The sequence below is a fragment of the Phoca vitulina genome, unplaced genomic scaffold (assembly GCF_004348235.1).
Source record: "Phoca vitulina isolate PV1807 unplaced genomic scaffold, GSC_HSeal_1.0 scaffold29, whole genome shotgun sequence".
In the NCBI taxonomy this organism is placed as follows: domain Eukaryota; kingdom Metazoa; phylum Chordata; class Mammalia; order Carnivora; family Phocidae; genus Phoca; species Phoca vitulina.
This window is the reverse complement of record NW_022589732.1, coordinates 24,598,262-24,667,715: the sequence shown is the minus strand read 5'-3', so window position 1 is coordinate 24,667,715 and position 69,454 is coordinate 24,598,262. Positions and strand designations below refer to the sequence as shown.

Below are 69,454 nucleotides of genomic sequence, written 5' to 3'. Positions count from 1 at the left end.
CAGACCCCAGACAGAAGGGCGGGCCTCGTGCCTGCAGAGGTGAGGCCTGCCAGGCAGGACTGGAGCTGTGTCCAGAAGATCGTGGATGTCAGCATGAGCAAGGACACCAGAATGACATCCAAGAGCTGCTGGGGCCAGATCAGCTAGGGCAAGCCGTAGGACTATCCGGAATGCCCTCCCTTTGGAGCTTCCCTGGGGACATCTGTCTCCCTCAAGCATGGGCTAACACCCTATGTTCCCACTGGGTCTCCTGCCTTCCTCTTGCCTGGTCTCGCCTGCCCCCCCATCCTCGGGTGTAGACTGGGGTGATCCTGGTTCCCTGGGAAATGCTCAGCCTCCCCAGGGCCTGGTCAGTAGCTGAGTTCCCCCAGGCGAGCGTCGAGCTAGCTCCTGCCTGCCCCAGCGCCTCTCTCCCCACACCTGTGTCTGCTCATCAGGGCTCAGCTGGCCTGGCTTTCTGGCTGCCCTGAGCAGGGCCCATGACCCCTGGAGCTGGGGGGGGCGGGGGTGGAGGGTGCTGTAATTCTCTTCCAGATGGGGGCTCTTTGGCTCTGCCCAGGGCTCCTGAGAGGAAGCAGGGACCCTAAGGAGGTCGCCCCCAGCTGGGTCCGAGGGCCATCAGATCCCCACCCTCTTCTCAGGAGCAGCCTGCCCTGCAGGAGGATGGGGCCACCTGGGGACCCTTGCCCAAAGCCCAGGGCTCGTGAAGAGTGTGGTCCAGGCATGGTGTCCCCATGTGTCTCTTGCCTGACTCTCTGCCTCTCTCTCTGCGTTCCTTGTCCCACAGAGGACCCAAAGCCACTAAATCCTTGGAGGATTTTTTTTCTTTGAAGCCTTTCTATCCTCTCTTGAGCATTTGAAAACCTCTTCATAACAACTGTTTCATTCCCACTTCACTTTTCAATCTTCCCCAATCACCAGCCACCTCTCAACTCAGAGCCAGCAGTGGGCAGAGCTCCAGGAGCACGGTCCTGTCTCAAAAGCTCCTTAGGACAGGCTTGAGGTGTTTGGGGGCCAAGATTGCCACCAGGCTCACAGGAGCCTTTCCTCCTTGTTGGGCTGTGGTTCAGGGCACCTGAGAGGGAACACAGGGCTAGCGGGTGCCAGGGAGCAGCTGTGGCCTCTGCGACAGTGAGTGCCTTGTGGGAAGGCAATAAAACAAAGAGCACAGACTTTGGTCTGAGCCAGACCTGAGGATACAGGGCAGCCTCCACACCCTCTGGGTGAAGATCACAACAATGCCTTTCTCCCACGACTACTGGGAGGATTACATGTTTAAATAGGTTATTCTGTAAGGAGGTGCAGAGCTGAGAAAGCTTCGGGGAAGCTCCCAGTGGAGGAGGTACAGGGGCTGGCCCCCCAGCCCCTGCCCCCGGAGGGTGCCATAGGGTGGAGCCTGGGCTCTCCAGTGCATCCCTGGCTCCACTGGGAAATAAGCTCTGGAGCTGGCAGAGAGTGGGGTGTGAGGGGCCAGCCCAGCTGACCAGTCCTAAGCCAGCCTGCTGTCCCTAGAGGGGCCTGAGCATCAGCTGGAAGAGACAGAAGTCCTGTCCAGGGTGCCAGGGAAACAAGGCCCTGGCCAGGGCTCGGGCGCACGTAGGCTCCTATTTCCCCAGCTCCCTGGCGGCAGAGGGGGTAGCTGGGCTCTGCAAAAGTTCCCAGCCCTCACTCTCGGTGCTCAAAACCAGACAGGCCCCTGCCTTCCTTCCCCTCTAGAGCTGCCAGGGTAGGTGTGGCAGGGGCTAGGGGGGCAAGGATAGGTAATAGATGCTGTGAACTGTGCAACTTCCAGTATCTCCTCCCAACCCGCCCAGGCTGACCATCCCGGCCGACTTCCCATGGAGCCCTAAGTGCATTTAACATGATGTGATTAAATTACCATCATGCCATGCTCTGCTCCCTTCCCATCTGGCCTCCCCTGGGGCCTTGCTCCATCCTTCATCCTTTCACTGGAACCTTCTGTCTCCCCATGGCCCCACTCCCCAACCCCACCCTGGCCGATAAACAAGCCAGAGGCTTGTCTGGGCTCAAAGAGCCTCTCCTTGCACAGAGGATTGTTAGTGAACATATTTTCTATGATGCGATATTGTGGATCTATGTCCTTCTACATTGGCCCAAACCCATAGAATGAACAACAAACACCAAGAGTGAACCCAGATGTAAACTATGGACTCTGGGTGATAATGACGTGCCAATACAGGTTTATCACTTATAACAAATACATCACTCTTGATAACGGGGGAGGCTGTGCACGTGCGGGGCAGGGGTGCGTATGGGAAGACTGTACCCTCCACTCAATTTTGCTGTGAACCTAAAACTGCTGTTAAAAAAGGCTCTCCCTGCCTTAGCTGCTCCAACTGGCTCTTGTCATGTCTCCCTCTCATTTCTTTCACCTGCAGGCTTCTCCGAGAATGACCAGCAGGTGCTTCTGCCTGACTGCCTCCCACCCCTCTCACACGCCACTTCATACCAGTGACCTCCCTGTGCCCAAAACCAGGGGGCACCGGTCCTCTCTCTTGCTGAGCACACCCTTCCCTGGCCTTCTGAGTCTGTCTCCTCTCCTCTTAGCCCCCAGTTCCATGTCCTGGATGTCAGCGGTAGAAAGCTCCTGGGCATGTCACTCCCAGAGGGCCCCAGACAACACTGGGGCCTGGCAAAGTCCACTTCGTGCCTCGTAGGGTGGTTCCTGGGTAGAGGTGTTTCCTGGCTCCAAAGAGGTGGAGAAGCTGTGTTTGACAATGGGAGGGCCTCAAGTGGGGGGGCGTTTGCAATCATAGCCAGTCCCTGGATGATAGGGGACCGTGCAGAGAGGGATGGAGACTGAGGGAACTGGGGAGACAACTCCCAGGCGGGAGGGCTGCCCCAGCAGGGTCTAGCAGACATTACTTGGGAAGCCGACCTTCCTCATACTTGCTGCTGTCCCATAGTAATCCTGGGGGCTACGCACGAAGTTGCCCTTGTCCTGGCCCAAGGCCTCGGAGGGTCTGCTCCTCAGGGCCCAGTCTCCTGCCCACTCAGCGCCCTCATGGAGTCAGGGACAGCTCTGAGCACCTGGGAGGGAAGCAGGCAGGGATAAGGCCTGGCCTGGGGACCTCCAAGAACGCATTCCCCAGCTGGGGGCCTCTGTCCGGTTATCTTCCGCGTTCGTGCGTCTGGAAGGCCCCGGCCAGCCTCACAGCAGCCCTCCGGAGGCTTGCCTGACCTTCAGTGTGGCTATAAACAGCTCAGCCTGTCAGCACTGCTAGGCGCTGCCCAAGAAACAGCACTAAGGCCTCAAAATTCCAGGAATGGCCAGCACAGTCAACCCAGAATAGTTTCAGCCTGTCCCCCTCCCCCTCCCAGGGGACCCTCAGTCCTCTGCGTCCCCACTGTAGCTAGGAGATCTGACAAATACTGGAACAAAAAACAGCAAAGAAGCAAAGGCTTCTGGGCTGGTGCCCCAGGAGAGCCTGGGGCCAGATGAATAAGGCCTTAAGGGACAGAGGTCTTGGAGCAGAGAGATGGGCATCCCCCATCCCCACCCCCACCCCAGGGGCCCGGGCTCAGCCCCGCAGCTCCCCCATCCTCACCGCCGCCTCAGCAGAACAGCAGGTGCACAGCATCCTCTGCGTGCATGTTAGAAAGCACTCACACATGCACACTCCCATTTCACAGATGAGACAGCCAGGCTGAACTGGTCTTTTCTAAGGCGACACAACTGAGAGCAGCTGAGCCAGACAAAAGCGCGCGCTTGTTCCGTAAAGTCAAGGGCTGCTGCATGCACCAAGGACAAGGCCCCAGACCATGGCCCCAGCCTCTGACCTAGCTTGGACGGGGGCAGACTGAGCCTTTGGAGCGGCTCCTTAGCGGCTGCTCCCACCCCTCCCCCACTTCCTGGAGAATTGGCTATGGCTGGGGCGGGGGGGTTAAGGGGAGCTCATGTTGCAGGCCCAGCCACACCTGTCCAGGATAAATAAAGGCATTTCCCCTCCACCCTCCCATTCTCCCTCCTGAGCCCACTTCTCGTGGCTCCTCGCCGAGACCCACTGAAAGGAGGCCGTGGGGGCTTGCTGCTGACCCAGAGTTGATTCTGGCGGGCGGGGTGGGGACTGGAGCTACCACCCAGCCTGAGGGGGGCAGCCTCCCTACGGCTGACAAGGGGCAGGCCCCATTCAGTCCTCTTCGACTAATCCCTAGCCAAGGGCGGAGGGGCAGGCCAGGGAGTTAGGGGTCACTGAAGTCATAAGAGCTCCTGAGCAAATCTGAGCCTCAGCTTGCCTGGTGCTGAAGTGAGATGGTAAGCCCAGCCCTGCCCGCCCGAACACCTCTCTCAGGGTTGTGGTACAGGTGCCCAGGGGTGTCGGCCCTGCCGAGAGTGAGCAGGCCCTGCCTTTGCTACCCCCACCCCCCACCCCACCGCAATTTGCCACCACTGCCCTGTTGTAAAGGCTCAGGCCAGGACTTGGGAGCATCCACTGGCCCTGCATCCCACTGAGAGAGACGTTCCTGGTGCCGAAGGGCCTTGAGAGCCCCAGCAGGAAGCACCACAGCCCTGGTGAGAGTGTCCTGGGCCCTGCCTGGCCAGTAGCCCTGAGCTTGGGATGCCCCAGCCCAGGGCATCAGCGGCCCCCCAGAGGAGTTTGTCAAGAGGTCCTAAGCCCTGGGGAGGATGGAGCCGCCCAGCCCAGCTTGTCCCATGGCCTGGAAGATCTGGGGCGTGCCCCCGAAGGAAGCTGGGAGGTCATTATACCTATCCCCCAATGCCCTGCCTGAGCTGGGGGTTCTATTTATAAAGGTACCCCTTAGTCATTGGCTCCATTACATCCCAATTCACCCTTTCCCTGCAGTGGGGACATTCTTCCTGCTGTCTAGCTTAAGGCCTCCGTGCTACAATATAAGCCCTGGGCTGGCTGAGGCCAGGTGGTGCATAGATCCTGGGTGAGGTCATTGGCTATCCCGGGTGCCACTGAGCCAGGAGGCTAATTTCCACGCGCCAGGGCAGGGAGCACCAGCATGAGGCCTTGAGGACTGTGGGGCTGGGGGAGATGTGGGCTCAGTCCCAGGCATGGGAGGCTGTGGGCCCATGACAGTGAGGGTGGACAGCCTTATAACCATGCTGGTAGGGAGCTGTGCAGGGTCCTGGTGGGGAGGGGGCCGTGTCCACTGGGGCTCAAATGCCCACATATCACCACATCATCGGGCAGGGAGTGCAAGGCTCTGGGTGTCCTCCTAGTACTGCACGCTGTGGCCTCCAGGACAGTGGGCCTGGAGGGGTGGAGACCCAGGTTAGATGAGCCAGAACTCCAGCGGGATGAACGTGGCCCTCTCCCTGGACTAGAGCCAGGCCAATGCCCCCTCCCCCCACTGGGGGCTCGTGGCCTCTACACCTGTTATGAGGCTCCTATGGCACTCCTGAGTGGGGCTTCTCCTTCTTGGTGTCCCCCCTAAGTGTCCACATCAGGTTCCACAACCAGAACTGCCTCTCCATGTGGGTATTGGCTCCGTGTCTCCTCTGCCAAGCACCTCCAGGCCTTCCCTGGCTGTCCACCTGAGTGCCTCCTTGCCCACCCCCACCCACACCCCCGGGGGCCCACGGCAAATCTCTGCTGCCCTGAGGAAGAAACTGCCTCCCTCCCTGTCCCCAGGTGGGCAGAGTCCAGACTCCCTGGCCCATCCATCCCCCACCAGTGACGGCCTGGAGCGGCAGGCTGCCCCCTCGTGCCCACAGCAGCGGTGCAGGCGGCTCGGCCTCAGGCTGACCCCATTAGGCAGGGCTTGTCTTTGCCCTCCCGCACCTCAAAGTTCACCCTGAGCCCCAGGGTCTTCACCCCAGCTCTGCCAGACCTGCTGGGGGGTCCCTCGACAAGTGTTACCTGAGTGCCTACCATGTTCTAGACACTGGGATGGGTGATAGGGACCCGGCAGCGGTTAAAACAAAGACAGCTTCCTCTCAAGTGGACCTAGCTTATCACCTCTCTGGACTTGAGTGTTTCTGGCTGGGCAATAGAGTTACTCAGACAATCTCCAGTGATCTGGGACATCGCCAGCAGGCTGTTCCCTGATCACAGACACTGCAGAACATATGGGCCATTTCCCCAGGTGAGCGTGGGGAAGAAGATATCAGACAGGCAGTCAGAACAGCTGCGCTGAATGGGTAGGGGCTTGGCTGGGTGAGGGAGGAAGCTGGCCCAGGAAAGGGGAGGTGGAGTTGAGACTGTTACCTTGGGCCTGGGATGGAGTGGGGACTGGAGCCCAGTTACCAGCCCAGCCCAGCCCTGAGCCCTGACAGCAGGGCAGCTGAAGTCCTCAGTCTGTTCATCCATCTAGCTGCCAGCCTGTCACCTGCCCTCTCCATGCTAGGAGTGCTCTCTCCCCAAAGCAGCTGCCCACTTCCATGAAGACGCTCCAGGCTTGGGGGCACCCTGGGCTCCCCCTCCCTGGGAAAGGGCTTAAGAAGGTACTAACTATACTCTGTCCACCTGCCTGCCTACCCAGCAAACTTGGCATTTCCTTCTTGGCTCAAAACACCCACCACTTGCCCGTGTTTCACACTCACGACAGGTTGGTGAGCTCAGGCGGACAACAGCTATGGCCGAAACCAGGGGTCTGTGGCCGGCAGTATCCAGTTGGAGCCAGTCCCAGCCCCCAGACTGGGGATGGGGTATGCTCTGCTTTCCAAGAGCCTCAGGGAGGACAGCAGAGGGATGGAGGGATGCACACACCCTCCTCTGAGTGTGCCCCGCCCCTGCGGGTGCCAGGCTGCGTGGGCAGGGCACACTCACCCGGGAGATAGTGAGCGGCATGTTGAAGTCCTTGCCACCCTGGAGACGGAAGCCCCAGGGCCCGGGCCCGGTCAGGGTCACGCTGTAAGACATGCTCGTGCTGACAGCAGCGGCCTCTGTGGACGAGAGAAGAGAGGGGATGAGAGGGCCCTCACGCACCCACCTCCCCAGCCTATACCTGGACCCCTACTCCCGACCCCCAGCCTTGCCTGCTCCGTCCCTTGCTGTCTGGCCAGGCTGTGTGGAGCTCCTGAGAGGCTCCTAAGAATAGCTGAGAACGAATGCCATCGACACTGATATCTGCCCTCTGCTGCGCCCATAAATGGACTGTAACCCTACACTCCGCCCGCCTGCAGCCTCCCACCGTGACTCACGCGGCTAATATTGCCCCTGGGGAGGGGTGTCCAGCACCCAGCACCCCCCAGGGGGCAGGACGGGGGACTGGCCAGATTAGTGATAATGCTCTCTCCTCCTTGCTCTCCTCTCCTTGCTCCCTCTGCCCTTTGGAGAGTCCAGATGTGTGTTCTCTCTGCCCAGCTCAACCCCCACCCCTTCGCCCAGAAGACTGTGGCTGAGCTCCTTTGGGCCGAGGCTTTGCAGTTTGCTGTCTTCCTGTGCAGAGTCCTCCCTGGTGAGGACTCTGAGGTTGTAGCTTACCCAGCAGGAAGCCTGGGACCAAGCTGAGCCTCTGGCTGGTCTGGACAGAGCTACTGCTCAGGAGACTAGCCATTGGCCCAGGGTTGTCCAGCTGTAAAAATGATCATAATAATAACAGGAGCTCTGGGCATGGCCAAACTCAGCTCCAGGTCCCTCATGCCATTATCCCCTCAGATCCTGAGAGGCTACCACCTCAGCCTGCGGCAACCAGGGCTCAGAGAGGTTAAGTGACTTCTCCAAGGTCACACAGGGAATGGACCCAGGCCACACTGGAGCACCTGAATGGGGCTCAATCCTAATGGACCCGTGCCAGATAATAGGTTCCCAGTGGCCGCAGGCACCTCCCAGTGCCCAGACCGGGCATGGGAGTGAAGGGCACAGGCTGCTGGCCTAGGGTCTGAAAGCAGGTCTGAGGCAGGCCCACACCCTCCAGACCCTCTAGGGGCCCAGAGGTTATTCCTGGCTCTCCTGTCTCATTTGTGCTCTGGAAAACTTGACAGCAGCATGGAAAGCTCCAGCTGCCAATGTTGCATGCCAGGTCCCCATGCCCTTTGCACTGGAATGGCAGGGGGCAGGGAGGAGAGGAGGAGATGCCATCTGCTCAGCTGCTGGGACATGGGGCCAGAAGGCATAGGGACGGGGAAGTGTGTGCGGTGTGTTCAGCTTGTAACCCAGAGACAGTGTGTTCTGGGTGGAGGCCTGGGGGCCGAGGCCCCTCAGGACTCCAGCCAGTGTGGTCTTTGGGCCAAGATACCTCCAGAAGCCCTTCCTCAGAAGAGACCTCAGGCCCTGTGTGGTCTGGAGATAGTTCAAGGCCATCCTGGCTCTGGCTGAGGAAACTGAGGCTCACGGAAGGTGAAGGTGACTAGGCTGGCTGCTCTTTGGCCCTCCGGGAAGGCTCTAGCCTAAGCTGGGCCCTGAGGACTCAGTGCAGGCCTGGGTGTGAGTAATTTCCCAGTGACCAGCACCCCACCTGATGCCCGGGCCCTGGCCCATACAACGTGCACAGTAGGAGTCCCCACAACACGGGCATTTGGTAACTTGCCCAAGTTCACAAAAATATCAAGTGGAAGAAGTCAAGGAGGGACCTGTATTCTTTCACCCACTGTACCACCTCTTCTACTATGTATCATACAGCCCAGTCTGTCCCTGCTGCTCGGGCCTGGCCCAGAAAGCCAGCCACTCATGGCCAGCACCCCACCCTCCCCCATACCAGCTCCTGCCCCACCCCCAGGCCCCATCCCATCCCTCCCCACCTCCAGTTTTACCCCCTTTCCTGGGAGGGGTCTGTCCTGCCAAGCTGGAGAGGACCCAGCAGCAAGTATGACCAGTGTGGGGAAAGAAAGGAGCCGATCCCACGGGGGTGCGGGGGGGTAGAGGCCCCGGGCTAGGCAGTACCTGGAGCTGCAGGCTCTCTCTCTGGACTCTGGCAACCACACTGCCTGATGCTGCCTCTGGGGAGAGGGAGGGGGAGTGGGAAGGATGCTCTTAAAGGGGAAGGCCGGCCTCCCTCCATCTGCCTCCCCTGGGAGACCAGAAGCCAGCCAGAGAGCAGCTGGTCCCCACAGGCTGGGCACTAAGTGCTTCCTGATAACAGCAGCTTATTGGGGAGTGGGGACGGGGGCAAGCCCCGTCTCTGTCCCTCATCCACCCTGCCCCTTGCAGTTTGAGATGGAGGCTTCAGGAGTGAGAGTTGCCAGATGGGGGACAGAGGGAGGGGAGAAAGAGAGGCTGCTGTGGGCATCAGAGGTCAGGCCCTGGGTCTCTCCCCCATCACCGCACCCCTAGGTAAAGACCATGCTTGTTCGAGGAGAACTTCTCTGCTTTTTATTTTCCTATACACTGTCAGAGACATACAGCCCCGGTATGAACTTAGACCACTGATTTGAGACAAACCCCAGGTGCAGAGTGTGCACGCATGTGCTTGGTGCATGCAAATATGTTCCTAGAGGAGAGTGCACTAGAGTGTGGGCCACGGCAGAAAGAGTACTCAGGAAGCAGGGACAGGGGAGAGAGGGGAACAACAGTCCCCGGAGCGTGAGGTCTGTGCTCGGCTTCCAACGCGGGCTGCAGGGATGCCGCACTGGGCTGCCCGTGTCAGTGAAAGGCCCAGCCCGGGTGCAGAGGCAGCTCACAATTGGCCGGCGTGTCCCACGGAGCCGTCGCCATTGTCATTGCCTGGACAATCACAGCACACAGCATTTGAGGCGAGGCAGACGACTCCGGGAAGCAGGAGGGCCTGGGCTCCCACGCTTCAGGCTGAGCCTGGGGTACAGGCTGTTGAGATGAGAAGTGGGTGCAGAGCACTTGGCAGGGCAGGAGTTTTGTGGTGTGGGGCCATGAATCCAGCACAGCAGGGGTGACAGGGCCACTTCCAAAGCCTGCAGGCTCATGGGGGTAATCCTGGGCTGTGTGTATGAGGGGGAGGTGAAGGGGCTAGATGTGTCCCAGAAGAAAAGGGGAGCCCGTGGGCACCCTACATCCTGGGGTCCAGGCTGGGGAGCAGCCCCTTGGTCTGAAAGCAAACAGCACACATCTGCTTAGCCCAAGGAGTGTCCCCCAGGGAGCAGTCCCCCAATGACCCTCCATGTACAGGGTCACCGAGCAGTGAAGGGAGGTTGCCTGGAGGGGCCAGGTGGGGTCCTGGCTGGGGGATGGGCCTCCTCCGAGACCGCAGGCAATATGGCCTGGGGGATGGAGCCGGCCATGTCCAAGGCCACCAACAGGACGTCCCCCTGGGATATATCCTAGGCTCTCAGACTCCTGCAGTCAGGCAGGACTGAGCTCCCCTTGCCCCCACTTCCTCCACTCCTCCTGGGGCCCCAGCACCCCCCTCTCTCTGCTGCGTTCAACACCCCATTTCTCGCCTGTCCTACAACACCAGCTTCCTCCGGGTTTCTCCCTGCTGCCTCATCCTGTTCAACCTGTGCTTCCCCAGCCACTGCAGAGAGGCCCTACCCCACGAGGCTGACTGAGCCCACCGCAGGGCCCCTGCTCAGTCCTCCCTCCGAGGGCTCTCTCCTCCCCAGGCTCACAGCTGGACACCCCTCAGGTCAACACCTGATCAGGCCTCCGCAAGTTCCAACCACCTCCTGCCCTTCTCTTCTTATGTCCCCACCAGCTCCCAGAGTCCCTTGGCTGCTCCCGGGTCACAGAGCAACATTCTATTCCAGGACACACCAAGCACCCCCCCAGGACCCCCCTGCTGCATTCACACAGGGCGTTCCCTCCCCTGGACTGCTCAACATGACCCCCACCTTCCCCGGGGAGCCCTCAGGGACTTGCCTCTTCTTCCGGCACCCTGTGTGCTGATATCTCAATGGCAGGGCTTATCACATGTGTTAGGTGACTGCTGATGTGCTGTCCCTCTCTGCCCTATGCCACAGCCCAGCCCAGTATTCCCTCCAGGACGGGCACAGTCCCTTTCATCACGGCCCCCTCCCCAGCCCGGGGGGGCACTGCCCGTCGCTGTCCTGGCCTCTTTGGCCGTGCACAGTGCCCAGGCTCAGGGCTGGGGTGGGAGTCCTCCCTGGGGCTGGTGCATCCCGGGAGCGGTGCTCCCCGGGAGAGGCAGGGGCTCCACAGCTGGAGGGAGCAGCCCAGGTCTCCCCATCTCTGCGACACCCAAGGAATGTCCTGGAGGAAGGAAGGCAGGACATGGTCTTGGGCTCGCGGGGAAGCCCAAGAGAGCCCAGGAGCTGGGGGTGTTGTGCGGGTGTGAACGGAGGGGCTGGGTGGGGAGCTGTCAGCTGCAGGGGGAGGGGGACGGGTAGCCTCGGGGCCTGTGCACACGGCATTTCCAGCGTTCCAGAATATGGCCTTCTCTAATCGCCATCGACATTCCGTTCCATAGGCACTTGGGCTGACAGCTGGCCTTCTTTTAATAGCCACAAGTATTCTGGGTGACATCCTAATCCCAGGGCATTCACTGGGAGCACATACACGGCTCGCAACAACCCCCCCCCAGGTACATCCAGCCTCCAATCACACAGAGAGGTACACACCGCCCACACTCGGTCACACGCAGCTTAGAGCAGACATGTTGGGGCACACTCAATCCTGTGCCCTGTGGTGTCACAGTGACAGAGAACATGTGCAGGGCACATGGTCACACACAGGCACAAGCCATACTCCGCTGGCTCACTGCACACACGTCCTGTCCTGCTCGCACACACTTACTGTACGTTCATCACTGGAGAGCCACCACCGCTTGCCACGTATATGCATCGTCAGGGTCGCACAATCACACAGACTCTCGGGTGCGGTCCAGACTCACTCAGGGCTGCCCACAGCATCATGGAGTCACAGAGACCCCCAGGCACCCCAAGCAGGCAGGGGACACCTGGGTGGGGAAGGAGTGACTCCCAGAGGGCGCTGGGCCTGCCCGCAAGAACAGCTCCCCTTTCCCGGCCACTCCCTGGGCTACTGGCCCCTTGTCCCCACCCCTGTATGGATTGGCAGGTGCCACACCCAGTCACCTTCCCAGGAGTCTCTGCTTCCTGCTCCTGCGGCCTGAGAGGGGCCTTGGCTTCCATGTCCTCCAGGCCCTGACTGCAGGGGAAGCGGCCGCTTACTTGCTGGGCAGCCCCCCACACAGCTGCTGCCTCTGTGTCCATCCAGCCCTGGGGAAGGGGGGAGAGGCACTGTGAGGTGAGAGGGACCCTCCAAAGTCCCCGCTCCTGCCCTCTTCCCTGGCCAAGACTGTCTCCATCCTCCACACACGTATTCACTGCAGTGAGGTCCGTGGTACTATAGGCTCGCTGGTCACCAAACCCCTGCAAACTGTGTGCCTGTGCTAGTGTGTGTGCTAGTGTGTGCGCGTGCACGTGCGCGCTAGTGTGTCTGCACGCGCGCGTGTGCTAGTGTGTGCGCTATCGTGTGTGTGCTAGTGTGTGCGCGTGCACGTGCTAGTGTGTGCGCTAGTGTGTGCGCGTGCGCGTGCGTGCTAGTGTGTCTGCACGCGCGCGTGTGCTAGTGTGTGCGCTATCGTGTGTGTGCTAGTGTGTGCGCGTGCTAGTGTGTGTGCTAGTGTGTGCGCGTGCGCGCTAGTGCGTGTGCACGCGCGCGTGTGCTAGTGTGTGCGCTATCGTGTGCGTGCGCGTGTGCGTGCTAGTGTGTGTGCGTGCACGTGTGTGCTAGCGTGTGCGCGCGCACGTGTGCTAGTGTGTGCGCTAGCGTGTGTGTGCTAGTGTATGCTAGTGTGTGCGTGTGCGTGTGTGTGTGCGCACGTGTGTGCTAGTGTGTGTGTGCGCGCTAGTATGTGTGTGTGCGCGTGCGCGTGCGTGCACTGTGTGCCTTCTTAAGCGTGTGGGGTGGGTCTGTCTTCACGAGGGTCTAGGCCTCTGTTGACGGATAACATTCACTCCTTGATGTTGTTCACTACATGTGGTTCAGGGAAGGGACCTCTGATATCTCCTCCCTCAGCCCCCAGGGCTGGAAGCAGTGGGAAGAGGTCAGTGGAGATTCTTGGTGAGGCCCACGGTGGGCCCTGTAGTTACAATGATGGAGGAACCCAGGTGTGGCTGGGGACGGGAGGCCACAGCACAGAGAGCTCTCCTGGGGGCATTAAGGGGCATCACAGCCCTGGGTCCCAAAGAGGAACTGGCAGGCTGGTAGCTCCCAGGGCTAACACCAACTGTGGGGTTAGCACCCACTCATGTGCACCCTAGCCAGTCTTGGATGTAGAGACAACTGTTTTCCCTTTTAGAGAAGAACACACAGGCTCAAAAGGGGTGAGTGACCTGCCCAAGCTCACACAGTGAGGATGTGGTAGAACTGAGCCTTGAACCCAGGTCCCCTGACTCCAGGGCCAATACTCCTTCCACTGTATCCTGTGGGCTCCTCAAGGCTCCCAGGAAGAGGGGGCTTAAGGCTAAGAACAAAGGGCCCCGAGCTAGCTCCGGCCTGTCTCTCGGGAGGCCCATCTAGGGCCAGAAATGCCTGTCTTTTCGCGGCTCTAAGCTCCTGGAATACTGCCATCATGGAAGAGAGATGACCTGGCGTTGGAAGACGCATCAGTCCCGGCCCTGCTACTGGGTGACCTTGGGCCAACCCATTGCCTCTCTGGCCCCTGGGCCCCTGCCTGTTGGGGGGAATGGGGCAAGGGAAGGCCATGGGGCAGTCGTGAAGGGCTCTTCCTGCCAGCATCCTGGGGTCCTGAGGGTCCCTGGGTCTCAGAGGCATGAAGCTGGCCTGGTTGAGGAAAGGAGGGTGAGGTGCTAGCCTCGGGAGGCCATCGCATCCTTACCACCTCGCTCTCCGAGCCCAGGGATGCCTGGCGCCTCTGTCCAGAGATCCAGCTGAGGTCCGAGGCCTGGCTGCTCAGTGTGGAGGGGTGGGTGGAGCGGTAGCTGGTGTAGGGGCCACGGCGCTGGCCTGACACGCCCAGCAGCACCCGCAGGCAGGGCAGGTGCTGGGCAATGGCCATTCTGCAGGAACCGCACAGCTGGTTAGGGGGATGGACAGGCAGACACCGGGAGATAGGGGAGGATGGACAGACTGATATGAAGCTAATGGGAGTGGACAGAATGGGGAAATGGGTGGTTCAGACACTGGGGTTATGAGGACAGACAGATGATGGGATGATGGGAATGGACAAAAAGACTGGCAGTCATAGGAAGTGATGAGGAAGGACAGACAGATGCTGGGGTGAAAGAGACTGACAGGCCCATAGCCTTGGGGATGGACAGACAGACACTGGGGCCATGGGCACGGAGGGTAGCAGGTTCGGCGAGGGGCTTGGTCTCAGCTCTCAAGGGGCTGGCCCAAGCTGCGTCCCTTCCAGTGAGGACAGGGACACTCCCGAGCAGCCTCTGAGCCTACAGCTGGCCTCAGCAGGGCGGCGAGTTACGGACACCACCAGGCAAAAGGAAGCACTGAGGGGCCCCTCGAGGGAGAGGCCAGCTGTGCTGGGAATCCATCAGCAGAGAGCGCTCTGGGCCAGAAGCACCCCCGGGCCTCCGCCAGGGCCCTTGAACCTCTCCCTACTGTGGTCTCCAGGACATTGCTGTCCGGGGGCTTCTTCTCTTTGTAGAGGGCATCACTGCTGATCGGCCATCCCAGCTGCCTTTTGGCCTTGGCTCCAAAAATGCCATAGGCAGGATTGGACACTGCCCAGGGAGCTCTGAAGTCCCTCCAAGCTGATCCCTGTGGGAAACTGGAGCAGCAGAGGGGGTCACACCAGCTCCAGACCCCACCCAGTGTCACTGGCTGCTCCCAGCTGCGGGAGGCCCCCACCCAATGCATATATACGAGAGATAGGAAAGATGGCCAGCCTCTGTCCCCATTCACAGCTTCTGACCCTCCGTGGCCCGGGGATGTGGGGCTGGGTCCTGGAGGAGGGCCGCACCTGTACTTGGGGTGGGTGATGGCGTAAATGATGGGGTTGTGGATGGCAGAGGCCTTGGCGATGACAGCAGGCACGGTGTTCATGTAGGGTGTCAGGACATGCGCGTACCTAGGACGGAGAAGCTGTGATCCCCCCGCCAGCCAGCCCTCCCAGAGACTCCACGGCCCACTTGCCCTCTCAGGAAGCTTCTTCCTCTGGGCCAGGCCCTGCAGCCCAAACCAGCACAGCCAAGAGGGACTGCGATGCCGGGAGAATTCTGACCTGAGGTGAGCGGAAACCTGGGGGGCTGCTGAGGGATGGTTGCTGAGGGGAAGAGGAGCCAGGTTGGGGGGTTCAGCCAGGTCCCATGATAGCTTGGAGCCTGTGCTGTTGGGAGGAAACGCTCCCCACCCCTAGGGCCTCTGGGCCTCTGGGCCTCTGGCCAGTTCCTCCCCCACCGCACACAACCCTGAGACCCGCTTCTCCCCTGGCTCTCTTAGAGTGACTCACAAGACAGCCTTAGCCGGCACCAGGCCCTTCCGGCACAAGGAGGTCTCGGACCCAGACACCCCCCAGGATGAAAAACTCTCACTGTCTCAAAGTGCTTCTGAAGTCTGGCCTATGTCCTCGCTGCTGCAGACATCAAGTGCCCAGACTCGAGCCACGAAGGGCTGGCAGGCAGGAGGTGAGCGGCACCCCAGGCCATGTGCCCACAGCCCAGGTGAAGAGAGAGCCGGAACCTCAGGGAGCGTCTTGTGTTCCCGCGGGATCTGGCAGGACCTGGGAGCCCCTGCAGGCCCTCAGGCCAAACCCAGAGCTCCCACAGCATGGGTCCCAGTGCCTCCAGGAAGTGGCAGGGCCATCTCCCGCAGGTGAACCTCGCTGCCGCCGCAGGGAAAATGAATGACTGGCTGTGAGGCTGGGCTTTGAGTGTAAGAATGGCTGGCTCCGGCTTGGGCTGGGGAGGGAGAGGCCGCTGCAGGGTCCCCTTCCCTCCTCCCACCCCCTCCAGCCCCTGTCCCGGCCCTTTGGGCACTGCTCACCCAGCAAAGGCCGTCAGGGCCACAGCGGAGTAGGGGGCCCAGGAGAGCACGAAGAGAAGGATGACCAGCAGCTCAATCTTGGCCATTTTCCACTCTCTCTGTAGCCGCTGCCGTTGTCGGGGGGACCTAACACCGCCCTCACAGGCCCTGAAAGTCTGGAGAGCCCTAGCACAGGCACAAAGTCCGAGTCTGACCCCGCTCTAGCGTCAGTGAGGGCCACGGTCATGGCTGCAGTCGGGGAGGCTCCCTGGACCTGGCCATTCTCTCCAGACTCCCAGAAAGTTCTCCGTTACATCCAGCCTAAGCTGTCTCCCTGTGGTTCTGCCTGTGGTGTCTTCTCACCCCGTGGACCTCCTGATCAAGCCAAAGGCCCCCTCCTCAGAAGCCCCTGTCTCCTGAGACTTCTCTAGGCACCCAGGTTGTGCTGGTCTCTGGGCACCTCACCCCCTAAGCACATGGGCTCAGCTTGTCTTTGCCCTTGTGGAGCTGGGAAGGAATGTCCTGGGGATGGGGAGGGTGCAGTGTGAGGCTGGGGGCTGGGTAGGGGCAGCCCTGGCAAAGGCGTGTGGCCACCCTCCCATCGAGCCCCTCCTCCACGCCCAGCTCTTACTGGCCTGTCTCCCGGATGGCCCTGAAGATGAAGATGTAGCAGTAGATGATGACCAGCAGGGGGAGGAAGAACACGAAGCAGAAGAGCAGCATGGTGTAGGCTCGGACGGAAGGTGTGAAGCTCATGTAGTCCCAGGAGCAGGAGGTCAGCAGCCCCTCGGGTACATAGGCACCTAGGAGCCAGGAATAGGTGCTCAGCCTTCGGCCCAGCATGCTTCAGGCTCCTCATCCAGCAGAGGCTTTAGCTGTGGGGCCCGGGCTCCCTGAACACTGGTCCCCACTCCAGCCCTGCCCAGTGCAGTGAGGAAGTCAGGGCATGTGGAGGGAAGCTTTCCCAGCTAGTTCTAGCAGGCAAAGCCCACTGCTGCCCATTTTTACCAGGTTGGAACAGAGACCTCACCATAGCTCCAGGGTATTATCCTCCAGATTTTGGCCAGGTTTTTGGTCCTGCCACAGAAAGGACCTTGCTGCTAACTCTCCTACTTGCTCAAGCCTACACCCCAAGGCCTGCCTGTATGATGCTAAAACTCAGCATCAGATGTGCCTGTCACTTACTGCCGCCCAAGAACCATGTGGGAGCCCAGGTCATCCTCTGGTTGCTGGTGGTTCTACCTCAGTTTTCCCTGCTGCTAGTCATGCCCCCTGAATATCCATCTGCCTTGAGGCTCAAGAATTCCCTTGGCCCCTCCTGCCAGCTGGCCAACCCAAGTCTACCTACCTGCCCCTTGAACATGCCCCACCCAGCTTATCGTCCTCTCTCCCAATTCCCCCAGTCCACTTACTCCAGCCAAAGAAGGGTGGCAGACTCCAGGCCAGGGCATAGAGCCAGACGCCCACCAGGACAAGCGCTGCCCGCCTCTTGGACACCACCCCGATGGTGGCCAGTGGGTGCATGATCACCAGGTAGCGGTCCAGAGCGATGGCCGTTAGGGTAATCATGGAGGTGATGCCGAAGACAGCCCCACAGAAGGCATAGAACTCACAGCCTGTGGGCACAGCTCCCCAACCTCAGACCACGGCAGGAGCCCATTAGTTACCCCAGAGGAGGGGGGTCTGGGGGTGGTACATACTCAGCTCCTGCCTTCACCTCTCCAGAAAAGCATCCCTGAGCCCCTCTCCACCCTGGCTACTTGCCACATCCGGCCGAGAAGCTGAATCTTCCCTCTTGCTCACTCACGGGATCGAGCACGGCCACCCACTCCCTGCCCAGGAAGAGCCAATCACCTCCTCGTTCAAGGCCAGCCTCCACTGTGGGCATCCCCTGCCACAACCCTCCTCCTCCCTCCAGCAGAAGGGAATCCCGAATGTCTACCTGCCTCCCCGAAGAGCCACCGCTTATAGAGGCTGCTGGCGAAGAAGACAGGGGCCTGGGTGAAGGACATGAAAAAGTCGCTGACTGCGAGGTTGATAATGAACATGTTGGAGGGTGTCCTGAGGCCTCTGGTCCTGTGAAGGGTCGGAAACTGTCAGGAGGTGCTTCTGCTCTGGAGCTTCCCTGAGCTAGGAGCACACGTGCACACACGCACACACATGGGCACAAGCCACAGGGCCACCGCCCATCCTGCTGCTGCCCAACAAGCACCAGCCAGACAGCTCTAGAGCCTGACAGTGTGGGCTGAGAAGTGAGGCCCCCTCCAGGCAGCAGCTCTTGCCTCAGATGGGGAGCAGTACTGCCCCCAGAGTGCTGTGCAGCCCTGCCGAAGCTGGCTTTAAGACACGTCTGTTTCTTCCTCTCGCCTTCTGGATCCCCTCTGCATGATCCGCACTCTCTCCTTGGACACACCCCTCATTCGTCTGAACCCCTCCAGGCCAATTCTCCCCAGTGGCTCCTCCTACATGCTCAGGCTCAGATGTGCCTTCCCAAGAGCTCCTCTACCTCCTTCTCCCCCAGGCACCCCTCCTTGTACCCCTTCTTCCAGTATCTCTGCAGTCTTCACACTTGGGGTTGGCCCAGGGCAGAGGGACAGACAGGTGTGCCCCACAGGCCAGGCACTTTCACAAACGCCTCTCCCGTAATCATCCATCTTTGCATCTAGCCCTCCCTCTTTTCCAGATGAGAATCCTGAGGCTCCCACCCTCGAGGTGGCTTGCTCCAGATAACAAGACTCAGTAAGTGGCATGGCCAGGATTCAAACGCTTATTGGATGGGCACTGCACAGACATGAACTTGTGTAATCATACATTGACTCCATGAAGTAAACCACAACTCCATTTTGCAGACAAGAAAAATGGACCCACAGGGACACCTGGGTGGCTCAGTCGGTTAAACGTCTGCCTTCAACTCAGGTCATGATCCCAGGGTCCTGGGATCAAGCCCCGCATCGGGCTCCCTGCTCAGCGGGAAGCCTGCTTCTCCCTCTCCCACTCCCCCTGCTTGTGTTCCCTCTCTCGCTGTGTCTCTGTCGTAAATAAATAAAATCTTTAAAAAAAAAAAAAAAGAATGGGCAGAGGCATGTGAGTCGTAGAGAAATTTATCCTACACAGAAGGTGTGCCCGGGGCCCAATTGGCATGTGCCACTCAAGCTGCCCTGGACTATTTTTTGGCCCCTTCCCTAAGCTAGAAGATGGAGACCTGTCCTGAGACCACCACGGGCTTGGCAGTGGCGTCCCCACCCAGGCTCAACAGTGCCCTGCAGAGCTGGAGACAGCCTTCCTGCCCTGTCTCTGCATGACTGGCTGCCCTCGGTGCCCATGCCCTAGTCCCGCCAACCAGGCACCTGCAGAAGGTATAGATGACCATCAGATTGCCCAGCATCCCCGTGAGCCCCACCAGCAGGATCACTGTGCCCAGGATGTAGTGGGCATGGTCCGGAACATCCACCGTTGGGAAGGGGACCCAGGCAGCAGCCCGAGCCGCGGCTGCCTGTGGAGAGACAGAGAAACATGAGCATCACGTTATCCTATCATCTGGAATAACCCTGAGAAGAGAGGGTTAAGGTTCCTGGTAGACCAGTAGGGAAACTGAGGCTCAGAGTGGCACAGCCACTTGCCCACACTGCAAGGCAGTAGCTGAACCAGAGGGGAAACGCAGATCTCTCTAAAGTCAAGCCTGAGCTCCTGCACCGTGGCACAGAGGCATGAGGCTTCTAGAATCACCTGTTGGAGGCTGAACGGACAGACAGACACATGTCTGACAAGGAGTGACATGGCTGGAGTGAGTCTACCTTTCCTTGGGGAGAAGGCAGATCCATCCCCTCAGTGCTTCCTCTCCATGGCATGGGCCCTGACCGAAGCGCTCGAGGCGCTTAGCAATGGTCTTCTAGGCCCCGCAGACTCTGGGGTGGCGGAGCTGGGTGGAGCCCCTCTCCTCAGGAACCCCAGCCCCTCCCCAGCCTCAAAGAAGAGGTTGTATCCCCTCACAGTATAAATGGGGAGCGTTGACCTTGATACCTGGCATGAGACAGAGGACAAGAATTCCCCTTTAAAAAGAAAGCTTAGGGGGCACCTGGCTGGCGACTCTCGATCTCGGGGTCGCAAGTTTGAGCCCCACATTGGTTGTAGAGATTACTTAAATAAAAAAAATAAACTTAGGGGCACCTGGGTGGCTGAGTCAGTTAAACGTCCGACTCTTGATTTTGGTTCAGGTCATGATCTCAGGTTCGTGGGGTTGAGCCCCGAGTCAGGCTCGTGCTCAGCATGGAGTCTGCTTGAGATTCTCTTTCCCTCTCTGTCTGCCCCTCCCCCCTCTCTCTAATAAATAAATAAATCTTAAATAAATAAACTTAAAAAAGAAAAAAGAAAGCTTAGGTCCCCCAAAGTCACTTCAGGGAGGTTATGACCCCATGAGGCCAGCACAAGGGGCCTCAAAGAACCCTCTGGCCCCGCTCCTTTCCTGGGAAGGAGGGCAATTTAGTCTCTGTCTTGCCTCCTATAGCTATGGAGGCTTCCCGTCCTATCCAGGATGTAGGCCAGCATCCCAGGGTCTTTAGGGTACCCTCAGTTCTCCCCAGTTAATAGTGGGTTCGGTGGGGTATGACTCTGGGGCCCTGGCCAGAATGATAGGCAGCAGAAAGCACCCACCACTTCACTCTGGTCTGGACAATCCAGAGGCCTCTGGTATGCCTTCCTCTCTGGAAGGCTCTGTGGGGTATCCAACCACTCTCAGAAAGGAATGGATGCAGCCAAGGGCAGGTCTGGGCCATTGCAGCCCCTTGCCCTTTAGGGCTGGCCTTTCTGTTCCTTGGATGCTCTCCATGGGGAAGGACATTGCCCACACTCTCCTCTATTGGCCTCTTTGTGCAGGATAGGCCCAGAGAGGTCCGGTAACATACCCAAGGTCCCACAGAGGAGCTCAGACCTCTTCTATCTCGCTGTCATGGAGGCCAGGGTGGGGGAGGGAAGGCTCTGTGTGTGCACATGCGGGCCCCAGGCTTACCGTGGGACTGCTGGGCAGAGCTTGGCCCACGCTGGACGTGCTGCTCCAGGAGCTGTCCCACCTGCTGGGTGAGGCTGGGGTGGCCACAGAGCTGGGCTCCTGGGCTCCGGGCCCCGAAGGAGGGTTCATCCTGAGGTTGGGTAGTCCTTTCTCGAGCCCACCGAGAAGTCCAGGACACAGGGAGCTCAGGATGTTAGCAGTGCCCGGCCTCCCAACCTTCCTCCGTCCTCAGCACCCCTGCCTGGTCTGCCGGCCGCCTGTTCCTGCGTCCTGCGTGGTCCTAGCCTGGAGCTACTCTCGGAGCTGATGACTGCTGTGTCCAGTGAAGCACAAAGGAACGAATGTCACAGCTATGGCGACTCACAGCCACGGGGTCTGTCCCCACCTTTAAGTAGCAGAGCTGGGAGCGCACATGCCCAGTTGCTCAGTACTGCGGGTTCCCTCAGATAGAGGTCCCTGGGTGTCTGTCCACAGAAGGTCTGATGATGGTGGCGTACATGTGTGAAAGTGTGTGTGTGTGTGTGTGTGTGCATGAGTATGAGAGCGTGTGTCAGTGTGAATGTGTGTGTGTGTATTTCAGGGGAGACTGCCGTGCTTGGGCTCCTAGACATTGGGCAGAAGGCTTTGTCCTCCCCTCTGACAAGGCTCTCTTTCTCCCCCGAGCTCATCAAGAACAGCCTCTCCTGCCCTCAGTAACCCCCACGGCTGTCCAGGGGGCAGCTTCACCCTCTCCACGGGGCGCCTGGCCCTCAGTTCAGCCTGCACGAGCTCATCCCATCTTCACAGCCACCGCCACAGAGCCAAGGCTGGTCACCCATTGCACAGATGAAGAAGCTAAGAGGATGTGCCATGATATTACACAATCAGGGTGAGGTCAGATCACAAGGCATTTTTTTGTTTGTTGCCTTTTGATAATAAACTTTTTTTATTGAAGTATAAATATTTTTATTTCTTTTTAAGATTTTATTTATTTATTTGAGACAGAGATAGTGAGAGAGAGTACACGAGCAGGAGGAGAGGGAGAAGCAGACTCCCCGCCGAGCAAGGAGCCCGATGGGGGGCTCGATCCCAGGACCCTGGGACCATGACCTGAGCCGAAGGCAGCTGCTTAACCAACTGAGCCACCCAGGCGCCCTGAAGTATAAAGATTAAAAAAAAAGAAAACCACTAAATGCAAAGCTAGAACTCAGGCCTGGCTGAGATGAGTGAATGTCAGAGGTGGGGGGGCCCCCAGGCCTGCACCTCCCTCCACTCTTGGAAGAGGCAGCAGGAGGGAAGAGCCCCAGAGCTGGAGGGAACGGCAGCTGAGCAGTCTTCGCAGGGGGCCCACTCGGCTTCCAGAACGTCCTACTCGGGAGCATGTCCTAAGACACGGTGCAGAGATTGGTGGAGCCCTGGAGTGGAGACATATACCAACTCTTGCCCCAGGACAGGCCCCAGTCTTTACAAACAGTTCTCCTTGAGCCCCAGATTTGGGCCAGGGGGTGGGAGCACCCACACTTGGAGAGAGAAACTGCACCTCCCAACAGGCGCCAACTCGTGGCTCAGACACACTTCCTCCTGACACCTTCCGTTTCAGGTCTTAGCTCACAGAGGCTCACCTTGGGTGCTGGCTGAGGCTGGACCCTGGCTTTGTTTCTTCCTGTAACGCCCAGTGTGGACTTACCAACCGCTGGCTTTTGAATATGAGGCTTTCCCTGCTGATCTGAGCTGGGAGCAGCTCTGAGCTGACACAAAGTCCCATTCAATGTCCTCTTCTCACTCTCCAACCTGATCACTAGGAGAGAAGCAGGTGAAGTGGCTAGCACCAGGAGCTCTCAGGAGGGTTTGTTGGGCGGGGGGCCGAGAAGGGGCCACGCCCAGGGTACCACGGGCCTCAGAGCCACTCCTAAAGGCCCAAGGAACTGAATCCCTTTATATTGTCCTTCTCCGTGGCTGACATACAGCCACCCTTGGAAGTGATGCTGAGATGTCCCGTCACCTCCTCCTGTGCTGCGACCCTTCGGGGGAGGGCCCACCACGACCGTCGCGCTCCACACCTCTGCGCCCAACTTCTGCTCTGCTGGGAACCTGCAGTCCAGGCTGAGTCAGGAGAGCTACACGGGCAGCCTCAGCCTCCAAGGACACAGCGTTTAACTGTCCCCTGTGGGCGCACCACTGCCCCAGCTGTCCTAGTTATAAGTCACAGGTCCGAGGTGGGGGAGCCCTTGGCCTTCCGTCACTCTCCTCAGACTTCGCAGGTGCCCAGCTGCATTCCCACCTCTGAGCCCCTCTTCTGCTCTCCACTCTGCCCATCAGGTCTCTCTCCAGGCCTGGCTCAGAGCGGGGCCCAACCTCTCCATGTGCTTCCTGGCCTCCCTGTCAACAGTCTCAGGGGCCCCGCTCCACCCAGGAATCAGCACAGGGACAAACAGGGAAGGGGGCCTCCAACCCCTCACGGTTCCCATCCTGGCTAGTGACCACTCCCCTTGGAGGCAGGCCTGGCATCTCTTCTTCTCCCAGTCCAGGAGCCGAGGGCAGGCGGATGTTCAAGGCCAGCCTCTGGCTCTGGGGGCTTCGGTGGCCCCAGGCCCCCCCCCCGAGCTGATAACAAGCTGCCATCCCCGCACAAGGCTCCTCTCTTCATACCTCCCCCTTTCTCTTGCCGCCTCCTTACGGCCCATTCTTCACACTGCAGCCCTAAAGGCATTTGGAAACACGTAGTCAGATAACCCCATGCTTAACCCTTTGGCGGCTTCCATTGCTCTTGAGACATGGACAGAGGCCCAGTTTGGCGAGGAGGTAAAGGAAAGTAACACAATGTCCCCCAGTACAGGGGAATAAGAAGTAGATTTTGTTGGGGAAGCTAAACTACCAACGGTCAGCAAGAAGGGGCCTGCTATCCCCCACCACCTCGATGTATGTGCATGCGGACCAGGCTGCCATCACCCCGCTAATGCCCCTTTTAGATGCATGCGCCAGACCAGCCCTGTTTTCAGAAAGGAGCGGCCAAGCTCAGGTGCCAGGCAGTCTGGGTGTGGCTGCCTGCTGAGCAGGGAAGTTTCTGAGGAGGTCAGCTGCCGGCACCTGAAGACCCTCCTGGGAGCTGAATTCAGGCCATGGGGAAAGGGGAGTTGATCACATGGGGAGTTGAGTTCAGGTGCAGACCCTCTTGCTGGGCGAGGAGGGGCCAGCTTTGCGCCTGAGCTTCTGGGCTCACTCACCAGGGAGTCCTCACTGTGCTCCAGCCAGGCTGGCTTCCTCTCGGTCCGCAGAACACACCCAGTCCCTCTGTCACCCAGCTTCTGCTCATGCATAGCTCCTGAAACCTTCCTGCGCCCCTTCTCCGGGTCTCAGCTCAAACGCCACCTCATCAAGGTGTCAACGAAGCCGTCCTGAGGACCCAGCTATTCACAGCCTCCTGTCCATCCTGTGGAGTACTCACTAGTAGTGTCATTTATAGTGATCATCATCTGATTGTGTCCTCTCCCTCCCTGGATCACAAATAGGTCTGTGTGTTTCTGTGTGTTTCATCTTTGTGGCCGGAGTCACGTGCCTGCACGTCGTTTCAGGAAAATAAAAATCTCCTCGGTCCTTGCTTCTCAAGGTGTTGTCCAGGTAACAGGGGCTACAAGCTGCTCTGAGGGGGGACGATGAGGCAGCCCAGGGATTGGTAAGAGCAGGACACGTTGCCAAGTCCGAGGCTGGAAGGGCGGTAGGAGGAAGGTGGGTCCTGGGAGTCCAGGGGCTAGAGCTGCCCGGCAGGCTGCTACAGAGAGAGGGTGCTCACAGCGCGGAGCTGGAGCCTTGGTGGGGACACGGCTGCTGGCAGAGATGCCGCGGTGAGCCGAGTGTGGGCGTGAACTGCCGCTCTCTCCTCTCTGGTCTCCTGTCTTCTGCACCTCCCTCCCAATGGCCAAAGCTGCCTGGAAGCCAGAGGTAGGAGGGGTTGAGAGACAAAGAGCAGAGTAGGGAAGGGCAATGGTGCACACAGGTTATCATCCCTCTGCCCCGCCCCCAACCTGCCACCGTAGCCAGTAGACGGTGTGGGTCCCCCTCAACCCCCCAGCCAGCAGGTCAGCCCTCCCAGTTCACCTGCAGGTGCCCTAGCTCCTTGATTTTTTTGTGACCCCTCCCCAGAGGCTGCTTGTGGAGGGTGGCCTGAGCCTTGGGTGGGTAGTGGTGGCAGCTGTCTGCCTGGCCAGCCTCTGGGTTCCCCTGGACCAGCCCGGGGCCACCCTTCTCTTCAGCATGGCCTAGGAGTCTATGGGCAATCCCACCCACTCCCCCTCCACATACACAGCCTCCGTGCGGGAGAGCTGAAGGGGCTGAGTGTGCACTCTGGTACCCGGAGCCCTCGCCTACACTGCACTGCCTGCCCCTCGCCCCTCACTGGCCTGGCTGCAGGTGGGGAGAGCTTTCCAGGCGCCTCACCCTCAGGGGAGTTCTCGGGACAGAGGAAGCAGGAGGCCTGAGAGCTGCCCCGGGGCGGCAGAGAGGGCCTGGGTGTCTGCACAGCCCAGGGGCCAGGGAGGCAGGGCTATGGTGTTTTATGTTAGAGCAGGCAGCACTCAGGCACAAGCCAACACACTCCACACTTGTTGGGGGACTAGAATCAACCAGGGTCACTGATACCGTCCACAGGGCCCTGATGCCAACTTCACTTACTTCTGAGCCCCAGAATTCCTAGACAAGTCCTGAAAGCTCTTGTAAGAAAAGCTGATAGAGGGGCGCCTGGGTGGCTCAGTCGGTTGGGAGTCTGCCTTCGGCTCAGGTCATGATCCCAGGGTCCTGGGATCGAGCCCCGCGTCAGGCTCCTTGCTCAGCAGGGAGCCTGCTTCTCCCTCGGCCTGCTGCTTCCCCTGCTTGTGCTTGGTCTCTCTGACAAATAAATTTTAAAAATCTAAAAAAAAAAAAAGCTAATAGAAAAGCCAGGAGGACAGGCCCGTGGCCCCTGTGTTTCTGTCTTTCTGGCCACAGCACCAGGGTCCGGGGAAGCTGGTGTCTGTGACCTGGCCTAGTGGGCAGCGCTGTAATGCCTCTCCCATGCCGTTCCCATCCTCTTCACTGCTAGGGATCACTTTCCTCATCCTGGGGCTGGTAAGGGCTATCTGGTTACCCGGAAACTCCCAGAAGCTATTGTCAAGGGAATATTAAATGTCTGAATGAGCATATTCCTGTAGGCACCCAGCCAGCCGCTCACCTGGGCCCCCCTCACCTGCAATCTGCTGGGTTCCAGGCAAACCCTGTCAGGATAGGGCCCTCTGTCCCATGGCCTGGGGTGGGGTGGGGGGCATAAACTCAGAAATTCAGAAAACCTTGCTCTTCTGCTGTCTTCTGCCAGAGAACAGCAGATACAGCTCTGCCCTTCTACCTGCTCTGAGTGCCATCCACGCCCCCCCTCCACCCAGTGTAGGCCTGCCCCTTGGGAGCCAGCCGAGTAGCCCTGTGGTCCTGCTAATGTCCCCAGAGGCATCCAAGGGTCCTTCTGGTCCCTGTGGCCCACCTCTCTGTGGCTCCTCCCACCCTTACTCCCCATTCTGGGGTGTTCCCACTGAGCTGCCTCCTGTGCACCCTATAATAGCCAAAAGGGAGACTAGCCGGGGTACAGCCATGGGACAGAGTTTACACAGCACTGGGGGGCCCTTTCCTGTCCCCACAGGAGTACCTATGGTGGCACCTGGGTTTGCTACCTTCCGATGCCCACATTCCTGGCCTGGGGCCCTGACCCAGGGCCTTCAGAGGTGTTTCCTTTGGCCATCCTGCCTGGTCCGTGTGTGTCATTTCAGTGAGTCCAGTCTGGGGGCTCCAACTTCATACCCATCCAAGGACCATGCATTTATTAAACAACTACAGTGTGCTCTGCCCTGGGTTAGCATCAGTTAGAGTGGCTGCCCTGGGCACCCTAGCTGTGTTATCAGAAGGGGAACGACACAGTCACACACACACACACACACACACACACACACACACACACACACACACTGTCAGCCCCAGAACCTAGCTTCTTCCTCCCCTTAGCTGGAAGCTTCTATCAAGGGGAGTCAGGGCTGGTTAACAAGTGCAAGAGAGGAATAGGGAAACAGAAAGTCAAGGAAAATATGAGTAAGACCAAAAGAACAAACTTTTTAAAAAGATTTTATTTGTTTATGTATTTATTTAGAGAGAAAGAGCACGCACAAGCAGTGGGAGAGGCAGAGGGAGAGAGAGAGAGAATCCCAAGCAGACTCTGTTCCAAGCTCAGAGCCCGACACAGAGCTCGATCCCATGACCCCGAGATCATGACCTGAGCCAAAATCAAGAGTTGGATGCTCAACCGACTGAGCCACCCCGGCGCCCCAAGAACAAACTTTTAACTTGAAAACTGATTACACACCCTAGAAAGGCATGTACCTTGGGCACGCCCAGCAGCCCGTGGAAAGCAAGAACTTGCTACCGGATTTCAACCACGAGACTGATTCCCTAGAGCCTTTGACATTTCCTAGGGGCGCATGGAACACCCTACCTGGCGCACACAGAGAGCGGCTTGAACCACCTTGGGACTATATACTTTTTTGACCTTTTGGTAACATGCTGGAATAGCAGGAGAAATAATTTTCTTCCTCATGGTGTTTTCACTGATCTTAACCAAGATCCTGAGCTCTTCCCTACAAACTGGAGCATTTGTCTGAGGGGAACAGGAAGGGAGGAAAGCATCTGCTTTGATTTCTAACAGCCCAGAGCAATTTCTGACTGCTCGTAGGGGACAAGGATGTGGCAGGATGGAAATCTAGACGAACCACAGAGATGTGCTTCATGAAGAACAATTCTAGCATGTGACGCATGTCTGGGTTCCTTCTCAGTGAGTAAAGTACACCATAAGCCCTCAGATTTCTGAGCATTGCATGAGTGGACCTGGAAGATTTCTGAATGCAATCCCTGAACTTGAATTGGCTTTGTCTTTCGATGTGACTGTGGACCTGTTACCTTTGCAGGGGGATTCTCAAAGCTGTAAACATTATTATAAATATTATAAATTCCCTCTCATGCGTGCCCAGTAGGTCAGGTGACCTTCGCTGGCCTTCCAGCTTTACCCCTATCTGCTTTCAGGAACTGGAAGTGACAAGGATCTATGATCTCTGAGACTCCGTTTCCTCCTCCATTGAATGGGGGTGTTAACACCTGCGTTATTCATGAGAAAGTGTGTAGAGTGCCCTAGGCTGCCTCACCCACAGTCAGGGCCCCAAGCTCACCCGGGCTGCCGAAGCAGGAGAGGGCAAGTCCTGGCTTCACCCCGGGTAGCACAAATGCCCACCCCACCCCACAAGGACACTGGGGTCAGCCAGGACTGTGCCACCCTGTGGAGCTCTGTGACCTCGGCTGGCTCCATCTTGCCCCCTGAGTCTCCTTCCTTATCTATAGAATGGAGATAGCGACGCTTCATTGGATGCAATGCTTTAATTGGACAAGAGAAATGAATCACCCACCTGGAACACAGCCGACTTCAGCAATGTGAGCCCCTAATCCTTTTACCTGGTTGCAGAGGGATTGAGATGGCTAAGGCAGGTCTTGTCAGGCTCACGGCCCACTCTGTGGCAGAACGGGCCCCTCCCGAAGCCCTCTGGGTCAGGGAGCAGAAGGACAGCAGGAGGCAAGGCAGGTGTGGGAACCACATCTCTTTTCCCAGAGAGGGGAAGTGAGCTCCTGGTGCGAGTGTGAGCTCCCTGCCCGAGACCAGCTAGCCCCACTGTGTCCAGAGGTCCCAGCTTTTCCACCTGCAGGGAATATAGGGGTTGGCTATCGGCAGGGCAGTGGGTTGGGACAGGAGGTGCTCATTCTCTCTTCTCAGAAGACCAGCTAAGTCCAGGAATTGCTGGCAGTTTCAGGCAACCAAAGTCAGGGACTGTTGATGGTTGGCACCCTCTGCTTTTGGGGCTCTTCAGGGATCCCAGTCTTCCCTCTCATCCTCCCTTCACACTTGGGCCAGCTGAGGCTCTGGACAGAGTTCCCCGTCAGCTCACAGTGGACCTCTGCGAGCCTCTGGGGCCTCTTTCCTCTTTCTTCTGGCCCACCACTCTGTCCCATGCCCTCACATCCAGCCCCCAAGGCACCCTAGAATCATCAGGGAGCTTAAAAAATTATATCACCTGGAGCCCACCCCCAGAGACTCTGATTCTGTTGGCCTGGGGTATATGGCCTAGGCACCGGGATTTTTATTTTGTATTTATTTATTTTAGAGATTTTATTTATTTATTTGAGAGAGAGAGATTGAGAATGAGCAGCGGGAGGGGCAAAGGGAGAGAGAGAAGACTCCCCGCGGAGCAGGGAGCCCGACATGGGGCTCGGTCCCAGGACCCCAGAGATCATGACCTAAGCCGAATGCAGATGTTTAACCATCTGAGCTGCCCAGGCACCCCGGCACTGGGATTTTTAAAACACTGCCTAACACAAAGCCTTAGGCACCCGACCTACATCTTCATGCTAATGCCTTCCATACACATACCTGGACTCACAGGGGAGCCCTGTCCCCCCACCCACCATTCACTCGCATCCCCTCAGCTCCGGTTCTGTCTGCTCTGCATGGCGCAGCGCCTTTGCAGCCTGGGCCAGGAGCAGACTCTCCCAACTTTTCCCAATTCAGGCTCCAACCAGACCTGCCTGAGCGCCTGTAAAGTGGGGCAAGGGCTGTGGTGAGAGGTCCAGTACCTGGTGCCCAGGGGCAGAGGGGCACACGAGAGGAGCCCCTCTGGCAAGGGCTGTGACGAGCAGAGCTGCGAACTCTGGAAGCCAGGCAGAAGAGGCAGGGTTCTTACCTGGGGTCTGCAGGTAGACTTCAGGGCATCCGTGAACTTGGGTGAGAAAAAAATGATATTGTTTGCACGAATCTCTAGCCGAAATTTAGCATTTTCCTTTATTATGAGCGTGGATAAAACCGCACAGTAGTATTGCCTGTGACTCTGTCCCCAGTGGAAATCACCGCTACTTTTCTATGGCGGTAGGAATGCCGCACAATGGCACAATATTGGTTTTGCTCTTCGCTACTTCAAAATTACGGGCCCTGCATGCACCTGCCGCCAGATCGTGTTGATTCGTTAATGAAGAAGCATACATGTTACTCCATCACAAACTTATTTATTTAATATTTTAGTGATAATATTTCGCTGGGATCAGTTTCCTTCGTAATCCTGTGTATTTTATTTTATGCATTCATCTTATGCAACATTCCTGGGAAGGGCCCCATAGGCTGCACAAGACTCCAGAGGGGTCCCTGGCACAAAGGTTAAGAACTGTGGAGTAGAAGTTGAGGCAGGTGTTCAGAGATCAAGATGTGGAAACCACGATTGTGCGGGGCTGCAGGTGGCCTCCCCTGAGTACCCCACAGAGGCTGCCTGGAGGTCTTAGGAACTGGGAGACACCTGCCTATGACAAGCCCCTGGATCCTTCAGGCCTGGTTGTTTAGCTTTGCCTGGGTTCCCCGAGGCAGCCAGAATCGGGCAAGAACTGCCTGGCCTCCAGGCCTCACCATCCATCCCAATCCCTGAACCCTGGCGCCCGGCCGTAAGTCCTGCCTTCCCCTTTCCTCAGATAAACTTTGATTCCTTCGATTGATCAGCAGAGCTGACCAACACCCCGTGGGGACAGAGTCTGCAGGAGGCCTTGGCCACCCAGAGATGAGGGGACCCAGTGTGTGACACCTGTCCCCGAGACAGACTCGGAGCAAGTGAGCTGTGCTCAGGGCAGGGCTTTCCTGGAGAGCCAGAAGCGGCCTTCACTGCAGGTCCAGGAAGCTGCTAGGCCCTCTAGAGAGGGCTGGACAGAGGAGGGAGGTGATGTGGAGAGTAAGGGGTGGGACCCCGGTGCAGGGCTGACTTGCAGAGCCTGGGGCTCCTCCCTTCACTGCCTGTGGACACAGAGGGGATGGAGGCCCACACTCATGCCCCAGAGCATGGACCCTCCAGCCCAGCCGGCCCCTCAGCTCTTCTCACTCCAAGAGGCTGTGGTCTCCACCAGGGACTCGGCCTTTCCCTCATCATCTAAAAGCTTCTCAGAAATGCAGTTCTGAGAGCGAAAACTTCACAGCTTCTCCCTGAGGACCAGGAAGCCTACGATTTCACAGCAGCAACCCTGGCCACCCCTGCCCACATGTCCCCACTCGGGACTGTGTCCACAGCAGTGGTAGGGTGAGTAACCATGTGACAGGTTTGAAGAGTAAGGGCTCCCCCTGCCCCACAAATCCCTGAGGACACACCAGGGCAAGGGAATTCCTGGGATTGTTTTGTAGTTTTTATCTGTGTGATCTGATACCAGCACATCCTTTAAAAATGAAATCTGGGGCACCTGGGTGGCTCCGTCGGTTAAGCACCCGACTCTTGATCTCAGCTCAGGTCTTGATCTCAGGGTCGTGAGTTCGGGCCCCATGTTGGGCTCTGTGCTGGGCGTGGAGCCTACTTAAAATAAAATAAAATAAAATAAAATAAAATAAAATCAATCATACTGAAAGGTTTATATGAAAAATAGTCCCCTGCCCCATCCCTCCCACTCCCTAGTTCCACCTCCTGGAAGCAACCATTTTCAATCCCTTAGTATTTCTTCTGCTAGCTATCTCCATATTTGTACACAAAAAGCTTATGCTACTGAATCTTGTTTAGAAGGATGTGGAAACAGACTTTTCCTGTTGTTGGTTAAAGCCCCAGAGCAGAAGCCAAGAGGCTTAAGGGACCCCGCAATCTAGAAAGAATGTCACAGAGCTGCTTGACAGCCCTCCAAGCCACCTCAGAGGAGCCCACGCTGGGCACTGCACCCCTTCCCCAGCGAGCCTCCAAGAAGCTGGAGGCTGGGTGGGGCTCCTCAACCCTACTTCTTCACAGGTTGATCTGGCTGGGCTATTTGTTGGGGGGACCCCTGACATCAGTTTTCCCAGGGAGGAGCCGAGTAGAGAAGAGGGCTGGTGGGGGGAGAGAGGCATCTCAGTATTCACTCAGCCCCCTGTTTTGGTTCAGGACCTCCAAGCCCAGTTCCTTTGCCTGATGCCCAGCCCCCCGGGCAGAGATATCCCGATTCACCCTGGAGACCCTGCAGTCTTCGACCGTGATGGGGGGAGAGCTGTGCAGAGTGGGGAGGATGCTGAGGGCTCCTAACACCATCCTGTGATCCCCCTGCTGGCCTCCCCCCTCCCCCGATGTCTTCCGTGTAATCGAGTGATTATGGATGCTTCATGGTTGTTCCCATCGCTGGCTTAGGACTTGGCTTTCTCGGGGCCACTGAGTCAGTTTCCACTCATCTTCCTGCTTCTGGGTTCCAGATTGTTGTGGTTTCCTCTGCTGTTCTCCCCATCTTTGGGGGTTTATGCCTTTCAAATGTCCCTTTACTATGACTTTCATGCAAGTTTTGGAGTTCCATCTGCCATCTTGATCGGGAGTCCCCGGTCTGCTTTCTGCTCCGAGGTGCCCTCCGAGGCTGGGTGTTTCATGTTCTTCCCCTTCTCTGTAGGTTGAGAGGGCACGAGTGGAGGCAGGGGCTGACAAAAAGGCACAGGAACCCCGGACTGAGGCACTGCCCATCTGTGCTAGGACAGCTGTATTCTGCTCTCACTTCTAAAAACGGTTGATTAATTATTCAAAAGCTGGAATTTCATTATATATTTTGTAGCTCACTCTGTTAGTTACCAGGGGCGAGAATATCTATGAGGAAGTTTTAATTGACTATTGCAACCCATGACCTGGAAGTCTCTCCATAAGCATCTTTGTACATCGGTGTGGTCCTTCTGAGGCTTATTTTCCCAAAGTTCCTGTGGCGGGATTCTGGGGTGCGGGCCTGGTCAGGGATCTGGACCCCTGCTCTGAGGGTTGGCCTCCCCCACCGTCCCCAGCCTCCCCTCCCCAGTGCAATGCCCAGCATGGTCACCCCTGTGTGCAGCACCAGCCTAGACTGCACTGAACAGAAAAGCACAAATGAGAACAAACTGCCTTAATGTGGGAACTTGAAGGAAAAACAGTATTTGAGTTTACAGAACCCTAAGCCTAAAAACCTAAGTTTCTAATATATGCCCCACCCCCCTGCCAACTCCAGATCTAACTGACAAGCATAAAAGGACTTCAAATCCCTCTCCCCAGCAGCCCAGCCCTGAGCTAGAGTGTCTTTGGGTTTGGGTTCAGGTTTCTGATCTTTAGACTTGTTGAATAGAAGTGATGTGTCCCAAGAAAAAAAATCCAGGCCTGGGGATCCCTGACTATTTTGTTTTCAACCTCATGGCAGATAGCTGGCCTGCATTTCTCTCCATTACAGATTTTGCTGTTCCTGCCTCTGGTCAGTGCCCCTGGAAGAGACTAGAATCCAGGGAGCCTGGGTGCGAGGCCTCAGACACCTCTAAGCCCCACAATTGGGACAGGGCTCCCCCCGGTCCTCCTGGGTCCAGCGCCTGCTGAGGACACAAAGATAGAAGTCTGCAGGGGCTGGGGGCAGGGCTAGACTTTGAAGAGGAAACTGGTATCAGGAGTGACAAAGCCTCCCCTCAGAGCCGGGCCTCAGGCACCCCAAAAAGGGTGGGGGTTCTTACCTGAGCACTTATGTGCCTCAGTGAAGGCCACAACAGCAGGAGCTCTCTGGGAGGCCCATTAAGGAACCACCTACCCCCACAGTCCTGTTCCTTCCCTCTGCCCTGCTCTCGGGCCTGGCCCCAGCCATCCTGTGCTCAGAGCTGGCTCCTGATGGAACCACGCAACAGTGCTGTGTTTGGGTAGGGCTGACCCAGGTGAGGCCCAGGAAAGGTTCTCCTGAGACTTCCTCCCTATACCCCTGCAGCTTTCAAAGAGGAAGGACTGTAGCCTCTATACTGTAGGCCCTCATCTCACCGTGCCAGCCACAAGGTCCTGCCCCCTACCCACCTGCTGAGAGCCCCAGGCGCAGGGACACTCTTGGCCAGCTCCTGAGGGCCCACCCACGTGATGCCCTTGCCTCTTTTGATTTCGAATTCCCAGGACTTCAAATTGAAGAACAGTGAAATGTCAGGGTGGGAAGGGCTCAGCCAGACCTGGAAGTAGTGTGAGCAGAGTAGGGAATGGAAAAGGCAGCCAAAGGTGTCATGTCAGGCAAAGTCCTAGCCTCCACCTGATGCTGCTGGGAACTCTGGAGTGGAAGTTACACTTGGGATTTAATCCAACCTCAAGACAGCGGAGCTGAGCTAGCAATTCTTTGCTATGGGCTACCCTGCAGGTACCTAAACACCCAAGCATTTCCGGTTCCCTCCAGGGCGAAGAACTCTCAGATGTCAGCCCTTAGAAGGGGGTAGGTGGGTCCACAGTACTGGTGAGTGGTGGCCTCAGGACCTGGGCAGAGCACCAAAAATGCCTTCTGCATTGAGCAAGTAACTAGAATGAAATTCTCCAAAAGACTAGTGTTCAGTGATGCACCGAGTCCCAGAATGAGGAGGGTCAGAGGTCATTACACATGGATTCCCAACTTCTGGTCCACCCTCGGAGGGGATAGGGAGGGTCTCCTCCCCTCGAAGGTTTAACATTCCAAACTGGTCATCCTCTCTCCATTCCACCAGAACATCCTGTCCTCCAGCCTGTGTGGTCAAGCTGGCCACAAGGTGACACAAGAGCCTTGGCCAGCACCTTCTGAGATGACTGCTGCTACTCACCTGGCCAGCCCTGCAGCCCACCCACTCTCATAGGCTTTCAGGAAAGAGATTATCTGGCAGATGGAATTTCTAATGAATTTAGCCACAGCTCCCTTTCCCCAGCTTACAGGTTTTAGAAATGACCACCAATAGACATAAAGGCCTAAGTCTTCTAGATTTGCCCTTCCTACTCTTTCTATTTCTGTGATACAGTGGGATGTTGGTCCCCCTCAACTCCCTTGGCACGTCCCCCACCCCAAGGGCTCTGGGCGCCAGGACTGCACCTGTGCTGTGTTGGCCGCCATGTCCCCAAGGGCTCTTCTGGTGTCCAACAAACAGGAGGAGGTGCTAAGTGACTTTGGTTGATCAGAACTGATGTCACAGGATGTTTGTGACACCAAGTGTGAAGAATGAGCTTTGTCTTAGCCTGCATTCCCTGGGAAGCAGAATTTGAGGCAAAAGCTTAGATGCTAACACTTTTTGAGGAGTGAATCCCAGGGAAGCAGGAGTGAGGCAAGCAAAGGAGAGGGAAGGCCTAAGGGAGGGCTGACTGAGCGGACCACAGCACTGTAACAGGCACGGAGATTGTATGGCTGAGAAAGACGTCTGAAGAGGGCTGTATGAACCACCATGACGTCAAGGAGTCTGCCTCAGAGAGAAAAAGGGGAAAACACACTCCCAACTCCCAGTTGCTGAGTTTACTGGGTGTCCGCCCCAAGGGCCTTTCTACCCCTGCTCTTATGTGTGGTGCCCCTCCTGGCCCCAGTAGGAACCAGAAGAGCTGAATCCCGGGGCTGTGGTGGTGCACTCTGGCACGAGCTAGAGCTTGTGTGCCAGGGGACAGAAGCCGGTGGCCCACGCCATCTGCTGTCTTGCAGCCCATAGCTCTGAAGGCCAATATGCATGCATAGGTGCCAAGTGGGTGTGCAGTTGCTTGCACCCCAGTAGGGACAAGCTCCAGGACAGGAGGAAGAGACAAGCAGCCAGAATGTGGGGGGCAGGTGTGCCACAAGGCCAGGTGGTCAGGGGGGACTAGGCGGACGAGACCTGCACCACAAGGCTATGCCCAGCTCAGCAAACTCCCTCCGATGAAGATCCAAATCTTCCCTGTGCCTCAAGAATGGGGAGGTACCAGGCGGTCCTCTAGAAGGGTCACCTGTAATATCAGGCAGACAATGATCAAATAAATCTAGGGAGATGCACGGGCCAGGTCTAGCATAAGCATTTCTCAGCAGCTACAGGAGAAAAAGACACCCCTCCATCAGAGATGGGTGTCTGGCCCCATACCCACTCAGGTTCTGTAACCCCTGGTTCATGCGAGGAGGTTCTGGGAAGTGCCTGGGGAGGGCCTGAGACCACAGAGGAGGAGGTGGTAGGCCAGAAGGGGAGAGGTGAGCAGCTGAGTGGGGCAGCCTTAAAGAGTTGGAGCACAACTCCCAGATCCTTCCATGGCCCGGAGGGAAAGAGTAGACATTTTGGAGATGAGAACTATGCAGGTTGAGAATGTGATTCACATGGTTCCGGCTGCCCTAACTCAAAGGGGTATCCACAGTAAGCATTGCTGGTGTGGTGGATTCAAGATGGCCTCAAATTCTTTGACACTCCTCCCCTTGAGAGGTGAGATGTGTCCCCACCCCTTGAATCTGGGCAGGCTCTGTGACTGCTTTAACCAGTAGAATATGGTGGGATTCAGGCTCTACCAGACTGGACCCAGGCCTTAAGAGGCTGGAAGCTTCCACTTCCTGTGTCTTGGAACACTCTGTGTGGGGAGCTCCAGTTGCCTTGCAGGAAGTCTGATGACTGGAGCTGCCTCGCTGGAAAAGCCGCATCCATCAGCTTCAATTGACAGCCCAGCAGAGCTCAGACTTCCAGCCATCCCTGCCGGGTGCCAGGCACATGAGGGAAACTACCCTGGACCTTACCATCTGCCAGCTAGATAGCACTGAGTGAGCTCAGTTCATACCTTGTGCACAAAAACATCGTGCAGCAGAGCCCTGCCTCAATTCCTGACCTACAGAATTGTGAGACAGAATAAAGTGTTTGTTGGTTGAAGCCTCTAGGCTTTGGGGTAGCTTGTTACACAGGAACAGACAACCAGAACCAGAGGCTGCATTCCCCGCCCACCAGGGCCCCCGCTTTGCTTTTGTGTGGTTTTCCTCACTGTGCCTTCCTCTGCATTGGGGAAGCTTAGACTTCAGCTTAGACTAAAATGGCCTCATTTATTGGTGTGTGACCCAAGCCTAAGGGATGCAAGGGTCACTTTCAGAAATGACACCCCCAAGGAAAAAGAGGGATTTCATCATATTAGGGAGGTCCCACATATTCTTCCCTTAAGATAGGGTCAACTGCCCATTCCTAAGCCAATTGCTATCGAGGAAAATGGCGTGAGGACCACAATTGGTTTAGATCTGCACTGTCTACTATGGTAGCCTCGAGAGCACACAGAGCTATTGAAATTAAAATAGAAATTAAACAAAGTTAAAAATTCATTCCTTCAGTTGCGCCAATCACATTTTGAGTACTCAATAGCCACACGTGGTCAATGGCTACTGTAAGGGACAACACATACACTAGAACATTTGCATCACCGAAGAAAGTTCTACTGGACAGCACTGACTTAGATGAATCCTTAAGGGAATTGGGAGGGTAAATTTGGGGAAGTCAAGCACAATGGTTACCACACTGGAAGGGGGTTAAAGGAGGGGCCAGAGGAGGCCGTGGTTTTGTGTGTCCTTCCTTATTTCAGTAGTTAGTTAGGTTTACAATTCCCCATAAACATCAGGGCCTCCTGCATTCTTTCTAAGCCCAGACTCAGCAAAATACAAGAAAACTAAGGCCTCACAGCACTAACGAATAGCAAAGCAAGAAACCAAATTGAATCTAACAGCACATCAAAAATTAATATACCTTGACAATACGTGGTTTCTACCAGAATTGCATGGATAGATACAATATTAAGAAATTGATTATGGTGGGCGCCTGGGTGGCTCAGTCGTTAAGCGTCTTCCTTCGGCTCAGGTCATGATCTCAGGGTCCTGGGATCGAGCCTCACATCGGGCTCCCCGCTCGGCGGGAAGCCTGCTTCTCCCTCTCCCACTCCCCCTGCTTGTGTTCCCTCTCTCGCTGTGTCTCTCTCTGTCAAGGAAATAAATAAAAACATTAAAAAAAACTTAAAAAAAAAAAAAAAAAAAGAAATTGATTATGGGGCGCCTGGGTGTCTCAGTCGTTAAGCATCTGCCTTTGGCTCAGGTCATGATCCTAGGGTCCTGGGATCAAGTCCCACATCGGGCTCCCTGCTCAGCGGGAAGCCTGCTTCTCCCTCTCCCACTCCCCCTGCTTGCTCTCTCTCTCTCTCTCTGTCAAATAAATAAATAAAATCTTAAAAAAAAAAAAAAAGAACCTGGCTATAATAGAAATAACGTTGTCCCTGAAAAACGAACAGATAGGACTTCACCACCCAATTGTATGAATGCCCCCCCCCCACCGTAAACAAGCCTGGACTTGTCTGTGGTAGAGTGTGGTTAGTCTTGGGGAGCCCCCATCACTCCTCCTGGTTACTGGGATCTCCTTGGCAAGTGGTGCTGGGGTGTGACTATGCTCTACGGACAGAAAGCTAGCCACGTATCATGTGCCCGACGGGGGCCCCAAAGTGAGGGGGTCGTGTGAGCAGAGGGGACTGTCTGCCTGCACCATTAGCCCTGAGCTTCCCAAAGTGGGCTACAGGGAGCTCAGAAGTAGAGTTCCTCAGCCCTCTGGAGTCAGGCGTGGCCTGAGACCCTCAGCTGTCCCCTCTGACACCCTCCAAAGCCTCATCAGTTTCACCTCAGTGTGTCCTCCGGCAATTAGCAGGTTTTCTGTATGCTGTGACGAGAAAACCACTGGGGCACCTGGTCTGGATAACAAGACCCTGACATGGGAAAGCATTCTTCCAGGGGACGGGAATGCCAGGCAGCCGGCTTTCTGACCTATTTCTGGTGGCCCTAACTAGGAGGGTCAGAGGCGAGTGCTGTTGCATCTGTCGACTGGCTCTCTGGACACCCCTCAGCTGACAGTGTCCCCGCTCCTCCTGGGGACACCCAGCCCCCCGGCCCCTGTGCTTTGGCACCAATACAGACCTGTTTCTTGGGACAGCTACTGTGTGCCCCCTTTCCCCCCCATGCTTCCCAGTCCTGATAGTTAGCTGTGTTCCTCATACCCCCACTGTATTCCACGCCCAAATTCTATGGAAACATCCTAGAATCTGTCCCTGACTCCTGACCACCCCCTGCAGACCACCACCTCGGCCCCCATTGTCCTTAATCTCCCCTTTCTCTGCCCTGGGAGCCAGGGCTGATGGGCTGAAAGCAAAAGTTGAACTGAGGAGATAGGACTAACACACCCCAAACAGCTGCAGGTCATACCAGCCAGAGACCTACAGAGGAGGGTGGCCCAAATGGAGAGACCAGGATGTCCTTCCTGGAGGAAGTGGGGCTAAAGTGGATTCTGCCAGCATCTATCATTTAATGGAAAACACAAAGGAACAAACAAGGGTATTCTGGCAGCTGAGGAAAGCAAGTGCACTGTCAGGCCAGGCTGGAGCAGGATGGCCTTATTCCCACCCCACCTGAGCAGGTCATGCACATGGATCCGTCCCTGGGCAGGTTACAGACCCAGCTCGAGCAACAACTGCACAGACCAAGTCAGGCCCCAAGGGACAGCAAGCCTGGCTGGAGGCCAGGGCCCGCTCTCCTGGACCTTCTGGCTCCCACTGAGGAGGGAACTGCAGGGGACATTGGCAGAACTGGGAGGGCAGTCAGCTCTGCCCCGCCCTCCGCCGCACTGCCTGGCCAGGCCCTTGGATCAGCACTGGATCCCTCGGGGCCCCTTCCAGGTGCTTCAGACGTCCCATCTGGAGGTCTGCTCTGGGGCTGGATGCCGGTCAGACAGTCACTGTGGAGCAACCTTAGGAGCCCCCACAATGGGCTCACCCTTACCCAACCTCACTCCTAAACATCAGGGCACGTGGGGCACCTGGGTGGCTCAGTCGGTTAAGCTTCTGACTCTTGGTTTCTGGCTCAGGTCATGATCTCAGGGTCATGAGATGGAGCCCTGCATCAGGCTCCGCATGGGGCGTGGAGCCTGCTAGTCCCTCTCTCTCTGCTCCTCCTCCCCCCCCCAAAAAAAACAAAAACAAAACCAGGTCACATGTCCCTTGCCAGGCAACTCCTTCACTCCTTCTCCATATATGTGATACAGGCCTCCATTATAGACCTTACCTCATTGTGCTGCCCCTCTCTCCCACAGGGGAGGCCCTCCAGGGTAGGGTCATGGCTCAGTCAGTGCTGCAACCTCAGTGAGCAGCAGAGGGCCCAGCAGGCCACTGAGCAGGTACACCTGGACAGCAGCAGGGTCCCACCCGACTGGCTCAGCCATTCCTCCAAGGTGGTCCACCAAACTGGAACTAAAGATGTTCCAGGAGCAAAGGTGGATAATAATAATACACCTTCCTGTTCCCACCACAGTGAACTACCACCTGGGTTATATATTCTATTCTCATGGGTGTTGCAATGCATTTTTGGGTTCTCTAATTAATTGTTCTGTTGATCCATGTATCTATGCCTAAGGCGATACCATACCGATTTGATTAGAAGGGCTCTAGAATATGTTCTGATGTCTGGTAAGCTAAGTCTTACCTCACTGTTCTTGTTTATTTCTTGACTGATTTGGGACATTTATTCTTCCAGATAAACTCTAAGATTATTTTATTAAATCTTTCTCCTTCTGAAGAAAATCATTATTATTTGAGATTGCTGGAACTGCATTCAATGGAAAAAAAATTTTTTTTAATTACATTTATTTTTTAAGTTTCCCATCATTGTTAGGCTTTTCCATTTGGTCAGATCTTATTTTGCATATTCCACTGAGATCTTATAGTTTGTCTAAAATATAAGTTAGGAGCTTTCTTGTGAAATTAATTTATGAAGGTTCTTGTTACTAGAGGAGACAAAAGCCATAGATTTTGGCATTGTTTAGGTTGATTGAGCAAACTTCCCAAATTCACCTATTCCAGATTTTTTTTTTTACTAAGGTCTCTTCAGTTTTCCAATTATCTGAGAAATAGATGACTTCATTTCTTGTTCCCAGATGTTCATACCAGTTATTTCACTTTCTCATTTTCTGTTTGACTCTTGTAAACAATATTAAGTAATAACAGTTAAGTTGGGATCTGTCTCTAGGTCCCGATTTTAATTGAACCCAAGGCCCCTGGCGTCGGGGGAGCCTCGCTCAGCACCTTGCAGCCCTGACGCTGCCCAATGCCACCGCCGCCCAGCCTTCAGGCCCTGGGGAGCAGAGGGCGCCCACCCAGATGCAGCGGTAACGCCGAGCCCGCCACCGGGGTGTGCGGAGGGCACCCCAAGAGCAAGGACCACGCGCGCACAGACCCAGGAGTCCGGCTCCCGTCCATCACCAGACGCTCCCGCCCGCAGTCAGAGAGCAGCCCTCGGGGAAGGCCACCAACCGCCGCCTGGTCCTCGTGGCAACCTCCGGCGCTGCCCAGGCCCCACTCTAGCCAGACCCAGGCATCCGTCCAACCTCAGCAACCCCCGGGCCTCGGAGGCTGCTGCCGCGGCTAAACAAGGCGAGCAGGTGCCTTAGAGCAGTAACAACCCCATTGGAGAGGTTTTGCTGCCTGAACCACTGCAGTAGAAACCAACTCAAACGTAGTTTTTATAACCCAAGGGATTGACTGATAATGTCATCTGCAGGAAGAAATACATGCAAACAGAAATCTGGGGAAAAAGAAAAAAAAGAACAAGGAAAAGTCCTTGTCTTGCCAGATATAAACAAAATATGTACCAGAAAATTACTGTAATAAAATACTATGAGACTAGCAGAGGGATAAATAAACAGATCAATGGAACAGAAAAGAGACCAGAAACAGACCCACCCATCTAGTCATGTATATGTGACAGGGCAACACTTTTAAATTCTGGAAAAAGGATAGATTATTCAGTGAATGATGGTAAGCATCTAAATAGGTGATTTCGACCTATTTTAAAAAGAGATGTCGCTTTCACAAAAATCTCAGAGCAAATCTTAGAGGAAAGATTTAATGGTTTAAAAAAAAATCAGCCATGGGGCACCTGGCTGGCTCAGTCAGCGGAGCCTATGACTCTTGATCTCAGTGTTGTGGGTTCGCAAGCCCCACATTGGGGGTGTAGAGATTACTTAAAAATAAAATCTTAAAAAAAATTAGCCATAACAAAAGAGCAAAATCAAACCAACCAAGAAATTATGCAAGAATATCTTTTTAGGGGCACTTGGGTGGGGCAGTTGGTTGAGCATCCGACTCTTGGTTTCAGCTCAGGTTATGATCTCAGGGCTATGACATCGAGCCCCAGGTCGGGCTCCACAATTTGTGAGGTGTCTGCTTTGGACTTTCTCTCCCTCTTCCTCTGCTCCTCCCCACCCTGCTCTTTTTTTTTTTTTTTTAAGATTTTATTTATTTATTTGACAGAGAGAGACAGCCAGAGAGAGAGCACAAGCAGGGTAAGTGGGAGAGAGAGAAGCAGGCTTCCTGCCGAGCAGGAAGCCCGATGCGGGGCTCGATCCCAGGAACCTGGGATCATGACCTGGGCCGAAGGCAGACGCTTAACGACTGAGCCACCCAGGCACCCCTCCCCACCCTGCTCTTGAGTGCGAGTGTGCATTCTCTCTCTCTCTAATATAAATAAATCTTAAAAAAAAAAAAAAAGCAATGAACAGGCTTAAAACTCTTCAGGAGTTTCCGTTTCTAATTAGTAATGGTGGCTTATATCAGACTATCCGCTGATAACAATTCTAAATTCTGGACAAAATATTTTTAAAAGCCAACTGTTTGAAAGTATTTGAGAGCAAACAAAAGTAAGTAGAAACTGGAGAGGAGGGACGCCTGGGTGGCTCAGTCAGTTAAGCGGCTGCCTTCGGCTTGGGTCATGGTCCTGGGGTCCTGGGATCGAGTCTCACATCGGACTCCTTGCTCAGTGGGGAGCCTGCTTCTCCCTCTGCCTCTGCCTCTCCCCCTGCTTGTGCTCTGTCTCTCTCTCTCTCTGACAAATAAATAAATTCTTAAAGAAAAAAAAAAAGAAAGAAATTGGAGAGGATATGATCCTTGAAAAAAGGGAAGAACATGGAGCGAGATCCCCATTTACTCAGCTTTTCTCCCAGGTCACTCAGTCTGTGCAGAGGGGGGCTGGGGTGGAGTAGGTGTGGGTGAAAAGGGGGTGGGGATAGATCTCAAGCAGAAAGAAGCCAACATATCTGGCTGAGGAATCAGAGGTCAGGGCCTCGGTGCACCTGACATTGAGGGGGGAGCCCCTGAAAGAAGAGTGCACCAGGGGAGAACCCTAAGATCTGTGTACAAACTCCACTGAAATCCTTGGTTGACTCCTGCACTGAACATGTGCAGGGCAGGACTCCAAGGAATCCAGAGGAAGGCAAAAGCTCAATGGAAATTTCAACTGTCGTCCAATGCTAGAGAAACAAAAATTTGGAGTTCAAATCCTGTCAAGTTAGAAAAGTCTGGTAAACATTCTGGCTTTCCATTGAAACCCCAGAAGGTCCACACATTAAAAGTAAGGACCACTTCCTGGAACCAAGGACTACACCCTAGGACTAAGGGCAAAATTGAAATAGACCCACTCTAAAAAGTCTAAAACCAAGCCTTCATAGGATCAAAATGATCTGGCTGTGGTTTAAGTTCCTTCAAGAACAAAACTTGTCATTTGTAAGTGGAAGATAATGAGATTTAGAATCTCTAACTTGTATCAACCACAATATTCAGAAGCCAATAAGAATTTGCTGGCCAGGGCGCCTGGGTGGCTCAGTTGGTTAAGCGACTGCCTTCAGCTCAGGTCGTGATCCTGGAGTCCCGGGATCGAGTCCCACATCGGGCTCCCTGCTCAGCAGGGGGTCTGCTTCTCCCTCTGACCCTCTTCCCTCTCGTGCTCTCTGTCTCTCATTCTCTCTCAAATAAATAAATAAAAAATCTTTAAAAAAAAAAAAAAAAAAAAAAGAATTTGCTGGCCATGCTGAAAAGCATTCCCACAGTTCTTTCTTCTCATCTCCATCTATCTATTTAATCCCAGGTACCTTGAACCCATCAAGCTTGGCGGGAGGGTATTGTGGGTTGAATTGTACCACCCTCACCCCAAATTCATATGTCCAAGTCCTAACCCCCAGGACCTCAGAATATTTGGAGACAGTGTCTTTATTATTTTTTTTAAGTTTTATTTATTTAAGTAATCTGTACACCCAACATGGGGCTCAAACTCACAACCCTGAAATCAAGAGTCATATGCTCCTCTGACCGAGCTGGTCAGGCACCCTGGAGATAGGGTCTTGAAAGAGATAATTAAGGGGCACCTGGGTGGCTCAGCCAGTTAAGCATACAACTCTTGATTTCAGCTCAGGACATGAGCTCAGGGTCGTGAAATCGAGCCCTTGTCAGGCTCTGTGCTCAGCAAGGAGTCTGCTTGACATTCTCTCTCTCCCTCTCTCTCTGCCTCTCCCCCGCTGTGCATGCTCTCGCTCTCTCTCTCTAAAATACGTAAATAAATCTTTTTTTTTTTAAAAGAGAGATAATAAGAGTAAATGAGGTCATTGGGGTGGACTCTAGTCCAGTGTGACTAGTGTCTGTATAAGAAGAGGCAATTAGGACACAGACACACACACACTCATGAAAACAAAGGGGAGATGATGATCCATCTCCAAGCCAAAGGGAGAGGCCTCAGGATGGAAGCAAGACTGCCAAAGCCCTTTCTATTCCCTTCCATCCCAATGACAATAAATCAGTCCATTATTCCCTGAGAATGTCTCTTTCTTGGAGTATCTTGCCATACGCAGTCAATACCAACCAACAAAAGCTACTAACATTTGGTTTTTTAGACTCTTCTGCTCTCTACAAGCTTACTAGGTTCATGATCTACCTTCCAAGTAGTTGTAGGTGATGGTTTTCTCAATAGTATCAGTGTGAAACAGCTTCCACAATCAGCTTTCTTGCCCCATCAGTTGACTCCTAAGTCAAGGCCACAGAAGTCAGACTTTGTTAAGGCACACTTCATCTCTCAACATCAGTTTCCGTGTCAGTCAAAGTATGCTGACTCTCTTCTGGGGAACACGTCTGTAGGCTTTCGGAACGGTCCATCGTTTGACCTACCATCGTAAGCTGTCCTACAGGACAGCCTCTAACAAAACTAGGCTGTCCTGAACCCCTGGTAATAGAAATCATTTACCTTCGTACCAGGAAGGTCGGGAAAGCACCAAAATCTACGTGTGGCATGTGCCCAGGCCGACTTCAAGGAGTTTGTGCTGTGAGGCCTACCATTCTTATAAGCTTGTCTAAAACAAAAAAACACGTCAGCAGTGCCTAGAGTGGTTCCTTGTGTGCTAAGTGTGTGTGTGACAGGATCAAGTGTGCTTTCCTTCCTGAGAAGCAGAAAATCGTTGTGAAAGTGTTGAAGGCACAAGCTCAGAGTCAGAAAGCTAAATTTTAAAATGAAGCTTTTTTGAGTAATAAAAAAAAACCCAAAAGAAATTATGCTAGATTATGTCAAAATCTTAATGACATAAAATAACAAAACTTTCTTCCTGTTCGTGCTGTATGTCTATTGCTGGTTGCTGGGCCCCTTTCACTTGACTTTCTCGCTCTGTGATCTAGGCTGATGGAGCAGCCATGATCTTGAACATGGCCAGACTCACCAGCAGACGGATTGTTCTGGAAGGTGACAAATTGGCAATTAGATGTTTAGGTCCTGAAGTGGTGCATATCCTCTGATCAGAACCGATTGGCCAGAAGTAGCCAGGTAGTTCCCTACCCAAGCGCAAGGGGACAAGAAGGGCAAACACCAGGTGCCCTAAAGTAGAGAGCAGAAAATATCCAACGGCATCATCCAATGGCATATGAACCGTACCTGTCCTCTAGGTCTGGTGACTAGAGGCCCAACCTTACTAGAGTTGCAGCCCCAGGTAGGCCCGTTTCCATACTTAAGAGGCCCCTGACCAACTTCCACAGCACAACTGTATACTATATACCTTCCTCCTAGTCTTTCACCAAGGAACCTGTGGTGTAATTTTGCCAGGTAACCGTGCCAGGTAAAGAGGAATCCCCCCAAACTTTCAGTCACCATTGACCCTCCCTCTAAGATGGAACTCATTCCTTAATACTCAGACCACCAACTTGGCCCACGAATCAGGGACTCGACAGCATCAGGTGACACCTGAAGCTTTGACCAGGGTCAACAACAGGCCTTGTGAAGCAGCAATCATCAGGATCATGTCCCCGGTTTCTGAATGTGTAGGTAGAACAGATGGACTGGACTGACTGCCACGGAGCTGCCGTGGGCTTAAAGAGTCAGTCTCTCATCATAGGAACTGCCAAGTAGAAGCCACTGGACTACGCTTCCTGGTCAAGGGAGATGATGGCAAGGAAATTAACTCCCCAACTCCCAAGGTTGGAGGTCTTTGGGAGCTGTGTTTGCCTCATCTTCTGCACTTGAGCAATCGCCCCCATGTATCATGGAGTGTGTATAAAACTAGGGGAAGTGTACCAGCAAGAAGCCAGCAGAACCTCAGGTAAAACGGGGCACAGCCAGGGGTACCTGAGGATGGTCAGTAACCAAGGACCAAATCCAGAGCATATCCAGAAAGTTCTCCGTGTGGTCGAAGTGGGAAACCTAATCAAGAGCAATGGAAAGAGGAGTGACTTCACAAAGTAAAAAAAAAAAAAAAATAAAATGTGGAAGGACAAGGGGAGTCAGAGTCTTCTGAGGAAACGAGTCTTCTTTTGTAACTGAAAAAGCACCTTATATAACCCAATGCGTGGCAACTCCTTACCAAAATATCTCAATTTTTCCAACTTTTGCTTATCGGGAATATGTAAAACCTTTGAGATGTAGAAGAAATAGTTACGCCTAGTTTATTAACTTAACTATTAATATTTTTACATGCATATTTTATAAAGTAAAATCTCAATCTATAAATGTCTCTTCTATCCATTCCACATGTTGTGAAATGACTTTCAGTGTTTTGATGTCCCCTAGAGCCTCTTGGTGAGTCATCCAACAGGTTTCTTGAAAAACTCATTTTTTGAGAACAACAAAACCAGAAAGTCTCGAGAATTCCAATTCCCTACTTGCCATCAAGAAGATCTCAAGGCAATTGGTTTGCATGGGGTGCACTTATCGTGGGTGGAAATGGGGATCCACTTGGCCGCTCTGTGGAGGTGTGAAGTTGCTGTAACAGCCCAAAGCACTGTCTACTAAAGGGTGGGAAAAGCAAATGACCCTGGGACTTGTGACACAGTCACAACTGATTAGGTAATGGACAAAGGATCCATACTGGTTGCTTAGGTTAAAAAAAAGAGGGGAACTTTGATAGATTAAGAGAAATGTAAGAGTCATGTCACAGAATGTAGTGTGTAACTAAAACATTTGGGGGCTATCAGGGAAATTTGATCCTCGACTGGATATTGGATGTTTTAAGCAAATGATTGTTTTTTCTTTTTCTTTTTTTTTAAGATTTCATTTATTTATTTGAGAGTGAGAGAATGAGAGAGAGAGAGCGAGAGAGAGAGCACACAGGAGGGAGGGTCAGAGGGAGAAGCAGGCTGAGCAGGGAGCCCAATGCAGGACTCGATCCTGGGACTCCAGGATCATGACCTGAGCCCAAGGCAGTAGCTTAACTGACTGAGCCACCCAGGCGCCCCGCAAATTATTGTTTTTTCAAAGATGAGATGATGGTATGGTGTTTGTGTTAAAAGAGTCTTCTTCTGGGGTGCCTGGCTGGCTCAGTCAGAAGAGCATGTGACTCTTGATCTCAGGGTGGTGAGATCAAGCCCCACATGGAGTGTAGAGATTACTTAAATAAGTAAAAACTTTTTTTTTTAAAAAAAGAGTCCTTTTCAGGGAGCCTGGGTGGCTCAGTCGTTGGGCGTCTGCCTTTGGCTCAGGTCATGATCTCAGGGTCCTGGGATCGAGCCCCATATCGGGCTCCCTGCTCGGCGGGAAGCCTGCTTCTCCCTCTCCCACTCCCCCTGCTTGTGTTCCCTCTCTCGCTGTGTCTCTCTCTGTCAAATAAATAAATAAAATCTTTTTAAAAAAAAGAGTCCTTTTCTTCTAGATACATAATGTCTAGAACTTAATTTAAAATAATCCAGCAGCAGAGGTTGAGGAGGAAACAGAGAGGAAGTCTGAGAGAGAGAGAGTGTGTGTGTGTGTGTGTGCGTGTATGTGTGTGTGTGTGTGTTGGGGGGGAGAGTAAAGAGGAAACAAGATTGGCCACAATTAATAATTGGTCAAGCTGTGTGATGAGTACTTGAGGGATGATTATACGAATCTCTCTATTCTTAAGTATGACATCCTCCATTTTAAAAAATAAAATGTTTTCAAAAGTTTGTTTTTCAAACTGAGACAATTTAGAGAATATCCTATAATATGAGAGGCTTTTAAGGACTAGACTATTATTTTTGTTAACTAGGCCATTATTTATTAGTTTTTTGAAGCTTTAGGTATGTATAATAAGTATGGAATGCAGAACGAATATGGTCCCTTGCCCTCCCCTTCTAGCAATTGCAAAGAATCAAGAGGCTGGTTGACAGCTGACCACATCTTTACATTTCTATAATACCTTGGCAGAAGGTGTTGTCGTGTGTTATCAAAACCATCTGTCACCCCTTACTAAAATGCTCTACCATTTAAAAATTGTAAATAGGGATGCCTGGGTGGCTCAGTCAGTTGAGAGTCTGGCTTCGGCTCAGGTCATGGTCCTGGGGTCCTGGGATTGAGTCCCAAATCGGGCTCCTTGCTCAGTGAGGAGTTTGCTTCTCCCTCTGCCTGCTGCTCCCCCTGCTTGTGCTCTGTATCTCTCTCTCTGACAAATAAATAAAATCTTTTAAAAAATTTTAAATAAAAATTGAACGCTGCTAATAATATTTTTTTTTGTAACTAGGCTGAAATTTTAGCTCAAGAATTTTCTACACGTCTTCAAAAGTTCCTCTAGGGGTGCCTGGGTGGCTCAGTCAGTTAGGCATTTGCCTTCAGCTCAGGTCATGATCTCGGGGTCCTGGGACTGAGCCCTACATTGGGGGGGTCCCTGCGCAGCAGGGAGTCTACTTCTCCCTCTCTCTCTGCCACTCCCTCTGCTTGTGTGCTCTCTCTCTCATATAAATAAATAAAATCTTTAAAAAAAAAAAAAGTTCCTCCAGTAGAAAGAAGGCCTGCCACTCATCTTGCATAGGGACAGGGAGGAATTCCTTTGACCCCCAGGCCAGGTATCTTGAAAATTCCACTAGCTTCAGCCTGCAGCAGAAGACCCGTGGGGTCCCTTCCATCCTGGGCAGAGGTCACGGACATTTCAGAGTAGTCCTTCCCTCTGAAGCAAAATGAAGTTGTTTTATCAACAGGTAACTTCATGGTTTGGAGTCCTTCCCCGTCTCAGGATCTAAACGAACCACTCTTCCTCCCCTGCAGCAGGCCACCCAGAGCTCCCCCTCAGCATCAATGCACATTCCCTCTGGGGTTCGTTCTCCTTTCTCCAGCTTGTGAACACTTCTGTGGTAGGAGATCTTTCCTGTCTGCAGGTCCTAGTCAAAGGCGCCCATGGAGCAGGACAGGCTGTCCATGTCATAGATGTTGCGGTCCAGGGGCCAATCCAAACCACTGGAGATGTCCACCCGGGCAAAGTACTTTTCCACACAGTGGTCAGGAAAGAGGGAGCACAGGGACCCCTGGTGCGGCTCCAGAACGGCCGGCACTGTCTCCTCAGCCATATTGCCAGTCAAGTATCTCTCAGCGGGATCCACATGCCCATCATTGAACGGATTGTTTTTCTTGTCTTTCTCTACTGTGGCCAGGACGACTGCTGACTGATCTTCCAATTCAAAGCACAGAGCTGTGTTCCAATGGGGGCAACATAGCCTCCTGACTGGCGAAGGGCCACGGAGCTGGCGGGGGCATTCACGGTCATTTGCTGCCCTCACATGCTGAGCAAATACCACTGGCAAACCTTTTTTTGCAGGAATATCTACGAAGAGCAGAGAGTTGGATGCCTCCTCCCTTACCGGAGACACGCCGCCCTGACAACCCTTTAGCAGAACACACTCAATCTTAATGGAAGACATTGTCCTGGGGGACATCTTGGTGCTAATGACCCTCGGAGCGGTGGCTCAGGACTAGATTACTATTTACTCTTCTCTGAAAGAGTCTTTGAAAATGAGGAACTCTCGATACTGGTGTCTGTGTTAGTAATTCGACCAAGGTCACATACTTACCACATGGTAAAGTTGGAATTTGGTCTTTGGCTCTCTCTCCTGACAGCTAGGTGATGCTGAGTCACAGCCAATCACTTCAGAACCTCAAACTAGTTCATATGAAAGCCTTCTCATCTATCTTGATTTGGATCACTTGGTTGGTTAATGAGACAAATTTGAGCACTCATGCTGGAAAGTGGCCTACCAACCTTGGATATTCAGTATGGGCCATGGGCATTGTCAATGTGTGTGTGTGTGTGTGTGTGTGTGTGTGTGTGTGTGTGTAAGAATATGTTTTAAAGAAGGAAAAGAGAACACACATCAATCTAGAATGTCAGTTAAGTTCAGTTCAGTTAAGGGGCACCTGGCTGGCTCAGTCAGTGGAGCATGTGACTCTTGATTTCGGGGTTGTAAGTTCAAGCCTCACAGGGGGTGTAGAGATTAATTAAAAATAAGAAATCCAGGGCACCTGGGTGGCTCAGTTGGTTAAGTGTCTGCCTTCGACTCAAGTCATGATCCCAGGGTCCTGGGATTGAGTCCTGTATTGGGCTCCCTGCTCAACGGGGAACCTGCTTCTCCCTCTCCTTCTGCTGCTCCCCCTGCTTGTGCTCTATCTCTGTCAAATAAATAAATAAAATCTTTAACAAAAAAAAGAAAAAGAAATCCTGGGATGCCTGGGTGGCTCAGTCGGTTAAGCATCTAACTCTTGATTTCAACTCAGGTCATGATCTTAGGGTCATGAGATCAAGCCCCGCATCAAGCTCCATGCTGGGCATGGAGCCTGCTTAAGATTCTCTCTCTTCCTCTCCCTATGCCCCTCCCTCCTGTGCTTGCTCCCTCTCTCTCTCAAATAAAATAAAATAATTAAATAAATTAAAAATCTTTTAAAAAATACAGTTCAGTTAAGAGAGTTGCTATTGTATTTTTGAGGAAATAATGTATTAGTTACCTTTGGTGTGGTAATAAACACCCCCCCCACCCTAATCCCAGTGACTTACAATAATACGCATTTCTCATTCACATTGCATGTTGGTATCTATGATGGCTCTGCTTCATGTATCTTCTCATTCCAGAGCCAACCTGAAGGATCAGCCCCTGTTTAGGATATGCCATTTTTATGGCCAAGGGAAGCAAGCAAGAGACAGAGCCAAGTCTTCTAATGGCTCTTAAAGTTTCTGCTTGTCTGTGGTATATATTACTCCTGCTCACGTTCCACTGTCCAAAGCAGTCATACTGACAATGGGTTAGGGAAGTACATGCTACCTTCGGGAAGGCACTGCAGATTACACATATAATCCTCTTACAGGGAAGAGAACAGGTGGTTGGAATCAATAATCCAATTGCCTGCATATTCTAATATGTTAACTGTTGCTGCAGTAGAGTATAGAATATTGCTGTTATTTTTCTATTCCCATATTTTCCATTTTTGCAGTATTTACATAATTTTTATAATTCAACATCTCTTCTACTGGGGTAGGCTACAGTGTCCGTTACTTGGTCTTTAGCACATTGGAGACATTGCTGACTATGAAAATCATACCATTTATGTTGCATCAGTCAATCTCTTCACTTGATTTCTTTTTGAACAGAGCTCAGACTGCTTCACCCCTACCTTTACTTCATTTGTGATTGACTCCTGGATACTTATAAGCATTAGTGAAAATATATGTGTGAAAGAAGCTGACATGTACTAGATATTCACAAAGACTTCTTAAATCTGAATTGTGTGTTATTTGTGTAGATAAACATTTCAATGCAACATGATAAAAACATCTGATTTTATTTATAGTATTTTATTTTATAATTCAACTTTGTTACAAAAATAATAAATGTTCATTTTAGGAAATTACAAAAATATAAAAAAGCAAAAACCAGTGGGTAAAATTACTAGTCATCTCCCCACCCCAACATAACCACGGTTAGCATTTTAGTGAACATATTTTCAGTGCTATTTCTAGTATATGTAAATATATAAAAAGGGATCATGTTGTGATCGACTAGTTTCACTTCTCGTATGATGTGACTAGGCATCGATGCCATTAGGTATTATCCTACATTATTAATGGTTGCACAATATCCTATCCTATGGAAGCAGCATAATTTAACTAGTTCTCTATTAATTATCAATAATTCTATTATAAATTTCCTCATAAATGAATAATTTCAAACAGCCACAATTAAAATTGAACGAATGGGGGCGCCTGGGTGGTTCAGTCGTTAAGTGTCTGTCTTCGGCTCAGGTCATGATCCCAGAGTCCTGGGATCAAGCCCCCCATTGAGCTCCCTGCTCTGTGGGAAACCTGCTTCTCCCTCTCCCATTCCCCCTGCTTGTGTTCCCTCTCTCACTGTGTCTCTCTCTGTCAAATAAATAAAAAATCTTTAAAAAATAAAATAAAATAAAATTGAGCAAATGGTTATATGTAATTTTCAGTGCCAGCCACAGTACTGAATTATAAGAAAAATACTCAAAATCATTTTATTTTGACAAAGAAAAGAAGAGACAAACCAAAAAAAAACAGACTCTTAACTATAGAGAACAAACTGATGGTTACCAGAGGGAAGGTGGGTGGGGGGAAATGGGGAAATAGGTGAAGGGAATTAAGAGGACTTATGATGATGAGTACTGAGTAATGTATAGAATTGTTTTTTTATATAAGTTTTTTTTAAAAGATTTTACTTATTTATTTCAGACAGAGAGAGAGCAAGAGATAGAGAGTGAGAGTGAGAGAGAGAGAGAGAGCACGAGCAAGGGGAGGGGCAGAGGGAGAAGCAGACTCCCTGATGAGCAGGGAACCTGACACAGGGCTCGATCCCAGGACCCTGGGATCATGACCTGAGCCAAAGGCAGACGCTTAACCGACTGAGCCACCCAGGCGCACCTAGAATTGCTGAAGCACCATATTGTCCACCTGAAACTAATATTACACTATATGTTAATTACACTGAAATTAAAATAAAATTTCAAAAAATCATTGTATTTTGGTATCTACTATATGACTGCAGATCATCTGTGCTATTAGTCTTCTTGCATTCCTCAATCCTCTAAAGAGATACCAAGCTATTACACAATTTTAAACCAAGTAAAGAACTCTCACTTTCAGAAATAGTAAACTAAATAATTCAGAAGTAACCTCCTACTGAAGACAACTAAAATAATTCATATGAAATATAAAAAGGTTTTTCCTAAAAACAGAAAAAAGCTAACAAGTAGCAAGGGATTACCTTGCCAATTATTGGCAAGAGACAATTGCTCAGAAAAGGTGAAAATCCAGAGAGGAGAGCTCAGTTTGGGGGCCACTTTTGCAATCAGAAGAGGTGGCTAAAAAGCTGAGGGAGCTAAGGTCATGTAAGTTGGAATCTCGGGCTTTTCAAGGCAGGGTCAACTCTAAAAAACCACTCCATGCTCAGGACTGTAATCCTGAATGGCTGCACCGTGGAAGTAAGAGTAAACTGAAAATAAACTAGCTTTCTCCTGTACTTCAGTTCAGTTTCAATTACTCTGGGTGATTCAGAAAAATTTCAAGCACTGAAAATGCTTAAGGTGCTTCTGGTTTCCTCATGCCCCTACACATTTGCAAAAGTCAATGAAAACCCTTTCTGTAAGAAGATGATATTATCCTAGTCTTAAACATTACTCCAGTTAATTTTTCAAGTACAATTTTCAGCACACAATCAAAGATAATCAGACATAGAAGGAAACTGAATAAGAACAAGAGCCAGCATAAACAATAGACAATACACTTTCAACAAATGGTCCAGACAGTGGAGTCATTAGACATAAAGGAGAAAAAAACTATCTTAGTATGGTCATTAGGATACAAATTGATTTTTTTTTAAGATTTTATTTATTTATTTGACAGAGAGAGACACAGCGAGAGAGGGAACACAAGCAGAGGGAGGGGGAGAGGGAGAAGCAGGCTTCCTGAGGAGAAGGGAGCCCAATGCAGGGCTCGATCCCAGGACCCTGGGATCATGACCTGAGCCGAAGGCAGACGCTTAACGACTGAGCCACCCAGGCGCCCCTACAAATTGAATTTTTGATACAAAATTGGAAACTAAACAAAACAGAAATTGGGGCACCTGGCTGGCTCAGTCAGTAGAGCATGAGACTCTTGATCTCAAGGTTGTGAATACAAGTCCCATGTTGGGTGGAGAGATTACTTAAAACTAAAGTCTTGGGCTGCCTAGGTGACTCAGTCTGTTAAGTGTCTGCCGTTGGCTCAGGTCATGATCTCAGGGTCCTGAGATCAAGCCTCATGTCCCCTGCTCAGCGGCGAGTCCTCCTCTCCTTCCCCACTGCTCATGTTCTCTCTCTCTCAAATAAATAAATAAAATCTTTAAAAAATAAAATAAAATATTAAAAAACAACAACTAGAAATTGAAGATTCAGAAGCCAAAAAATATAATGACACAAATTAAGAATTCAAGATATGGGTCTAAAAACAGATTAGATGGGGGCGCCTGGGTGGCTCAGTCGTTAAGTGTCTGCCTTTGGTTCAGGTCAGGATCCCCGGGTCCTGGGATCGAGTCCCGCATCCGGCTCCCTGCTCGGCCAGGAGCCTGCTTCTCCCTCTCCCACTCCCCCTGCTTGTGTTCCTGCTCTCCCTATCTCTCTCTCTGTGTCAAATAAATAAATAAAATCTTCAAAAAATAAAAAATAAAAACAGATTAGAATCTATTCAGAATTAGAAAATTCACATGTATTTAGACTTTTACTTTCTGTAGGTTGTATTACGAATCATAGGTTTGTTTAATATAATTTTTCAGCTGTTCAGAGCCCCTATTGCCCCCTAAATCTTGGTACCTTTCATCAAAGATGACTTGCCTCCTTGCCTGCAGGATTGGCATCTGTCATGTTTGCTATAGTGTTTCTTATCAGTTCCTCTCCATACCCAGGCTCAGAGGTTGCCTACACCAGTGTAGCCCCATTCTCTCCTAGACCCAGCTGTACTGGTCACCCGTTTTTCCCTCCATCTGAAGCCAGACCTAAGGTGCCTCTGCTCCTGGCTTCACCCTATAATAGATAGAACTTTCCTGGGGAAGAAGAATGTCCCTTCCCTTTGTCACAGAGCTACTCCTCCCTCTCTCAAAGCCAAAATTACTCCTTCTTCTCTGGAATACAGCTCTTATCTGTTTCCCTGATCAGGAGGAAGACTTATCCTGTAACTAAAAGTCTTGCCAATCCAGAAAAAAAAAAAAAAAAAAAAGGCTTGAGGGTAGGGGCAGTTCACGGAGGGAAAACAGCATCCTCTTCTGAGATCAGAAGGCCTGGGCCCCCAGGAGGGTCAGAATGGACTTGTAACAGTATGACCTAACCCCCTCCACTTACTCAAGGCCCAGAGACGGTGTGACACGTCCAAGGCCACACACTGAGCAAGTACCACAGCCAGGACCAAGATAAGGGACTTCCCCAGCCACCTGCTGCTCACTAAGACCCAAATCAAAGGCTGACAGTCCCCATGCATTTGGCGGGTGTAGCACCTTTTGAGTTCCTGCCATACACCAGCACCGTGAGGATAAAATGGAGCAGACACAGTGCTTGCCCCCAAGTGGTGTATCTGACTGAGGAACAAAAGGACAAACCAAACAGGCGCTACACTTGCATGTACTTTACCTATCTGGATTCATTTATCCCTCCCAACCCAATGCAGCAGGTAGTTTTATTATTCCCATTTTATAGATAAACTGAGGTCAGTGAAGTTAAGTGACTTGCCTGTAGTCTCAAAACAGATAATGTGCAAAGCTGGGATCTGAATCTGGGCTGCATAAGCTAGAGATTTGTGGGGGCGTGTATGTGAGGGGGGAGGAAAGAAGGTGGTGGCTGAGCTGAGCCTCGGAAGTAGATTTTAGTAGCCTGGGAAGGGAGAAGGGCCAGCAGGACAGGGAGAAGAACCATATGCACCTGCAGCAGATACAGCAGCATGGAGCCAAGTCCCTGTGCCCAAGGATCCCAAAGGCGACGGGCCTGCTTCTCTGCCGTCCCACCCCCATACCCGCATTTTGACCTTAGCTGTGGAGTACAGGAAGGCTCTGCCAGAAGGGGATCCATCCGTCACCTTTGGTCACCTTCAACTCCTGCAGTAAGGACCCTCACCAGCAGGGGGTGGGGCGGGAGGGCCCTCGGCGAGCAGCCTCAGTACATCCGGCCTGCCGCTGGGTGGCACTGTGACTCCTCAGAGAGGGAACAGCGCCCACGGGGAGACTGACCACAAAAAGGAGTGGGAGCACCATGCCGGCCCTAATGCGCTGGGCACTGGGGTTACAAAAAAGTACAAGAAATGGTTCCTGCCTCCGAGGAACCCATGGTGGGGACAGATAGACACATGCATAACGAATTAATTGCTCCAACAACCCATTCCTGCTGTGGGGCTCAGGGAAGGAGGAGCCATTTGAGCCTTGAAGCAGGATTAGCCATTCCAGACAGGCTGGCCGTGACGGTGCTGATTCCCAGGGCACAGCACAGAGACGTGGGAAAGCGGGGGAGGGGCTCACGGAGTCCCAGCAAGGGATGGCAGGTGGGGAGTTGGGGCTGGGGGTGCCTGCCACAGCTGAGGAAGGATGGGTGTGTGTGCGCAGGGCTTCAGCGCCAACAGGCTCGGGTGCTCTTTGTCTCCATGAAGCACTTAGTTCAGGGATGTGGTGAGGCCCCTGGCGCTCGCACGACTAGAAAATGCTGGAAGTTCCTGGCAGGAGCAGAAGACTACTGGCATCCTGCCCTCTTGCTGTGCTTTTCTGGGCTCAGCCTCCAATCCCAGCGCTGGTCGCAACTTGCGGCGGGATCCAGGGTCAGACATTGCAGCTCTCAGGGCTCGGTGACCGCATGTGTAAAAGGGGGTCTTTCATGTGCACAAATATGTTGAAAAATGAAAAAGTTTAGTCAGAAGCCACAGGGTGGGGGAAAGTGAGCCAAACAGCATCAAGAACTACCCATGTTGTTTCCTGCTAACCTGGTCTTCTTTTTGCAGGTGGGGCCACTGGGGAGGAGGACTCCCTTGGCTCCCTTCAGGCCTGGGCAGGGCCCAATAGAAAGCCAGGTTGTATCTATTTGTCCTTGGAGAACAATTCATCTCCACAAAGTCTGTAAAATTTAATAAGCAGAACTTTGCAGCAGGGAAACAATTTAATATCTGGTAGATACGTTTTCGTTAAACTTTTAAAGATGGAACAAAGACTGTTTTCAAATTTCCTATTCAGGAATTAACTTATCATGGTGTTGAAATCCACATCGAAACAGCTGAACTGAAATGAGCTTCCTAAAACAAAACACAAGCAGCGCTGGACTGGCAAGTTTGAGACTAAAGGCTTCAAACCCACCCTGGGTGGTTGGCAGGGACTTTGCCTGACTCTGGTCCACACACACCCATCACCAGAAGGGGGCACCCGTTGTACCTCTTATCCCCCTATGGAATCAGGGGCCGGGCAAGGGTGCTCAGGGCTGCAGGCCAGGGCCCATAGTATCATTTCAAGCAGATACTCCCCACCTCCTTTTGTCAGTTACAAATGAAGCTGGTAAGAGGTGATAAGGCCCTTGGAGGCACCCAAAGGTTTGTCAAGAAAGGGGCTCCTCCTCACACTCCCCACCCTGGTGGAGCCCCAGAGCCAGACTTGCCCAGCCCAACTGGGGAACCCAGGTCACCTTTTAGAGAGATTATTCCCCTCCACCCAGTGGAGATTCCAGAAGAGGCACAAGGGGCTTTGCATAGCAAAGTGCATAGCACACACATCCTTTTCATTTAAATGGTGTATTACAGTTCAGTTAAATTGCAGTTTTCCAAAGATGATCTGTATACACATTTCACTGCAAACAACATAAATTTTATGTAATTATTTGAATAATGATGAGGGGAAGAGAGGACTCCTGAGGAGAGCTAATGGGGATTAAGAGTGACATAGCCCTTCCAGTCCCACCCTCCCCTGTGCCTTTGTCCATTTGCTCCTAATCTATCACTTTTTTAAAGTATAAAGAATCAGGGATGCCTGGGTGGCTCAGTCAGTTAAGCATTTGCCTTCGGCTCAGGTCATGATCCCAGTGTCCTGGGATGGAGCCCCGAGTTGGGCACCCTGCAGAGCTTCTCCCTCTGCCTCTCTCTCTCTCTCTCTCATGAATAAATAAATAAAATCTTTTTTAAAAAAAATTGTAACTCTGTGTGGTGACAGATGTTAACTGGACTTACTGTGATCACAATACATACAAATATCAACTCACTATGTTGTACACCTGAAACTAATTATATGTCAATTATCTCAATTATATCTCAATTTTTAAAAATAAAATGAAAAAGAAAAGGCAGAAACAGAACAGTGTAAATTATGGGCTACCTGGTTTTGTTGTTGTTGTTATTTTAAGATTTTATTTATTTATTTGACAGAGAGATACACAGCGAGAGAGGGAACACAAGCAGGGGGAGTGGGAGAGGGAGAAGCAGGCTTCCCGCTGAGCAGGGAGCCCGATGCAGGGCTCCATCCCAGGACCCTGGGATCATGACCTGAGCTGAAGGCAGACGCTTAACGACTGAGCCACCCAGGCGCCCCACGGGCTACCTGTTTTTGTAAGAAAAAGGGGGAGGGGCTCCTGGGTGGCTCAGTTGGCTGAGCATCTGCCTTTGGCTCAGGTCATGATCTCGGGTCCTGGGATTGAGCCCAGAGGAGGGCTCCACGCTCAGCGGGGAGTCTGCTTGTCCCTCTCCCTCTATATACTATATTAGTTTCAGGTGTACAAAATAATGATTCAATATTTGTACATATTGCAAAATGATCACCACAGTAAGTCTAGTTAACATCCATCACCACACGTAGTTACAAAACTATTTGTCTTGTGATGGGAACTTTTTTTTTTAAGATTTATTTACTTATTTGAGAGAGAGAGTGCGCTTGCATGGGGGGACGCCAGGGGGAGGGGCAGAGAGAGAGGGAGAGAGAAACTCAAGCAGACTCTGCACTGAGCACAGAGCCAGAGGCAGGGCTGGATGCCAGGACCCTGAAATCACCACCCAAGCAGAAACCAAGAGTTGGAGACTCAACTGACTGTACCACCCAGGTGCCCCATGATGGGAACTTCTAAGATCTACACTCTTAATAACTTCCCAATATGCAACACAGTATTATTAACTATACTCACCATTCTGTATATTCCATACCATATTTACTTTTATTTGCATAAATAAACACTGGGAGTATTCGCAACAAATGAATAAAAGTGGTTCTCTATAGAAGGCAGGTGGGGAGGGGGCATCTGAGTGGCTCAGTCGGTTGTCTGCCTTCGGCTCAGGTCATGATCTCAGGATCCTGGGATCAAGCCCCACATCAGACTCCATGCTCAGCGGGAAGCCTGCTTCTCCTTCTCCCTCTGCCCCTCCCCCTGCTCATGCTCTCTCTCTCTCTAATAAATAAATTAAAAATCTTAAAAAAAAGAAAAAGGCTGTTGGGGAAGTAATGGGCTGGATGGGGGCATAAGTACAAACAAGACTTCTAAGCATGAACCTTTTAATACTGTTTTGGTATTTGAGGGAGGTATTACCTTTATGAAAAAATAAATTACAAAAAACCGAACAACAATGGTATCATCAAATCTAGTAAGGATGCAATAAAATTATTTTACATACACACACACACACACGCGCGCACACACACAGAATCATCTCCATCCAAGCAAGCGTCACTCATTGCCAATGCCAGAAGTCATTTTTCAGTTGATTTTTTAAGACAATTTTTCTTTAAGGGGCACCTGGGTGGCTCAGTCCTTAAGCGTCTGCCTTCGGCTCAGGTCATGATCCCAGGGTCTTGGGATCGAGCCCCACGTCGGGCTCCCTGCTCTGCGGGAAGCCTGCTTCTCCCTCTCCCACTTCCCCTGTTTGTGTTCCCTCTCTTGCTGTGTCTCTCTCTGTCAAATAAATAAAATCTTTAAAAAATTTTTTTGTTTCTTTAAATCTTCAGGAACCCTGTGGTGCACTGCAAAGAAATGTAATGTCTGGGCAGTGACTAGCCCAGTAACACAGAGGCTGGGAGAAATCTAGGTGAAGATGGGTAAAAGGGAGCTTTGACTTTCTTTTAAGGCTGCCAAGCATATGAACTTGTCTATGACTCTTGGTGGAAGGCAGAGATGATCATTTTCCACTATGGAAGCCATAATGGCCAGATACTCCCTTTTCCAGCTTTCTCTGCACATAGGGCATAGACTCAGACTGTCTGACACAGATCAGTAGCTAATCAGCTGCGTCCTCCCCAGAACCCGAAGTGGGAGCTAATGGTCGAAGAATCCTTTCTAGGTCATCAGCAGTATCGAGGGCACCATCCACGTCCTGGGGCAGCCAAGGTGTCCAGGAACCGATGTTAATAGAGTCCAGGGCTAACAGGAGGCCCAGGAGCGGTATCCCACTCCCCATGCTGACTGACCACATCGGTGCTGCAGTGGCCTATTTGTGACTATTTTCCAGGCCTGCATCTCCAAGTCTCCCTCGATTCATTCTGTGCATTCTGTTTTCCTTACATCTGTCAGAATTGCCTTCTGTTGCTTGCAGAACCTGACTCTGGATTGCATGAGGGGTTCTCAAGCTGGAAGTCAGAGGAAATACGGGAACCAACAACCTACCCAGGGTCTCCAGGCCTTTACCTCTGGCGGAAAGCAAATAGGGAAGAGGGGAAGAGGGTAAAGCAGTGCCATCAATCTTAAAACTGTGTGTGTGTGAGTGTTACAGGGCAGTGGTAGGGGTGGAAGTCAGACGTGAGAACACAAGAGGCTCTCCTGAGAAGAGGCTGCTGGTCCTGGGTCCTGGGTCGAGATGGATCTAAAGCCTGCTGGGAAAGGGTGACAGCTACACACAGGTGATGGGTTTAGCCAATTAGCGATAAGAGGTAAAAACCTGAGAGTGAGGTAGGATGGAGAATCTGTGAGACTGAACTTTCTGCCACATAGTTACAGTCTGAAATTGGATAATTTTTTAAAATTTTTCATTTATTTATTTGAGAGAGAGAGAGAGATCACAAGCTGTGGGGAGGGGCAGAGGGAGAGGGAGAAGCAGACTCCCCACTGAACAGGGAGCCCAACGCAGGGCTCAATCCCAGGACCCTGAGATCATGACCTGAGCCGAAGGCAGATGCTTAACTGACTGAGCCACCCGGGGGCCCCGAATTGTATGACTTTTTTAAAAAATAATGATCATGGGGGCGCCTGGGTGGCTCAGTTGGTTGGGTGTCTGCCTTCGGCTCGGGTCGTGATCCCAGGGTCCTGGGATCGGGCCCCGCATCAGGCTCCCTGCTCAGCAAGAAGCTTGCTTCTCCCTCTCCCACTCCCCCTGCGTGTGTTCCCTCTCTCGCTGTCTCTCTCTGTCAAATAAATAAAATCTTTAAAAAATAATAAAAATGATTATGAATTCATATGGCGCTTCTGAATTTAAAAGACGGACAGGGGTGCCTGGGTGGCTCAGTCGGTTAAGCGTCTGCCTTCAGCTCGGGTCATGATCCCAAGGTCCTGGAATCGAGTCCTGCATCGGACTCCCTGCTCAGTGGGAAGCCTGCTTCTCCCTCTCCCACTCCCCCTGCTTGTGTTCCCTCTCTCACTGTGTCTCTCTCTGTCAAGTGAATAAATCTTTAAAAAGTAAAAATAAAAAATAAAATAAAAGACAGATGGACAAAGGACTGTGCGGGTGAAGGTATGTGTGCTTGCTCCTCTGTACGTATCCAGAACGACTTCTATTAGATCTGATTCATTTATTCATTTAACACGTGTTCACTGAGCAGATACAGAAATGAATTAAAAATGTACATCTAATTTCACTCCTCTGAAAACCTCAATAAAACTTCAATGAAGGGATTTATTTAAAAAAAGGGATTTATAACTACTTTTTTCTTTCATTTGGATCTATATATCTTTTGTATTGTAAAATATACATCATACAAATCTTTATCATTTTAACCATTGTTAAGTGTATATTTCGGTGGTGTTAAGTACATTCACAATGTTGCTCAACCATCACCACTATCCGTGTCCAGAACTTCTTCATCATTCCAAACAGAAACCCCACATCCATTGCACAATACCTTCATGTTCTTCCCTCCCTCCAACCCTGGCACTCCATTCTATTTTCTGTCTCTGTAATTTTGCCTGTTCTACATACCTCACATAAGTGGAATCATACAATATTTATGTGGGGCTTTTTTAATCTGGCTTATTTCACTCAGCGTAATGTTTTCAAGGTTCATCCATGTTGTAGTGTGTATCAGAATCTCCTTTTTAAGGCTGAATAATATTTCATGGTAAAAGTGTATCACAACTTGTTTATCCATTCATCTGTTGATAGACACTTGGGTGGGGTCTACCTTTTGGCTGTTGTGAAAATGCTGCTATGAATTTTGGTGTAGGATATCTGTTCGAGTTCCTGCTTTCTGTTCTTTTGGGTACATGCCCAGAAGTGGGATTGCTGGATCAGATGGTAATTCTATATTTAATGTTTTGAGGAACCACCATACCGTTTTCCACAGCAATTGCATCTTTTTGTTTCCCTACCAGCAATGTACAAAGGTTCCAAGTTTTCCACATCCCCACCAACATTTTCTTTTTTTTTTTTTTAAGATTTTATTTATTTATTTGACAGAGAAAGAGAGATAGCAAGAGTAGAAACACAAGCAGGGGGAGTGGGAGAGGGAAAAGCAGGCTCCCCACCGAGCAGGGAGCCTGATGCGGGGCTCGATCCCAGGACCCTGGGATCATGACTTGAGCTGAAGGCAGACGCTTAACCATCTGACCCACCCAGGTGCCCCAACATTTTCATTTTTTAAATAATAGTCATCCAAAAGAGTATGAAGTGGTATCTTATTGTGGTATAATTACTTTTTAATGCATAACTTCACTAAGCAAGGGACGTATATCCAAGCCTGACTGACTTGAGCTTTTTACTCCACATCCTGGTCTTTCTGAGGCCCAAGCACATTTGTTTTAACAAAGCAGAACGTTTCCCAAACATTCCAGGACTTAGCTTAGATACGCAGTCTTTGGTGTTGATGCCGTGTTTCTCCTCTTCAGGCCCACTCCCTGGAATCTTGCTTCAGGAACTTTGGGAAACTAAGCCTCAAATAGGACCAACTCTGATGTATAAAAATGCCCATGACAACATTTTCTTATAAAAGCAAAAGCAAAAACAATCTAGAATGACATAAATGTACAATAGAGGAATGCCAAGTAAATTTCAGCACACCCTCTCGATGGTTATTATGCAGTAGTTAAAGAATGATAATCACGAAGTCTTTGTTGAACCACTGAACCACTGAAAAACACTTAAGGGAAGAAAGTGGTCTATAGCTATACGATAATATGAAGTTACACAAACAAAGACCAGAAAACGCATTATAAAAAAAGGTACTGTGTTAAGGTGTAGGATTAGAGGTGATTTTCTTTTTAAAAAACATCATTCATGTCCTTATATTGTATTTTTAATTAAAAAGGGGGGAGGAAGGACACAGGGTGCCTGGCTGTCTCAGTCAATAGAGTGTGTGACTCTTGATCTCAGGATCTTGAGTTCAAGCCCCACATTGGGCATAGAACCTACTTTTTTTTTTTTTTTAAGATTTTTATTTATTTGACAGAGAGAGACACAGCGAAAGAGGGAACACAAGCAGGGGGATTGAGAGAGGGAGAAGCAGGCTTCCCGCGGAGCAGGGAGCCCAATGCGGGGCTCGATCCCAGGACCCTGGGACCATGACCTGAGCCGAAGGCAGACGCTTAACGACTGAGCCACCCAGGCGCCCATTTTTTGTTTTTTTAGCTTCCACACATAAGAGATATATACAATATTTGTCTCTCTCTGACTTATTTCATTTGGCATACTGTCACCGAGGTCCATCTATATTGTCACAAATGGCAGGGTTTCCTTCTTTCTCATGTCAGAAAAATATGCCGCCGTATGATACAGCACATCTCCTTTAACCATTCTTCCGTTCAGGGACGCTTAGTTTGTTGCTGTAGCTCGGCTCCTGTGCAATGACCATGGGAGTGGAGATACCTCTTCTCCATCCGTTTTCGTTTTTGTCAGGCCGCACATCTCACTATGATTACGAAATTTATTCTGAATCTTCTGCCGGCGCTTTTTGCCTGGTTATATCTTTAGATGGGTTCCAAGAAAGATGTGGTTAAAACTGTGATGGCCAGATTCCAGGAGGCCTAGGTGATTCGAGCAGTTTGGATGGGAACCATTACTGAGGTTCGTAACAGTTGGCGCGCTGGGGCCGCCCCGAAGCCCCACATTTTGTCCACGCATTAAACCACCACTAGATGCCGCTAGAGGCTGCGCTATGCCTCCCGAGCAGGCTGCGCGTGCCTCCCTCCTTCCCGGGGGAAACGACGAGCATTCATTTAAATGTTTTGTGTTAGGACGCACTCATGTGCATTTTTATGCCAAGTAAAGCTCCGTGAGTTGGAAGCACCACCTTTTCTACATCTTTTGAACAGAGCGTTGGAACTCAGCCCTACCGAGCGATTTCTCTGGGCCAGGCAGTCTTCATTCATTTTCCCATTTGATCTCTATGCCTGGCGTCTTCTGTTTGCCCCTCCAGATCAGCCTTCCACCCCTCTCCCACCACCGCGAGCCCCCAGGGGCTGAGCTGTCGAGACAGAATTAGCCAGCTCACTCCTGCTCTGGCTTCCCCTTGGGTTTGACCAGTGGGAAGCTCTGGCAGGAGGCGGCACTCGGAAGAGAGAGCACTTGAGATGTTTGTTCCCCAGTTCCCACCGCAGAGCCCCCACTGGCTGGCTTTGTCCTGCCACCCACGGTTCGGGCACCTGTAGGGTAGCCCTCCACACAGCCTGTCTCCAGGTTTTGTCCTTCGGCCCCGGGGAGGTGACAGACAGCTCAATTGTTCCTAGTCCCTCGTCCCCAGTCTTGGATTACTGCACAACCCCCCAGGGTTACTCTACACCTTATTCACACCTTTGTAAATAGTCTTCGTATTAAACTCTCCTCAAATTACCCCCATTGAGTGTGTCATCTGTTTTCTGCCAGGACCCTGGCTAATATAATCCCTAACGAGACTGGGGTAATTCATCCAAATTTGAGAGGCAGTAGGCAGCATACTGGGCTGGGAAACAGGTCTGTCTGCATCTTTTGCCAGGTCAGACTGCACTGCTCAGGAAGGGCCAGACTTGAGCAGTGGGCACATTGGACAGCCAGGAATGGGTCCAGCACTGGGCATAGGGAACGGACTCTTCTGCTCCGTGCCCTAGACCACTGCATGTCCGGGGCCCATTCCCACTTCTGTCCCTCCCGAAGTTGACGTGTGCCCTGCTCCTTATTCAGCAGTCATGGCATTTGCCCGGGGAAGCCTTTGCTTGCAGAGCCCAGAGCAGTCTCCTTCATGACTCCTGTGGCGGTTTTTAAAATATGCCCACTGGGGCGCCTGGGTGGCTCAGTCGTTAAGCGTCTGCCTTCAGCTCAGGTCATGATCCCAAGGTCCTGGGTTTGAGCCCCACATCGGGCTCCCTGCTCAGCAGGGAGCCTGCTTCTCCCTCTCCCACTCCCCCTGCTTGTGTTCCCTCTCTCACTGCGTCTCTCTCTGTCAAATAAATAAACAAAATCTTTTTAAAAATAAAATAAAATAAAATATGCCCACAAATTCTTGGAGATTCTCTCCATCAGGGGTGGTGTCTAATTCCCCTTCCTTGAATATGGGCTGTCCCTAGTAATTTGTTTCGAACCAGCAGAATACAGAAGTGCTGTGCCCTGACTTCTGAGGCTGGGTCATAAATGCAGATCAGCATCTGCCTGCCTCTCTCCTCTTGGGACATTAATTCATGAAATCCAGGCTGCCATGCTGGGAAGAAACCCAGACAACACGGGGAGGCCACGTACAGGTGAGCCCTAGCTGAGGTCCCAGCCATGAGAAAGACTCAGGCCCCAGCCATGGTTTGATTACAACTACATGAAAGATGCCATTGAGAACTGCCTGGCTGAGGCCAGTCAATGGGAAACGAGAGAGAGAATAATAATAAAATGGTTGCCATCGTTCTAAGTCACTAGGTTTTGAGATAATGTGTGACACAGCAGTAGAAAATTGATGAAGTCCCTTCTGCATAGAAGTGACAGAGCCATCAATATTGATTCTCTTTGGGGTGTCCAACGTATTCTGGGAGACTCCTCTCCTTTAATTTTCTTTAAAATTCTCCAAATTTGAGGTGCCTGGCTCACTCAGTTGGTGGAGGATGCAACTCTTGATCTCAGGGTCATGAGTTCAAGCCCCACGTTGGGTGTGGAGCCTACTTAAAAAAATAATAATAAAATAAAATAAAAATCTCCAAATTTCACAAATAAATAAATAGCTCTGAATTTCCAATTTTTATTGCATCATGAGCTTGTCCTGGATTTTGTTCCTGGATACTTGAAAAGTTGATAACGTCTTGGAATTAAATGTACCTGAATTTTTGTTCAGAACAGGTTCATGTTCTAGAATCTGCTCTTTTCACTTGATAATATATTGTTGACAACTTTCCAAATGAGTAAATATAGATATCCTGGATGCGTTTTAAACAATGGCTTCATAATATTAAGCCGCGGTTTTTATGAGTTCTCCCAAGCTGAATATGCCACCAAATAACACCCACCCACAGTAGGATAGTTTGTTAGTTCATTCGTTCTCTCTCACTCACTCATTCAAAACCCCATGAAATGCCCCTTCTCCCCGGCGGTTAGTGCTCAGAGTGTGGAGTGTGTGCTCCGGCCTCGGAACACACATTTATTATTAAAGAAATCTAAAAAAAAAAAAATCTTTTAAAAAACCCAAAAAAATTTACAAAAAATCCGCGTCTCCCCCGCCGGAGACTTTTTTTTTTTTTTCTTCCTCTTTTATAAAATAACCCGATGAAGCAGCCGAGACCGACCCGCCCGCGGCCCCGCAGCAGCTCCAAGGAGGAACCAAGAGACCGAGGCCTTCCCGCGGCCCTGACCCGACAGCGCCACCCTCGCTTCCCAGCCGGCAGCCAACAGGCAGCAGCTGGCGGCAGCCCATCGACCCCGTTCTGCGGCCGTTGGGTAGTTCTCGATTCCGGGTGATTTTTGTCCCTCTGCGCTTGCCCCCGCTCCCCTCCCCCGGCTCCGGCCCCCGGCCCCCGGCCCAGCACTCGCTCTCCTCCGCCCTGCGGGCAGCCGTGCCGAGATGAACCCCAGCGCCCCCAGCTACCCCATGGCCTCGCTCTACGTGGGGGACCTACACCCCGACGTGACCGAGGCGATGCTCTACGAGAAGTGCAGCCCGGCCGGGCCCATCCTCTCCCTCCGGGTCTGCAGGGACATGATCAGCCGCCGCTCCTTGGGCTACGCGCATGTGAACTTCCAGCGGCCGGCGGACGCGGAGCGCGCTTTGGCCACCATGAATTTTGATGTTATAAAGGGCAAAGCCAGTACGCATCGTGTGGTCTCAGCGTGATCCATCACTTCGCAAAAGTGGAGTGGGCAACATATTCATTAAAAATTTGGGCAAATCCATTGATAATAAAGCACAGTATGGTACATTTTCTGCTTTTGGTAACATCCTTTCATGTAAGGTGGTTTGTGATGAAAATGGTTCCAAAGGTTATGGATTTGTACATTTTGAGACACAGGAAGCAGCTGAAAGAGCTATTGAAAAGATGAATGGGATGCTTCTAAATGATCGCAAAGTATTTGTTGGACGATTTAAGTCTCCTAAAGAACGAGAAGCAGAACTCGGAGCTAGGGCAAAAGAGTTCACCAATGTTTACATCAAGAATTTTGGAGAAGATACGGATGATGAGCGCCTTAAGGATCTCTTTGGCAAGTTTGGACCTGCCTTAAGTATGAAAGTAATGACTGATGAAAGTGGAAAATCCAAAGGTTTTGGATTTGTAAGCTTCGAAAGGCATGAAGATGCCCAGAAAGCTGTGGATGAGATGAATGGAAAGGAGCTCAATGGAAAACAAATTTACGTTGGTCGAGCTCAGAAAAAAGTGGAACGGCAGACGGAACTTAAGCGCAAATTTGAACAGATGAAGCAAGATAGGATCACCAGATACCAGGGTGTTAACCTTTATGTGAAAAATCTTGATGATGGTATTGATGATGAATGTCTCCAGAAAGAGTTTTCTCCTTTTGGTACAATCACTGGTGCCAAGGTTATGATGGAGGGTGGTTGCAGCAAAGGGTTTGGTTTTGTATGTTTCTCCTCCCCAGAAGAAGCCACAAAAGCAGTTACAGAAATGAATGGTAGAATTGTGGCCACCACGCCATTGTATGTAGCTTTAGCTCAGCGCAAAGAAGAGCCCCAGGCTCACCTCACTAACCAGTATATGCAGAGAATGGCAAGTGTAAGAGCTGTGCCCAGTCCTGTAATCAACCCCTACCAGCCAGCACCTTCAGATTACTTCATGGCAGCTATCCGACAGACTCAGAACCGTGCTGCATGCTATCCTCCTAGCCAAATTGCTCAACTAAGACCAAGTCCTCACTGGACTGCTCAGGGTGCCAGACCTCACCCATTCCAAAATATGCCCGGTGCTATCCGCCCAGCCGCTCCTAGACCACCATTTAGTACCATGAGACCAGCTTCTTCACAGGTTCCACGAGTCATGTCGACACAGCGTGTTGCTAACACATCAACACAGACGATGGGGCCACGTCCTGCGGCGGCACCTGCTCTCCGCACCGTTCCACAGTATAAGTACGCTGCGGGAGTTCGCAATCCTCAACAGGATCTTAATGCACAGCCACGAGTTACCGTGCAGCAGCCTGCTGTTCATGTACAAGGTCAGGAGCCTTTGACTGCTTTCACGTTGGCATCTGCCCCTCCTCAAGAGCAAAAGCAAATGTTGGGTGAACGGCTCTTTCCTCTAATTCAAGCCATGCACCCTACTCTTGCTGGTAAAATCACTGGCATGTTGTTGGAGATTGATAATTCAGAACTTCTTCATATACTTGAGTCCCCAGAGTCTCTCCGTTCTCAAGTTGATGAAGCTGTAGCTGTACTACAAGCCCACCGAGCTAAAGAGGCTGCCCAGAAAGCAGCTAACAGTGCCACTGGTATTCCAACTGTTTAAAATTGATCAGGGACCCCGAAAAGAAACTCGTGCTTCACCGAAGAAAAATATCTAAACATCGAAAAACTTAAACATTATGGAAAAAAAATTGCAAAATATAAAATAAATAAAAAAAAGAAAGGAAACTTTGAACCTTATGTACTGAGCAAATGCCAGGTCTAGCAAACATAATGCTAGTCCTAGATTACTTATTGATTTAAAAACAACAAAAAACCCCACAAAAAAATAGTAAAATATAAAAACAAATTAATGTTTTATAGACCCTGGGAAAAAGAATTTTCAGCGAAGTACAAAAATTTAAAGTATTCCTTTCTTTAATTTTGTAATTCTTTACTGTGGAATAGCTCAAAATGTCACTTATGTTTTAAATAACAGAATTGATAACTGAGCAAGGAAACGTAATTTGGATTATAAAATTCTTGCTTTAATAAAAATTCCTTAAACAGTGAAAAACAAAAAAACAAAACAAAACAAAAAAACCCATGAAATGTTCACTACATGCCTAGTAGTGGTTTTGAGAATATCAAGAACTTTGTAGAACTCTAAACCTAATTTTCTAGAGATAATTTTTGCTTAAGTTAGGGGAAATGGTCATCTTCCCTGGACAGGGTTGAAGATAATTGTTACAGGCAGCCTTTAAGATGGTTCCCAAAGCTCCTCCCCTCCTGCTGTTTATACTATTGTGTGCTCTGGATCTGGTGACTTGCTTCTAACAAATAGGTGAAAAGTGATGGGATGATTAAGTTACAAAAGACTGTGACCTCCATCTTGCCCTATGACCTTCTATTTTTGCAGGCTTTAATGAAGC

General features: G+C 52.0%; 3 protein-coding genes and 2 pseudogenes across 5 annotated transcripts in view; 2 read left to right on the top strand and 3 right to left on the bottom strand.

The window, feature by feature from the left end:
- LDB3 (LIM domain binding 3) overlaps window positions 1-8,842 on the bottom strand; it is a 60,787-nt gene extending 51,945 nt beyond the window's left edge. Inside the window, exons 1-2 of the mRNA XM_032423972.1 lie at window positions 8,817-8,842; window positions 6,762-6,877 (exon numbers count right to left, since the gene is read on the bottom strand). Of these exons, the coding sequence (XP_032279863.1) occupies window positions 6,762-6,854 (93 nt within the window). The 5' untranslated portion in view covers window positions 6,855-6,877; window positions 8,817-8,842. The remainder of the gene's footprint in view (window positions 1-6,761; window positions 6,878-8,816) is intronic.
- Window positions 8,843-9,233: 391 nt separating this feature from the next.
- On the bottom strand, window positions 9,234-21,133 carry OPN4 (opsin 4). Of its 3 annotated transcripts, none has more exons than XM_032423922.1 (10): window positions 20,773-21,133; window positions 19,115-19,260; window positions 17,710-17,843; window positions 17,180-17,383; window positions 16,399-16,570; window positions 15,789-15,953; window positions 14,767-14,874; window positions 13,666-13,846; window positions 11,897-12,040; window positions 9,234-9,596 (listed from the first exon to the last, which is right to left on the bottom strand). In XM_032423922.1, exons 1-10 carry the CDS (start codon window positions 20,899-20,901, stop codon window positions 9,516-9,518), a joined length of 1,464 nt encoding a protein of 487 aa, XP_032279813.1. In that variant the 5' UTR covers window positions 20,902-21,133; the 3' UTR covers window positions 9,234-9,515. The 3 variants fall into 3 exon arrangements, with proteins under 3 accessions (XP_032279813.1, XP_032279815.1, XP_032279816.1); XM_032423924.1 differs by lacking the exon at window positions 9,234-9,596 and adding an exon at window positions 9,895-9,933 and having other exon boundaries at window positions 17,710-17,852; window positions 19,091-19,260; window positions 20,773-20,901; XM_032423925.1 differs by lacking the exon at window positions 9,234-9,596 and adding an exon at window positions 9,895-9,933 and having other exon boundaries at window positions 20,773-20,901.
- Window positions 21,134-34,654: 13,521 nt separating this feature from the next.
- Window positions 34,655-44,865, top strand: LOC116644214 (annotated as a pseudogene).
- A 3,726-nt stretch (window positions 44,866-48,591) lies between these two features.
- LOC116644213 lies at window positions 48,592-49,487 on the bottom strand (annotated as a pseudogene).
- Window positions 49,488-66,738: 17,251 nt separating this feature from the next.
- On the top strand, window positions 66,739-68,646 carry LOC116644333 (polyadenylate-binding protein 1-like). Its single transcript, XM_032423870.1, is given in 2 exon segments — window positions 66,739-66,989; window positions 66,991-68,646. Coding segments are annotated over 2 exon segments (1,893 nt in total). The 5' UTR covers window positions 66,739-66,752.
- Window positions 68,647-69,454: the final 808 nt, after the last annotated feature.

Coding starts and splice junctions, on each gene's coding strand:
- OPN4 (XM_032423922.1), bottom strand. CDS start 20,901: ATGAACCCTCCTTCGGGGCCCGGAGCCCAGGAGCCCAGCTCTGTGGCC. Junction 16,571..17,179: donor GCCACCCTTCTTTGGCTGGA/GTAAGTGGACTG, acceptor CCTGGCTCCTAG/GTGCCTATGTACCCGAGGGG. Junction 13,847..14,766: donor ATCACCCACCCCAAGTACAG/GTGCGGCCCTCC, acceptor CGGTTCCTGCAG/AATGGCCATTGCCCAGCACC.